Below are 72,089 nucleotides of genomic sequence, written 5' to 3'. Positions count from 1 at the left end.
GTTGAGTTCATTCCCAAGAAATAACCCCTTTAACGATATAATTTTGCTGAATCTACGGAAAGTAGACTGTCATCAATAGAAACCTTCATTTTTCGTTTTCATTTTGATAAGTTGGACGTTCAGATTATTTTTGCCCTTCTGGCAAATGAAACCTTACACCTTCTCGGAAGGAGAATGTTTGTTTTCTTTCCTTTTTGACTCTTTTTTTTGTCCTTTTGTCTTTTACCGGGGCCACACCCGCAGCATATGTAGGTTCCCAGGCTAGGGGTCTAATCGGAGCTGCAGCTGCCGGCCTACACCACAGCCACAGCAACACCAGATCTGAGCCACGTCTGCGACCTACACCACATCTCACGGCAATACCAGGTCCTTAACCCACTGAGCGAGGCCAGGGATGGAACCCATAACCTCATCGTTCCTAGCCGGATTCGTTAACCACTGAGCCATGATGGGAACTTCCCTTTTTGTTTTTTTTTTTCCATCAGGTAGAGTAGCGTCTGAATCAGTGGACAGGGCCTACTGCAGAGACGGACTCCAAAAGATGTGACAGGCTCGCTGAGACCGTAAAAGGTGCCCCGTTCCTTGTGGCAGGCTGGATTCCTGTCTCCTAATTACTGCTTTTCAATGAGAAGGAATGAAACCTTGAATTCTGGTCCTAATTGAACCGGTGCTCACGGTGGACTGGCTCATGTTCTAAGACGGGGAGGTTGGATATTTGTTTGTGCTTGGTTTTTCAAGTGGAGCGTTCTGAGTTTTCTCTGTTCAGTATTCACTACAGTTGGGTGGACTGAGGGGGAAATCTGTATTGTATTTGTGTAAAATTACAAAATATCAGCGGTCTAGATCTGCTGTTATACTCATATGTTTTTCCTAATTTTCTTTTTATTACCCTTTGCATAATTGGAAATCAAGACAGCCTTCCAATTACAGGGGCCACTGACAAACACAAACAGGCACAGAGCGCCAGTTCCTGCCATCGCGCTGGTCCTCAGAAGCGCATCCACAACTGCCTTCCAATCACAGACCCCGGGGAAGGACTGGCGGTGTCTGAAGCCGCTGGCCAACTTGTGGGCGTTTGCCCGTGTGGCGAAAATGAGAAAACAAAGTCTTCATGGTGGAGTCTATTGGCTACATTGTTAGGGTCAGAAATCTAACCACCTAGGGCCAGATTCAATAAAAATCTGTCTGGCTTTTACGCCAAGCCATGCAGGCCTGGAAAAATCAATTTTCTGGAACTTGTAAAGTCTCCCCCAGTCGAGGCACGGTCAGCATTCCACTCCCTTCTCGCTCCCAGGGCTGGTGTGGGGGAGTCTGTGGGGGCCTGGGGCGGCCATGGGGCTTGGCTGCTCTGAGCAGGTTCTAGAAGACACACTGGGAAGAGGAAAGAGGGAAAGCACGTGACGGCTGCCCATTGTCACTCTACACCTGTCCCTGCCTGGCACCATCAGGCTTCGTTCACTGTTCATTTTTCCATCTTTCATCAACATTGCGGGGGATACCCCCCGCCCCCAGGGCCGAGTGCCCTGCTGGAGGCTGGGGTATCAAGATGAAAGCTCATGGCTTCTGTCCTCCTCTGGACCACTGTCCAAACAGAGTCATGAAAATTCTTTAAAGGGATGCAGAGGGCCCACGGGAGCATCCAAAAGAGGCATCCCCTGAAGTCTGGAGGCTAAGAGTCTGGGACCACATCTGCAAGGAGGGGGCAGGTGAGGTCAGCCTTGAGGCTGGGATGTAGAACAATAGCCAGGGGATGCCTGAGTATCTTTGACTGAGAGCATCAGGTAATGGCGTGTGCGCGCGCGCGTGTGTGTGTGTGTGTGTGTGTGTGTGCGCGCGCGCGCGCGCAAGGGCATCTACAGTGTAAAGGTAAGAGGACATTTCAGCCTCTGAGGGAAATCAAAACACACAATAAGCCCAAGAGGGAGGTGCTCCAGTTCAGAAGCCTGTTTGGTAGGGCTCCAATTGTGAACCGGCCAGGCCACCCAGACCAGGAGTGACTGCAGGGAGAGTAACAGCTTCCTGCTTCTGGTGCTGCAAACCCAGGCCCCAGGCAGGGAGGGGCCAGCGTGGGTGCCCGTAGCACCAGGCCTCTCGGACCCTTGAATGGGCCCCATCACCCTCAGGGCCGCCCCTTCCCACCCCGCCCCCGCACAGTCCAGAGCATCCCCTCCCCCCTGCCGTGGGTCCTGGGCTGCCCACTCGCCTCCCTGGGTCCAGGGCCGCCTCCCTTGGGGACAGCAGGAGCACTTCCTCCTTCCTGTCTGGGAGGCTGGAGGGGTGGGGAGGAGATCCCACCAGGCGAGCACCGGTGGTGAGCCCTGGTGGTTGGTCCCCTTGCCACCAAGTCAACAGCTCAGCTCCATCAATTTCCTCCGAGTCACAAGGCCGCTAACTCGCTGTGAAGTCAGCAGAGCAGAGAAAATATTTGCCTAAAGATTAGCAGGGGAGCCCCTCTGGATTTCCAACGTGCAGGGCCTGACGAGCTTTAGGCTTTAAACACCTCAGGCCAGAGGGGGGACCACGGCCGGGGCGTGTGTGTGTGTGTGTGTGTGTGTGTGTGTGTGTTCTGTCCCTGGTCATACCAGCACCTGGAGGAACCACACAGGCGGTGCCTCTGGATGCCTGGTTTGTCAGCAGTTTTGATGGACTCCTGCTGCTGCGAGAAAACTCACTGGGGCCTTTAGGAGCCACCTCTGCCCCCGCCAGGCTGAGCTCTGGCCACTGAGGCCTTTCCTGATTCTGTTGTCCTGGGAATCTGGGTGTTTCTAAGTGAGAACGGCTACCCAGGGAAGGGCATCGATCTCCCACAGGGGTGTGGGGCAGGAGTGAGAGGACAGTTCCAAACATCCCTGACAAGTGCAAAGTCTCTTTTAAGCCTACTGTCTTTTTCTTCTTCTATATATTTTATTTTATTTTTATTTTTATTTATTTTTTTAGGGCCACACCCACAACATATGGAGGTTCCCAGGCTAGGGGTCAAATCGGAGCTGCACCTTCTGGCCTACAACACAGCCACAGCAACGCCAGATCTGAGCCATGTCTGCAACCTACACCACAGCTCTCGGCAATGCAGATCCTTAACCCACTGAGCAAGGCCAGGGATCGAACCTGTGTCCTCATGGATACTACTCAGATTCATTTCTGCTGACCAATGATGGGAACTCCTTTTTTTTTCCCTATGTATTTCATTTAAACATTTGTAGACTTTTTTTTGAACAAAAGATGCTTTAAGTTCTAGAGTGCTTAAAAATTTTCAAAAGTTTCACACACATGATTTCATGCAATCCCAAAATAACTTTTTTTTTTTCAATTCCCTAACCCCGTATTGCCCCTCCCCACTGGTAACCACTAGTTTGTTCTCTATCTGTGAGTCTGCTTCTTTTTGGTTTTACTCACTAGTTTGGTATATTTTTAGATTCCATGTATAAGCGATATCATATAGTATTTATCTTTCTCTGTCTGACATTTCACTTAGCATAATGCCCTCCAAGTCTGTCCATATTGCTACAAATGGTATTATTTATTCTTTTTTATGGCTGAGTAGTATTCCATTGTATGTAGGCACCACATCTTCTTAATCAATTCATCTCTCAGTGGACATTTTGTTTGCTTCCATACCTTGGCAATGGTAAATAATGGTGTTATGAATATTGGGGTGCATACATCTTTTTTTTTGGCTTTTTAGGGCCATACCTGCGGCATATGGAAGTTCTCAGGCTAGGGGTCGAATTGGAGCTGCCTGTCTACGCCTCAACCACAGTAACGCCAGATCTGAGCCTTGTCTTCGACCTACACCATAGCTCACAGCAATACCGGATCCTTAACCCATTGAATGAGGCCAGGGATTGAGGATACTAGTTGGGTTTGTTACCGCTGAGCCACAATAGGAACACCACAGATTTCTTTTTGAATTAGTATTGTTGGTTTTTTTTTTTTTTCCAGATGCATACTCAGCAGTGGGATTGGTAGGTTTTTAATTTTGAAAACGGTATATTTTGCATATGTTTGTTTATTTTAGTGTAAGGCAATATTTAGAATTTCTTGTTATGTGATGGGAGGGGCTTTGGGTGGTTCTGTGGCTTCCTATCCTTGGCAATTGATGCAAAGTATACAAACCATATTTTTTCCCTGAACATTTGAGAGTAAGTTAAAGGCATAACTTCAGGACCTTGCTTCTTCTGTGTTTCCCCAACATAAGAGCAAAGGATGGGATGGTGTCCTGGAGCCTGGACAGGAATTGGGCCATTTTACCTGGTTCTTCCAGTAAGTGACCTTGTAAACTTGACACAGCCCTTGTGGCCCTATTGTTTTCCTTTTCTTCATTGCCCAGAGGTTCATGGAGGGTGACATGGGACAGTATTTGAATGATAACTTCTCAAGTTTCTGTGGTTCTTACATTCAAAGATTAATTCTAAGAGTGTTTTTTTCTTTCTGCTTTTTAGGGCCACACCCACAGCATATGGAAGTTCCCGGGCTAGGGGTCAAATCGGAGCTGTAGCTGCCGGCCTACACCGCAGCCACAGTAATGCAGGATCCAAACCGTGTCTGTGACCTAAACCACAGCTCATGGCAATGCTGGATCCTTAACCCACTGAGCAAGGGCAGGGGTTGAACCTGCGTCCTTATGGATCCTCGTCGGCTTCGTTACCACTGAGCCACAATGGGAACTCCCGCAAGAATCATTTTAGATATTCTGCTCAGACTTTCTAAATAGGTCCTCATAAACTGATTCCTGGAAATGAAACTACAAAATGTATTTAAGAGTAAGGAGTCTCAGAGGAGTGATATCACCAGGCAACCCCCCACCCCACCAGGGCCTCCTGAAGACACTGACAAGCTGGGGACCCCAAAGGGAGGGAGTAAGTCGCATAAAACACCCCATGAACTCGTGGAAAGACTGCAAAACTGCTCTCTGTGGGGTTGTCTCTGGCTTTGCCTGTTGCTTAATTGGGAAGAGAGGATGAAAAATATAACTTGTTGGGTGACTGTAATATTGATATAAATTTAATCGATGCAAAGTATACAAACCATATTTTTTCCCTGAATGTTTGAGTGTACGTTAAAGGCATAACTTCAGGATGCCTTTTCCCCCATGCGCTTCAGGATACATTTCCAAAGAACAAGGGACATTCCCTTCTAGCCACAAAACCATGATCCAAATCGGGAAATCGAGCACGGATACCATACTGTGACCTGATGTATAACCCGCATTCAAATCTTCCCGCGGTCCCAATAATTGCCAGTGTCCGGCACTGCCTTTTTACTCTCCTGGTCCGGGACTCGATCAGAGGCCACGCGGGACATTTATTTCGTTCTTCTGTCTCTTTCGTTTCAGTGAATCCGGAACCCACCCGCTGTGTCCTGATGGTGATATATTTGAAGAACCCTGGCCAGGCGTTGAGTAGATGACCCTCGTTTCCGTCTGTCTGGTGTTTCCATCCCAGCCCCTCAGAGCACCTGGCACCCTCCGAATTCAGCATGGAAGCCTCCAGAGCTGTGGTTGGCCCCCGTCCCGCAGGCTTAGGTTCAGGTTATGCATTTGGGGCAAAAATGCCACACAAGGTAACATGCATCGGAGCAGAAGACCCTTGGAGTTGGTTTGTCCCATGATGGGGGTCATTGCGTCACTCAGTTAAGCTAGGTTTGGTTTTTAGGTTTGTTTTTTTGTTGTTGTTGTTGTTGTTTGTTTTTCTTTCTTTCTTTCTTTTTTTTTTTTTGCAAATCTGATCCATGGGTTAAACACACCATCTATCTGCCTAAGGTCCGCTGGTTCCTGCGCACTGACTTCAGCAGCCTCGTGCAACAGCGCCACCTACTGAAAAAGGGGAGGGTTTTCATAGAATTCTAGAGTGGCGCTACCCGTGAAGACCTGAGCTGCGGGTTGTAGGGACATGCTGAGGGGGGAGTTTTTAGAGATCAGGGCCGGCGTCTCTCAGGGCTGACCCAACATCCCAGCCCCTCAGAGCACCTGGCACCCTCCGAATTCAGCATGGAAGCCTCCAGAGCTGTGGTTGGCCCCCGTCCCCAGGTAACGTCTGACGGATGGCCCCCAGCCCTCCCCGGTCCTGCTGGAACCACCCGGCCCCAAACCTCCCCGCTGATTCTCCTTTCATCTTTATAACATAGTTCCTTATAAACTTTAACTTGTTCCAGCATTTGCCTCATTGTTTGTCTGGAAATAATAAGAACTGTTTGTTTCGCTCTATAATTTGAGAGAAAGCCTGGCTTTCCCCTCGCACCATGGAAAACGCTCCAGAGTGATCCCTGTCATCTTCCCATCGTGCTGGTGACCAACTCACTGTTTTCTTCAAAGAGGTTTTTGATCTTCTCTCGGCTAATCAGGAGTTTGAACCTGAAAATCATACCAGATTAGCAGGATGGCCCAGGTCTGACGTGTTTTGTTTCGGCACCTGTTTCTGCCTCAGTCCTTCAAGGGAGGAAGGACATGGGAGCCACCGAGCGTATTCACGTTGGCACCACGTCGTTTTTTTCTCTTGTTATTGGCCATTCTTTGCTCCTAAGAACTCAAAATTGGTCTGAAAGTAGGGAGAAGGGGGTAGAGGATTTAGGTTGTGTAGTTAAGAGCTGGGAGAGATAACAGTGCAGTTTGGATGCTAAACCAAGGATATCTGATAAGGTCATCATTAATTACACCAGATGTCTAGGTGGAGGTGATGCTTAGACCACAGTCAGGATCCCAGGAACAGCATTCTTTTTTTTTTTTTTATGGCCTCACCCACGGTATATGGAGGTTCCCAGGCTAGGGGTCGAATCAGAGCTACAGCTGCCGGCCTACACCACAGCCACAGCAACGCCAGGTCTGAGCCTCGTCTGCAACCTATACCACAGCTCACAGCAACACCGGATCCTTAACCCACTGAGTGAGGCCAGGGATCGAACCTGCATCCTCATGGATACTAGTCAGATTTTTTTTTCTGCTGAGTTATGATGGGAACTCCCAGGTACCACATGTATGAGGACAAATGCACATAGGAACCCATCACAGAAGAGCAGACATCGTGCCCATGACATTCAAGAAGGCCTGCGAGCTGGGAAGCTCTGGGCTTGGCAAAGGGTCAAGATAAAGGGGGACTGGATGGCCGTGGAAAATTATTTACAATCCTACATGAAGAGAGTTCCAGACTTAACTCTGTTTGACTCAGGTGTTGAACTAATAATAGTGACATTTCAGAGGTAAGGTGCCACCTTATTATGAAAAGTAAAACAAACCCCCAGCAGGTGAGAGTGACCAGGGATGGTTTGGGATGTTTTAGGAGAAGAGGGCAGGAAAGGGATGTGTGATCAGGTCACATGACTTTAATGTCCCATCTGCACTGAAATTCTACAACTTAAATATCCGTTAGCATCTAATCCATGGCTTGACCCAACCCATGGTTGACTTTTCAGTCTTGAAATTAAAAAAATTAGTGAATAAAAATAAATTGCTTAGATTCTTTCATCCCACACCTAAGGTCATGCAATCAACATTGGACTCATTTGTCTTAACAATTATGTAACACATGAGAAAGACGTATTTGTCAACAAGATGATCTTCTAAGGGCAGCTCTTTGTAAGGACCATTTGGCACTGAGTAGATGCTGCATTCCTATTAAATGCTTAAACTTAATTACGGTATGACCGAGTTTAATTATTCCTAGAAAACATTTCTACATCATAAATTATTTGGAGGTCATAAAATTGGGCTCTCTCCATTGGCACTTTGTAGCCCATGGAAAAATCCCAAAAAGAGAAAATAAATAACTCATTTGTTTTTGAACATTTTTGCCTGCTATTAGGTTGTATCTTATGGCATTGTTATTTGACCCTTTGAAATGAAACGGTTTAGTTTAAAACGTATAGATTCCCACGCACTTGTAAGAAATAATACGGTAAGCTCCTATGTGCCCTTTACCCAGTTTCTCCCAGTGGTAACATCTTGCAAAACTATAGTACATTTTTGATCTGCAAAATGGCTATTTTATGGGATTTGACCCAATATATTATAGATGGAAGCCCCAAGCCACGAGTTTGACTGGATTAGGCTATGTGGGCACATCCCTCATTTATGAAGCATTCAAATAACTTTGGCGACACTGCAATCTCGGCTGTTGCTGTGGTGATGCATGTGGGTTGGGGTTGTGGGAGAGGAGAGGTTTCAAGGGAGACTTGTGGCAGGAGAGCGTGGCTCATGGCTGGGTTTTAAGAAATGATGCAGAGCAAGGGGAAATATAAGCATTGGGAAATAGATGGGATGCTCTTGGGTGAAGGCAGATCGGTGGCATGAACACCGGGTACAGCTTGAAGGCCACAGAGAGCGAGGGGGAGCAGGGCAGCCTGCAGTGGTGTCAGGACAGAACGGTGTTCCGTCTGCACGCTGGGAGATCGGGAGACCCTGCAGGTGCAGCAGAGGGTGAGGTCAAGGAGCTGGGGGAAATCAATAGGAGATTCACCCTGGATAGAGGAGAAAAAGATTTTCCCTCCCTGAATGAATGGAGAGACTAGAATGGGCAAGATGACTTTGACATTCAAAAGTAAATCAAGGCGTTTTGGCACAGTGGAAAAGAATCCGACTAGGAACCATGAGGTTGCAGATTCAATCCTTGGCCTCTCAGTGGGTTAAGGATCCGGCTGAGGTCATGAGCTGAGGCGTAGGTCACAGATGAGGCTTGGATCCTGCATTTGCTGTGGCTGTGGTGTAGGCTGGCCGCTGTAGCTCCAATTGGACCACTAGCCTGGGAACCTCCATATGCCTCAGGTTCAGCTCTAGAAAAGTAAATCGAGGAGTTCCCATGTGGCTCAGCAGGTTAAGGATCTGGTGTTGTCACTGCAGCAGCTGGGGTGGCTGCTCTGGCACAGGTCCAATCCCTGGCCTGAGAATTTCCGCATGACTCCGGCAAAGTCAAAAAAAGAAAAAAAAAGAAAAAGAAAGAAAAGAAATTGGAGGGATTGCATTGTAAAAGTTACTGGTTTTCAAATATTTTTAAAAAATAATGCAGTGCTTTGTCTTTTTCTGCACTGAATAGCTCATACAGAGTGCTGAAATACAAAAAATATGAGCTCAGGGAGAGTCTTGTTGAAATGGGGGTAAGGCCCATTGTCAGCCCTTCCTGCCTCGGAGTGGCCCCAGTTTTACCTTCCAGAACCTGGAGTTTGCACGAATGCATGAGAAAACGAATAGAATCCATGATGGAATAGCCTGGGTGAAATACCTCAGCCCTTTATGTCCTGCTTTTATCAGGCTACGAAATTCAGTTTTCACCTCATTCTGTTGCTTGGCAAATAAACTGTGAGATGGCAAAGGTTTCACTGAGTTCAAAGAATGGTGGAAAGTCTAGAGAGTGAGCTGTAACAGGGCTAATAGGCCTGAACAGAATCACAAGAGCAATGGGTCCTGCATGCCCAGGATGGGGACAGTCTGGCCCCCGGAGGGCACCCCAGAGGGCTCAGCTGATTGTGATGAGCTGTCCCAACCTGAGAGTACTTGTAGCCTGGATTAATAAAGACCTGCTATTCAGGAGTTCCCGTTGTGGCTCAGCGGTTAACAAACCTGACTAACATCCATGAGGACGCAGGTCCACGAGGACGCAGGTTCAGTTCCTGGAATTGCTCAGTGGGTTAAGGATCTGGCGTTGCCGTGAGCTGTGGTGTAGGCTGCAGATGAGGCTCGGATCCCTCGTTGCTGTGGCTCTGGCATAGGCTGGCAGCTACAGCTCTGATTCGGCCCCTAGCTTGGGAACCTCCATATGCCACGGGGGTGCAGCCCTAAAAAGAAAGAAAAAAAAAACCGGCTCTTCAGGTCCAAAACTATGACTGCCCATTGCCTGCTGTGTGGGCTAGCTGACCACATCTGGAGCAGGACCCCCTTGTGAGGCCCCGGATTTAGGAAGGACAGAGAGAGAGTGAAACAAACGTGCAAGTCAGGGGGAGCCAAGCGGGAATGGCCAGTGAGCTGAGTCCCAGGAAGTATGTGTTCAAAGAGCAAAGGGGGAGAAACAGAAGGAGAAGAGGAAGGGAAGAAGCCAGCCACGCAGAGTGACGACATGTGGTTATGATTTAGAGACGTTTTCATCCAGGAATGGAGACGGACCTGCTTAGAAGGAGCAGAGGGCCTCATGAGAGGGGATAAGGGTGTGGAGGGTGAGGGAAGCAGACACGGCCCATGACAGCCCTGCCGCTGGAAGTGTCATCCATCCACGTGGTCAAAGCTTAAAGCTCTGGCCATTCCCCGCGTGCTGCCGTGAGAAGTCTAACACTCTGCGTGCAGCTCTGTAGCCCCACCCAAATTCCCGTGGGCGTCCCACATGGGTGAGGCTTCCAGCATAAATATTTACAGGACAAAGGACCTCAGAAAACGCATGTTTCCCAAATGGTGTTCCACAGAGGCAACCAACCCCCTTCACCCTCCTTCCCCTCGCCTTCCCTCCCTCCTTCTCTCCTTCCTTCCTTCCTTCCTCTTCCTCCCTCTGCCTTCTCTCCTCCATCTCTTCTTTCTCTCCCTTTTTTTTTTCTTGCTTCTAGCACATGCTCACTGAGCACCAAGTCCCAGGCCCCTCACCCACTAGGTTGAGCAAACAGATATGGCTCTGCCCCTGGGAAGCTTCTGAGAAAGTGCGCAAGACAGCCATTGATCAAGTAAGTGTCACTGTCAGGGACAGTAAGAGGTGCTTCCTTTATTATTGTGGAAGTTGAACATTTAGACTCATATCTATGGTGGGTGTGAAACCCAAAGGCCTCTTAACTCAGGTAGGAAAACCAACTTTATATATATGTGTGTGTGTGTATATGTGTGTGTGTATACATACACACTTTTTTTTAACCTGAAAACCAACCTTATATATGTGTGTGTGTGTGTCTGTGTATACACGTGTGTGTGTCATGTGTGTGTGTACATAAACTTATATACTTTAGTTTTCTGCTCCCACTTGCCCAATGGAAGAATTTAGTCTATTCATTTTCAGGCATCAGTCTGATGTCTTAGTCTAATTCAGTAATGCAAACCTGATCCATTTTGTTCAAGATCCCCTCTACCTGGGGCTCAGCCCCTCCTCTTCCCCCTCCGGCTGGTACCCAGGATTTCGGGATGTTAGATGCATCGTGACCTGAGGACTGTCTAGGGCAGGAGGCTGTGGGTTCGGGGCCCATCCTGGGGCTGAGCTGAGCTTTGCCACGATCTAGAGCATCTTGCCACTGCCTCCCTGGCGGGGGGTGGGGGGGACCCTGGTCCCCGCAGGCTCGCTGTGTGGCTGTGGTCCTAGCTGGTGCTGCCACATCTGTCCCCATGTGCCCTTCAAGCTGGTGCCAGTGGGTCTTCTAATTCCCTGAAATTCTCGAAGACCTCCCGCTTGAACTCATTTACCAACTTTATTGTCCTTTAATTTACCAAAGTCAGCATCTATCTTTATTAATTCCTTCCTTTCCCTTCCATTAGGGTGTTTATTCCCTCCAGCTTCTTAGGTTACATTTTTGTGTCATTTAACTTCCTTCATTTTCATTAATAAAAAAATAAGGCTATAAATTTTATTTTGAGGACAATATTTACCACATGGCATGACTTGGGATTTCTTGTTTTCCAACCATTATTATTTCTGAGGATACCAAATGGAATGTTTCATTTCTTTTTTGACCCTTGCATTAATTTGGATATTTAATATTTCAGCGTCCGAGGGGTTAGATTTTATTGTTGTTTTTAATATCTGTACCAACGTCTGTGCTGGTTGCAGTTAGAAGCATGTGATTGTGAACTGTCTCCTTTTAGGAATTCATGAAGATGTGTCACAGAAATCATGTATGTTTATATTTTCATAAATGTTCTGTGGACGCGGAAAATAAAAGTTTGTACTGAGTTTGCGATTATAAATATATAGCCCATAAATGCATATTTCCTAGAAATTTTACGTCCTCAACACATCCCAGCTCCACTTCCTACACATCTTTTAAGCCCAGAACACACCACCACAGCAGGGAATGTCCTGTGTGCCCAGGTTTGGGGTTCTCAGAAACCCCAAATCAAATAGGTCTGCCACTGGCAAGAGCTAAAATTGCCTTGCCCCCCCGCCCCCAGCTCAGGTGGATTCTGTTGCCCCCGGGGGGTTGGGACCCAACAAAGCTAATGCCTTCCCTTGGGTTATCCTGGGCCTCAACCCCCAACCAAGAGGTAAAATTTCGATCCCAAGGTCATGCTGACATTCCATGTTTCTGAGTTGGCATTTGTATAACATCTTGTATCTACTATTTCGTTTGCTGCTGTTCCAAGTCATTTTCTGCAAAGTGTTGCTTTTATAGGCAGCAAGTTTTTCAGCCCACCTGAGAAACGTTTGTATTCACAGAGGTATTTAACTCATTCTGGCCTCGTCTAAACTGATCATTTGGACTCTGTCATTAAATTTCTAATGCGTCGTTGTCGAATCCTGTTTTCTCTCTAACTCATAAGGAGCCTCTCCATGTGGATGGCTCAGACGCATCTAGATCAAACATAGCTGAGTTCTGGCCGTCCAAAGGCGCCCTGAAGTTTCTCCCATCTCATTCAGTGGTGTCACCATCAACCTCCCTCAGAGCCTTTCTTCCCTCTTCTCATTCCTCAAAAACTGACATCTAATTTATCCATATCCTGTTTGCTCAAAACCCGAAGTACAGCCCAAAGCTGACCACCTGTCCACCTCCACCGCCATAAATCAAGCCCACTCCATCACCATTTCTTGTTGAACTACTGCTAACGGGTCCCATCTGATTAATTTACTCAATTCATACTCACTGAGTTCTTACTGTGTTGGATATTTGATAGGTCTTCAGGACACATCGGTGGATGAAACACAAAAAGATCTGTGTCCCAATGCAGCTTACATGCTAACAAATGGAGACAGACCATTTGAAAAAAAAAAAAAAGTGGAGTTCCCATCATGGCGCAGCTGAAACAAATCTGACTAGAAATCATGAGGTTGCGGGTTTGATCCCTGGCCTTGCTCAGTGCGTTAAGGATCCGGTGTTGCCGTGAGCTGTGGTGGTGTAGGTTGCAGACTCGGCTCCCATCCCGCGTTGCTGTGGCTCTGGTGTAGGCCGGTGGCTACATCTCTGATTAGACCCCTAGCCTGGGAACCTCCATATGCCAGGGGTGCAGGCTTAAAAAGACCAAAAAAAAAAAAATTGTGTGTGTGTGTTGTATGGAGGCAATTAATGCCATAGAGAAAATATAAAGAAAAGTGATAAAGAGGAAGCATGAGAAAGTGGTACTTTTTAATTAAATAAGTGGTCAGAAAGACATCACTTGGAGAAGACAGTGGCGTAAGCTGGAAAGTAGGTGAGGCGTGTGGGAGCCGGAGGCAGAACAGACACTAAGGTGGGCACATAGGTGGGCAGAGCACCCAGGTAAGTGCCAGGAAGTCAAGGCCATCAGGGACCAAGGCCTTCAAGGTCACAGGCCGAACAGGAGCCTATGATGGACTGAGTGAGAGACAAGCCACTGCAGGTTTTCTGTTGGTGTTCTCTTTAACTGTCTTGAAATTAAAGTTTTAAATTTTAGAATGGTTTTGATTCGCAGAAGTGTTGTGAAGACCATGCAGAGAGCCTCACAGACTGTTCACTGGTTTCCCTTCCTCAGTGCCTCCCATTCCCCAGGCGTGTTTGTCACACTAGGAACCAGCCTGGGTGTGTTACCACTCACTAAATGCCATCCTTTGAATTTCACCATTTCCCCCCCAATGTCCTTTTTCTATCCCTGGAGTCCATCCGAGATGTCACATTATATTGATTTGTCACCAGCTCTGTAGTTCCTCTGACAGTCACAGTTTATCAGACTTTCCTCGTTTTGGATGACCTTGGCAGTTCCAAGGGCAGAATTGTGTAGGATATCCTTCAGTCTGGGTTTGCCTGAGGTTTTCTTGCCTGATATTTACTCCTGACTAGATCGAGGTCCTTCCTCAGCATTAGACCAAGATTTGGGGGAGCGATCACAACATGCATAAAATTAGAATACAACAAATAATAGCAAAAGCACCATGGAGGGATTCTAAGGTATACATCTAAAAAAAAAAAAAGAAATTAAAGAGGAAAACTAAGGAAATAATTCAAAATATTGCAAGTAAAAACATCTTATATAGAAACCAGTGGTGTGCACCCCAAGTTGTATTTGAGGGATAAATTTATAATAAATGAACTAGTACTTCAAACCCAAAAAGTGGAAAAAGGAACAACACCCCAAAGATCTAAATCAAATAGCTGGGTAGCTAGAAGAAAACCAAAAATAAATTAATTGAATAACAACCAAAAGACAGAGTTAGTTGATAAAATCAAATGCAATGATTACTACTTATTAAAATAATAAAAGGGACACAGAGAAAGTAAGCATATAATAATATTAGGAACAGATAATAATAATAATACAAAGATAAGCAGAAGTATTTTAAAACAGGGTCAATATGAACAACTTTAACCAAATAAATTAAAAACTCATGAAATAGACAATATTCTAGGAAACCATTATTGTCAAGATGGGTCTTATCCATGGGAGATTACCAAATAGTAATAATTATTAACAAGTGATAATAAAAATTGGGGTGGCTCATCCCCAAAGATTCAGGCCCAGGTGGTTTTTCTAGCAACTATGGGCAAAAATTCAAGATATTTTCCATTATATCTTAACTAGTTCTGAAAAAGAACTTAATGTGGCTTTTATCTGAGTACAAGATTGACTTTGTCCCCAAGATTTTAAAAAATTTGTATCATTATTTTCCAGAAATTTCTCTCTGAAATTCCGATTTTTTTCTTTCACCCAGTGTGTATATGAGATAATTTTTTAGATTTCCAAATAGATTTTTACATTTTAAAAATTTATTTCTCATTTTATTGCTTTGTGGACACCGAATGCAGATTTTTGTCTTCCATTCAGGGAGGCAGGAACACAGGAAGAGAGTGGGTTTTGGGGGAACAGTTTGGTTTCGGGTATTTGAGTTTGATCCATTTATTTCAACAACACTGCACTGACCTTCTGCTGTGTGTCAGGCATTGGTGCAGGTTCTGGGGGTTCAGCAATCTAATACTTGTCTGATAGAATCCTTTATATAATATATACATATATAGAACATATAAGACTTAGAGAATGTAAGAAGGTTGATGGGCAAGTTTGAAGTATGTTCCCTGCATCCAAGAGGCGATATTAGGTGAGCCTTTGGACAGGTACGGGGTGGAACTCAGGAAGGAGGACCGAGGTCCAGGTTGGAACTCCACTTTTGCGCACTGTTTACCTGTAGGTGATAATTGACACTGGGAATTAGGCGAGATGATTTTGTCTTAGATTCTAAGGTGAGAACATGGCATCAGAGGGAAAAATAAAGGAACCCCTGGGACCACACCTCAGGAACAGCAACTTTTTTTTTGTCTTTTTTTTGTTGTTGTTGTTGTTGCTATTTCTTGGGCCGCTCCCGCGGCATATGGAGGTTCCCAGGCTAGGGGTTGAATCGGAGCTGTAGCCACCGGCCTACGCCAGAGCCACAGCAACTCGGGATCTGAGCCTCGTCTGCAACCTACACCACAGCTCACGGCAACGCCGGAATCGTTAACCCACTGAGCAAGGGCAGGGACTGAACCCGCAACCTCATGGTTCCTAGTCGGATTCGTTAACCACTGCGCCACGACGGGAACTCCAGGAATAGCAACTTTTAAATGGACTTGTTAAGAGAAAACATTAGCAGGGGATCCAGAGAGAGAGAGAGCGGGAGCTACAGGGGAGTAGGAGGAAAATAGAGAAGAATTGCTCTCCCCCTTCCCTCCCCTCCCCCCCTCCCCTCCCCTCCCCTCCTCCCTCTCCTCCCCTCTCCCCTCCTCCTTCTCCCTCCCCTTCCTTCCCCCTCCCCTCCCCTTCTCTCCCTTTTTCCTCCCCTCCCCTCCCCCCTCCTCTCCCCCCCCTTATTCCTCCACCTCCTCCTCCTTTTTCTTTTTTTTTTGCCTTTTTTCTAGGGCACCCACAGCATATGGAGGCTTCCAGGCTAGGGGGCTAATCGTAGCTGTAGCCACTGACCTATACGACAGCCACAGCAACACCAGATCCTTAACACATTGAGTGAGGCCAGGGATCGAACCTCCATCTCATGGTTCCTAGTTGGATTTGTTAACCACGGAGCCATGACGGGAACTCCCCTTTTTTCTTTTTTTCAATGACAGACTTGAGCATGAGCCTCCCTTCATTGTGTTTTTATTTATTCTAGGAAATTAGCTCCATCTTGTCCTGGACCAGGTTGTTTGGGAAGGGCTACTGATTTTACACACACACACACACACACACACAATTGAATGGACATTTTTTCCAACAGAGAGTCTGTAAGCCAAAGGAAAAAAGGTATATTCAAGCTACCAAATGATACCTAAAATTTGATGAGAAAACACATGTATTTTAAAAATAACTTTGACACTCTAATGGTCATTTCTCTCTTTTTTTCTTTCTTTCTTTTTTTTTTCTTTTCAGGGCCACATCCATGGCATATGGAAATTCCCAGGCTAGGCATTGAATCAGAGCTACAGCTGCTGGTCCACACCACAGCCACAGCAATGCAGGATTCTAGCCTTGTCTGTGGCCTACACCAGCTTGCAGCAACACATTGGATCTTTAACCACTGAGCAAGGCCAGGGACTGAACCTGCATCCTCATGGATACTAGTCAGGTTCACTTCCGCGGCACCACAATGAGAACTTCTGGTTTATTTCTGAAGTGGATATTTTTCTGAGAAACATCATTCTTCTGTCCAAAGAGACGAAAAATGCGAGTTGCTTGTCATGGTGACTTGACAGTTGTAGACTGGAAGAGTCTCTTCTTGCAAAGATATGAAATCTTTTACATAATTAAAGTAGTAGATACATATAGCTAGATAGGTATGCATGTATTTCCATTACTTTAGTCATTGAACAGTTTTTCCTTTTTTAAAGTTTTATTAAAGTGTAGTTGATTTCAAGGTCGTAATACCTTCTGCTTTATAAGAACAAAGTGATTCACTTATTTATGTACACATGTCCCTTCTTTCAGATTCCCTTCCCGCATAGATGATCACAGAATGTTGGATAGAGTATCCTGTGCTCTTCGGCAGGTCCCCATTGGCCAGTCATTCCATATAACTCAGTGTGCATACGCCAATCCCCAAACACCTCTTTCTTCATCTAGCCCCTTGCAGAGGGCTTGAGGTACCACAGAGAGTCAGTTGCAGACGGGCCCACGTGCCGAGGGTGTGCAGGAACCTCATAGGGAACCAGGGGATGCGAGTCACGTGATGCTTCTGCTGCCCCGCGGCTGTGCAGATGCTGCCGCTCCCGGGGGAGCTGGGCCGGGCTGGCAGGCGGGCTTGACTCAGGTCTTGGAGGATGAATGCCTAACTGGGAAGAGACTGTGAACACTCTGGGTTCCTGGAACCGCCTGTGCAAAGACTCAGACGCTCAGCCACGTTAAGGGAAATGGGACTTCTGGAATCAAGATGGGGCTCCTACTGGCCAAGAGTGCTGCTCCAGAGGGAGGGGGAGGGCTGTACTCAGCCTCGATCAGTCTTAAAAACCATCTTCTCCCAGAGCATTTTGTGATGCTTTGGGGCCATTTCTACTCGCTGACGGCATCCCTTTCTGCTGTTCCCCCGAGTGCATATTTAGGTAGAATACTGGTATAAATTTATTTAATAATCACATGTTGGCTGCAGACCAAAGCCAAGCTTGTAAACACCTTTATAAAATAAGGAGAACCTTCCCATAATTCTTCAAAGAAATAAATCTGTCTTGCCCGAGACCGATTTTAAACGCACCCCAGCGAGGCTCCTGCTAAAGCAGATGTGGGGAGTCTCGAACCTAAGCGATTGAACAATAAAATTTTAAAGTGAGGAGTTATTAAGCTTGAAAGACGAGAGCAAGTTGAAGAGATTTTGAAGAACTCAGAATTTTGTTTCAGGACGGGTGGAAGCTGGCTGAGCCCCTCCCATGGCTTAGCTGGAAGAGCCAGTGCACTCGAAGGGCTTCGGCTTGGTTTCCACGGAGTCCGGAGCGGCACCCTGGCCAGGCTGCGGAGTTTTCTGGGGAGAGGCCGGGTGGATGGGACTTTGATGCTTCATGTGCCCTGACAACTGCCAAGCGACAAAGGCACTGAATGAAAGTTCATGGCTGTGCCATTCTCTGTAATTGAAAATGCTACATAAAAAATCAACTATGTCAACAGTGCCTGCTGCCTTGCTTCGCGTCCCAGAGAGAGACCCGCGGACGTTTTAAGTGATTCCTGCAACTTAAAAGAGTGATAACCGCAGAGGCCGAGAAGGAGCAGCTGGTGGGCAAAGCTGCTTTGGGTAAACCTGTCACAGCTCATGAGTAAACAGAATCTGAATACAGACGCGCCACGTAGGGGGAATCGATTGCTTTTTCTACAAAATAAAAGGAAGAGTTTTGCTCAGGGCGATGTGACGATGCCTTGCAACTGGTCTGCATTAACTGCCACTTTCTTCTTGCTCTCTCACCGCTCAACTTTCCTTCATGCTACAGCGAGCCGCTGAGCTTGTGTATCGTGCACTGCGAATATCTAAACTGGAAATAATTAAAATATATATTTCATTTATAGTGGGCCTTATGTGAGGAGAAGTAAAGATTGCCACAGCTTCCTGACTATATGAGTTAATGTTGTGTTCTGCATTTTCTTAATTTTCCACGTTTTAACGGCCTCTGTTCCTTATTTGGGGGGCAGGGAGCTTGGAGAGGCATGGAATACAGACTCACTGGGGCAGAAACTCACCACTCTCCAGAATAGGAGGGGATGGCCTGGGGAAGGTCAAGTTGATGGTGGGGCTCCTTGACATTGGTTTTCTCCAGTGTCTCCCTTCAGGGAAAACCAGCCTGTTATCAAGGGTGAGCTTCAAAGTGGAGAGTGGTTTATAGCCATATAGCCACTGGAGAATTCCATTAGGATGTGTTTTTAAATTTTAATTTAATACTTTTTATTGAAGTATAGTTGATTTACAATGTTGTGTTACTTTCTGCTGTTCAACAAAGTGACTCAGATATATATTCGTATTTTTCATATTCTTTTCCATGGTGGTTTATCATGGGATATTGAATATAGTTCTCTGTGCTCTGCAGTAGGGCCTTGTTGTTTATCCATCCTGGATATAAGACTTTGCCCCTGCTAATCCCATCATTTTTAGAATATAACGAAGTGAATGTTCAAAATGAAGTTCCAAAAGTAATTATCAATAGGAGAAAATACAGTGCATTAGATACATGTCCACGGTGAAATGAAGTCATTGATAGATTAAGGCAAATGCCCATTTTTCAGAATGAATCTGGACATCATTTTGATGAAGGCTAAGCTAGCGTAAACGAACCAGAAATGAGATGCAAAGTCTGAATTGCTTCCAAATCTTGGGGTTTATTTGTATGACGGAACCTTATAAAGGAAAGTGCCCAACATGGAGTTGCATGTGTGCTTTCGGTTATGCTTAATTATACGGAGATGTGTTTGAGGCATTCTAACGTGTTTGGAGATGGAAACTCTGCAGGGGAATCCAAGAGGTCACATGCACTCTCATTTATCCTGTGATTTTTCAAATGGCAAAGAAAAATTCGTTCTAGGAAAGGTTGACAATGTGGTATCTAAAGGCGCCGAATGGAAAAGTAAAGCAGGACAGACATGAAATGTTTTTCTCCTCGATAATCCCCATAAAAAGTCATTGACACAATGAAAAGGTATCTTCCCCAAGAGCAACCCATAGCCTCTGGCTCAGAGAGTTTGAACAGCCTCTTTCAAATTGCCTGGCATCCTGGCACAGGAATAGATGTCTCAGAAATTACACCCCAACTTCTTTGCGAACAGGTGATTATGAAGGTCCATCTCGCTGAATGGAATCTGAATTTACAAAGACTCATGAGAAAAAGAGAGAACATTTATGAGGGTTGGGAATAGAGGAATGACTATGGAGAAAGGTGGAGATCCGAGCTGCGGCTGCAACCTACGCCACAGCTCATAGCAACGCTGGATCCTTAACCCACCAAGCGAGGCCAGGGATCGAACCAGCAACCTCATAGTTCCTAGTCAGATTCGTTAACCACTAAGCCACGATGGGAACTCCCTTTTCTATTCTTAAAGGTGTATGAACTTCTTGTGCCGGCAGACAACTGAGATCTTAAGCACTCTTGCCTGGGTAGATGGTCCCATCTTTATCCCTTTTCAGCCCTTCTGGCCCCTAACTCAGTGCACTGGCCCCTTTAATCAATAAGGAATGGCCAGTCATGATGGGCAGGGACATTTGGGCCCTAGCAAGGGACACTGCCCCATCTTATATCTGCATCCCCAACCCCCTCCTCTGCCTGTCAACCCCAGTTCTTGCTCAAGATTAGAACCAATAGAGGCTCCAGGCCACTTTTTTTTTTTTTTTTGCTCACTAGATGCCACTGAAGACCACAGAAGAGCATCAAATAAATTATCTGTCATTCAAAGCAAAAGTCTTAGCAGCTGCAGAAAAAAGAACCCTTGTCCTTGCCTTCCAGTGTGTCTAAGACCCCAAAAGCTGCCAAAGCACCTTGACACATTATCCTGATGATTAAGCCTCTTTGTGTCTAGACAAGGCATGTGAGATCTGAATCTTAACCTCCATGTGCCAGCACCATGAGGTCTACCAGCTTGCTGAATGTGTGATGGAGACCCAGCCCCATCTTCCTGTCAAACACATGGTCCATGTGGTCCACATCAGGGACAGAAAAATAGAGATGGATTTGCTGTCTTAATAAGGGAGCCCGGGCTGAATTTGATTGATGCCCTTCTCAGGGGTTGACCATGACAGTGAGGATAGACATAGCTCTAAAATTGAGGAAATGTTATTGGTGTTAATTCCTGACCTTATTTGTGATTCGCCAATGTGTTTGCCATATGATGAATAGATTGCAGATATTTTGACTTTCCATGTTTAACAGTACTTGTCTGCACCCCTGTGATGGACTCAATTGTACTTGGAGATGGACCTTTGTAGAGATAATTAAGCTTAAATGAGGTCCGAAGTGTGGGCCACAAATCTGATGACATCAGTGTTCTTACTAAAAAAAGGAAAAGACACCAGGGAATCTCTCTCTCTCTTTTATTTTATTTTATTTTTTGCATGCAGATTGAAGACTTCGTGAAGAAACAGTAAGAAGGTGGCCTTCTTTAAGCCAGGAGGAGAGGCCTCATCAGACAGATAGCAACCCTCGCAATGATTTGATCTTGAACTTCTAACCTCTAAAAGGATTAAAAAAAAAAGTTCTTTTGTTTAAGCTGCCCTGTCTGCAATACTTTGTCATGGCAGCCCCAGCAGACTAATACATCTCCACGCTGATACTTTATCAGATTCTATCTGTGTTGTAGGGGAACATGCAAGGTGTATATGAATTTGGTTCTCTCTCTTCTGCTATTTTGAAACTTGTTCTGAAAAATTGTTTGCGTCTTTGCATGACACTGGGAGTCAAAATTGATATCTTTGAGAAATAAGTCAGGAGTTCCCATTGTGGCTCAGTGGTTTAAGAACCTGAATAGTGTCCATGAGGATGCGGGTTAGATCCCTGGCCTTGATCTGTGGGTTAAGGATCCAGAGTTGTGGTGAGCGGCAGTGTAGGTCATAGACACAGCTCGCATTGCTGTGGCTGTGGTATATGCAGGCAGCTGCAGCTCTGATTCAACCTCTGGTCTGGGAACTTCCATATGCCATGGATATGGCCATAATAAGAAAAAAAAATAAGAATAAGAAAAGAAAATGAAAAAGAAATCAACTAGGTAGGATCTCGCAAAACATGCACTTGGTGGAGTGGGGGTGCCTTTCAACTTGAAGACATTTGGGACCCAAATGATCCGAAGACCTTTCCTTGGCAAAGCCGTAGGGCAGCTGATTCCTCCTGGAGGAGCCGGTCTCCGATGTGGCTGGAGGCTTGTAGATACCGGATGAGTCATCCAGGAGCAGAAAGGGAGCCAAAGGCCCTGGTGTGTTCCCTCCCCACAGTGTCTGCTTTTTTCTTTTCTGGCCACGCCGCAGCATATGCAATTCCCAGGCCAGGGATCAGATTCGAGCCACAGCTACAACCTATACTGAAGCTGCAACATATGGAAGCTCCCAGACTAGGAGTCAAATTGGAGCTGCAGCTGCCGGCCTAATGCCACAGGCACAGGCACAGGCACACTGGATCTGAGCCTCATCTGTGACCTATGCCGCAGCTTGTGGCAATGCCAGATTCTTAACCCACTGAATGAGCCCAGGGATCGAAGCTACATCCTCATGGATACTAGTCAGTTTCTTAACCCACTGAGCCACAACGGGAACTCCTATTTGTGAATGTTTTTGCTGTATTTAAACCTGTTGGGGAGTTCCCATCGTGGCACAGGGGAAACGTTATCTGACTAGGAACCACGAGGTTGCGGGTTCAATCCCTGGCCTCACTCAGTGGGTCAAAGATCTGGCGTTGCCATGAGCTGTGATGTAGGTTGCAGATATGGCTCGGATCTGGCATTGTTGTGGCTCTGGAGTAGGCTGGCAGCAACCGCTCCAATTAGACCCCTAGTCTGGGAACCTCCAGATGCCACAGGTGCGGCCCTAGGAAAAAAAAACAAAAAAAAACTTAACCTGTTGGAAGTGGTAGCAGCCACCTGCCCACTACAGAAGAGGAGCCATGGATGGTTCATTCCTTACCTTTGCTCCATTGCAGCCCCTCTCAGTGGAAAAAAGTGTCCACAGGGCTCAAGAGGGTCCACTTTATTTTTTTGTCTTTTTGCCTTTTCTAGGGTCGCTCCCACGGCATATGGGGGTTCCCAGCTAGGGGTCTAATCCGAGCTATAGCTGCCAGCCTATACCAGAGCCATAGCAACTCAGGATCCGAGCCGCGTCTGCGACCTACACCACAGCTCACGGCAATGCCGGATCCTTAACCCACTGAGCAAGGCCAGGGATCAAACCTACAACCTCATGGTTCCTAGTCGGATTCGTTAACCACTGAGCCATGACGGGAACTCCCGAGAGTCCACTTTTAAACACAGTCATTAGTAACCACTTCTTTAAATAATGGCAGCAGCCTCTTCTGGGAATTCAAAGTCCATGTATCAGCTTGTTATGATGGATCGAATACTAAATCCAAGGGCAAAATTTTTGACGTGCTTGACTCCGCAGTTTTCTGCAGAGTGTTGATGATTCTGAGAGAGTTGTTCTGGCTCTTAACAGTCTTTTTAGCACCGGGAAAACCACATTGTCTTCTAAAACAGGTTCAAAACGAAGAGACAGTGAGGCATATATGATATGATATTTATAAAAGTACAGTGAGGAAACTGGAGACCTACATGGACAGAGGAGACCCTCAACCACGCGAATCCCCTTTTGTTCAGGGAGAGCCATTTTTGAACTGAGGAACGGTGGTCTATGTTACAGACATTAAAATGTAGTTTAGGAATTCCTGTCGCGGTGCAGTGGAAACAAATCCAATTAGGAACCATGAGGTTCCAGGTTCAATCCCTGGCCTCGCTCAGTGGGTTAAGAATCCGGTGTTGCTGTGAACTGTGGTGTAGGCCAGTGGCTAGAGCTCCCATTCAACCCCTAGCCTGGGAACCTTCATATGCTTTGGGTTCCGCTCTTAAAAAGACAAAAAGACAGAAAAAAGAAAATGCGGCTTAACTGCTAAAATTTGCATGTTGGTACACAAGCTAGTAACCAGCATGTTTTTCCAAGGTGGGTTGCAAATAAAAGTCCTGGAATAAAAATCCTGCCTCTTTCTAGCTGTGTGAGCATGGACAAGTTAATAAACCTCTCTGAGTCTCATTTTCTCATGTATAAAAATGGTGGCCCTGAGACCTGGCTGGGAGGATTCTGGGAGGACGTAAATGCTCAGTGGGAGATCTGAGCCAATGACTCAAACATGGGAGTGAGGATGATGGGGAATAAAATGCCAAAAATGTAGATGAAATGTTGGAAAATTACTTGAAGCCTTATTTACAGTAACCATTTTGTTTCTTTTGTTGTGTGTGTGTGTGTGTGTGTGTGTGTGTGTGTGTGTGTGTCTTTTTGCCTTTTCTAGGGCCGCTCCCGCGGCATATGGAGTTCTCAGGGATCTAACTGGAGCTGTAGCCACCAGCCTACACCAGAGCCACAGCAACGCGGGATCTGAGCCATGTCTGCAACCTACCCCACAGCTCATGGCAACGCCAGATCCTTAACCCACTGAGCAAGGTCAGGGATTGAGCCCTCAACCTCACAGTTCCTAGTCGGATTTGTTAACCACTGCGCCACGACGGGAACTCCCATTTTGTTTCTTAAAACTATTCTTTAGAAGCGAAACTATAGCTCTAGCCCAGTCAAGTAATAATTGCTACAAACTGTGCCTCAGTGGGTTCAGGGGGTTCTGAGAATCTTTAAGAGGATCCCTACATACATTTAAATATTTACTGTAGGACTGGCTACACAACTGTGATGAAAAGTATGTTTCTCAAACATTTCTGCATTAAACCCAGTTAGTTCCATGACCCCGCTCTCCGTTGTATTAATAAATCTACTCAATCAGTGGTTTTTCTTTCCTTCTTTTTTTTTAATTCCGAGAGGAAATTTTGAAGATGGTGCTGAAATCGAGCCAGATGGTCAGATCTGACTTTTCACGTTAGGTGAGTGCTCATACTTTATCCTGAAGCAACTGCAAGAGCAGAAATCACGGCGAATGGCCTCCGAGAGCATCAGACCCAAAGACTCTCAGGGGTTTTATGTTCTGTCAAACATTTCATCAAACGGCGCGAGAAACATATCTTTCATGTCCCTTTCATTTTCAGAAAGGCTGTGTCCTTTCTATTAGAGGAAAGTAGATTTGATATGTGTTTTAAATTACCGCATATAATAACATTCTCTGGCAATGTATCTTTTCCTTGTTGAAGCCAATGCAAAGTTTTTTTTCTTCCTACAAACACAGTTGATTCATTTAATTCCCTTTCAGATAAAACGTTTAAAATCTGAAATCATTCTCGTCCACCTTAAATAAAACAAAGAAACCGTTGTGATTTTAGGGACCGGACTTTTTCTTCCTTTTCCACTGGATGGAATTTTAAAAAATTGATGAATAGGCAGCATACAGGAGGTCAAGATGATAACTAATCTGATTTGATAGAAAAGAAACGTGGGCTTGCACAGCAGAAGAATTGGGAAATGTGTTATCTAAATATGTCACGGGATATATGGGCTTTAATCTGTAACATATGTGAAGTTTAATCGTTAGGCAATGAATTCCTCTTCCGAGGTCCGTATGGTGAGTATCAATGAGTATAATATTTTCTGAGCTGAATGAAATGCCCGAGACCAATCTCTCAAGATTTAATTACCCACTTAGAAGTCCCCAGAGTTCTTGAAAGAAGCCTCAAGACCCATAGATCACACTTCTCATGGTTGCTCTGTATGGGAAGGGGAGTCAAAGCCATGGGGGTCAGCTCTACCTGGCATTTTGAAGTGGGTGACACAGAGCAGAAAGCCCGCCCTGTCCCCACCCATCAATGCCCTTGTGGACCCCACACACCCAAGGCCCTGACTTCCTGATGATGGTGAGGGCGACGCCTCAATAATTGGACACAGTAAGGACCTTAATTCCCACTTAAGGAGTATTTGCTGTGTGCAGGGCACTGGGAGTATTTGCAATGAATTACCTTCAATTTCCATATCATTCATTTGTTTTGTTTTGGGGTTTCTTTCTGTTCCTCACCTCCCATGGCCAGGCCTTTGCTGAACTCTGCAGAGATGAGCAGTAACACCAGGGGACCGGTGCTGAGGCAGACTGGAACAAGGTCATGTGAAAGGGAGCAGTGGAGATGGGTGTGGGACTGCCTCAGAGTATCTTCGAGAAACACTTTCCTTTTTCTTTCTTTCTTTTCTTCTTAAGGGCCCAATTTATGACATATGGAATTTCCCCGGCTAGGGGTCAAATCAGAGCTGCATCTGCGACCTCTGCTGCAGCTTGTGGCGACATCAGATTCTTCACCCACTGAGTGAGGCCAGGGGTTTGAACCTGCATCCTTTGTCAAGTTCTTAACCCACTGACCCACAGTGGGAACTCCTTTTTTCTTTTTTTATTAAAGTAAGGTTGTCTTAAAATGCTGTGCTAATTTCTGCTGTGCTAAGGGAATGCCACCTGAGCTGAGAGGGGATGGAAAAGAGGAGTCCCCCTGAGGGAACAGCAAGTGCCAGTCCCTGAGGCAGGACAGAACTTGGCAGATGCAAACGGGAGCACTGGGGCCAGTGTGGGTGGAGGGCAGGGCCCGAGAGATGGAGTGACCAGCTGGCCTAGGAGGTCTTGCTTGGGACTTTGGATGCTCTTGGAAGAGAAATCCTGTGAGGCACTGAAGGTTTGGAAGCAGGGGAGCGACATGAGCCGATTTATATTTTAAGAGTCTCCTCCATCTGCAATCCAGGACGGTGGATGAACTTCCAATTAGGAAGCTCCGGCAACCCAGCCCATAGCCTGAGGGCTGGTAAATCGGATCCCGTGGTGGCAGAGAGCTAACACTGACTGGCCGGTAAAGTCAACAAACAGGAAGCGAGAAGCCACCTGGCTGGTAAAGAGACCAACGAGGGAGATGGGAATTTGGGTGGGTGGGGGGAACTTTAGGGATGACGTTCAGGAGATTTATTTTAGGGATAGTAATCCTGAGCTCTCCCTTGGACATCTAGGTCCCGGCAGATGAGATTCAGGTTCATGACGCCTTGTTCTTCCTCAAGAATCTCCAAGAAATAGAAACCTTTTCAGAGCTCTTGAGACAGGCCTGAGCCGATGTGAGGCAGTCAGTCCTGGTTCCTCCCCCAGGGACCGTTCATACCTTCGAAGCAGGGCCATTGATGTGTTTGATCACAGGCTGCTTCCCCAGACACACTGGGGTGCCGCATGGCACATGCTCCAGATTACTTTTCTAAACTTCCCGAGGTTGGGACATGTTTGCCTCTCTCTCCCCTACCCCCTGTTCACATGAGGATCTGTGGCTTTCTGTCAGTCTGGAAGTCAGCAGAAGGGACAGTCCTGGAGAGGCATGTTTGGGACCTGGACCCTCAAGGGACAAGGAAAAGGAGGTGGATGTGGGAAAGTCATGGTTGCTCTGCAGTTTCTATAGAATGTTCAGCAAGAAGACCCTACCTCCTTGAAGCCCCAGTGGGCCCTGAGGAGCTGGTGGGAGGTCCTAGGGGCTCCCTCCGGGCAGCGTCCAATCTCAGGAGGCACCACTTCTGCTCTGGGTTTGGTGGGAGAAAAAGTGCCTTCTGATTCTACAGTCTTTTTTTTTTTTTTCATTTACTAGCCCATGCTCCATCTTTTGTTTTTAGGGCTGCAGCCATGGCTATGGAGGTTCCCAGGCTAGGCGTCCAATCAGAGTTACAGCTGCCAGCCTACGCCAGAGCCTCAGCAATGCAGGATCCAAGCCAAGTCTGTGACCTACACCACAGCTCAAGGCAACACCGGATCCTTAACCCACTGAGCGAGGCCAGGGATTGAACCCGCAACCTCATGGTTCCTAGTGGGATTCGTTTCCACCGTGCCATGACAGGAACTCCGGCTTCCACAGTCTTGATTTTAATTGTTCAGCACAGCCCTCTGACCAGGGTTTTCAGGGATTGCCTTTTATACTTTATGGTTATTCATTATGGCTTAGAATCATTTTATGTTACTAAGTGCTTTTTATTTATTAAGACCAGCATAAATTTCCCATGATATTCAGGGTATAAAAATGCCAAGGTTCTCTATTTTTATTTTTTAAAGTATCAAATTAAATACAGCTTGTGCTCTCACTCACCAGTGTAGGATCTGTGGGTTTCAGGGGGGACTCGACCTCCATCCCTCCCCCCAATTCCAGAGAGTATGAGGGGTAACTCAAGGCAAATGGAAAAGTCCCTTTTCCATGTGTGGGGGGCTGGTGGTCATTGCCACAGCACCTAGCTCAGGCCCCTGGTCCATTCAAGCCTGGCCAGCTCCCTGAAACCATGGCCACCCGCTGAGCCCTTTACTGCCAGGGCCTGGCACTTGGTACTATGCCACCAGGGCCCACGTGGCCATGTCGAGTTGCTGGTCTGGGGAGAAGCTGCCCTTCTCTGCAGCCACAGCTTCCCCCAGGAGCGGCCCCTGCAGTCTCTGGCCATTACAGCCCCCAGCTCCCTCCACACTGGACAGCTCCCAAGACTCGCCTTCCTCGAAGGTAGGAGACAGGTGCACTTCACTCCAGGTAAGACCTTAGCAGCAACACAAACACAGGCTATGAACAAGCTTTTTTTTTTTTTAGGGCTGCAGCCAGGGCATATGGTGGTTCCCAGGCTGGGGGTCCAATCAGAGCTGAAGCCATTGGCCACAGCAATGCAGGATCTGAGCAGCATCTGCGACCTACACCACAACTCTGGATCCTTAACCCACTGAGGAAGGCCAGGGATCGAATCTGCATCTTCATGGATGCTGGTCAGATTCATTAACCTCAGAGCCACAACCGGACCTCCCTCAACAAGTTTGTCGTACCCTCTTACAGATGAAACAGACCTGGAAAACAAATAACAAATAAAAATCCTACAGATATCTGCATTATGAGCATGTAAAACTTTATAGATGTTCGGCAGAATTGCGATACCAAGGAAGGAGAGAAAAAGCCTTAAGGAAGAAAAACTATGTGGAATAAGCATGATTTTTTTTTTTTAACCCACCTTCGCAGTATTCCAGAAGCTTCCCCAGTTGTCAAAGGAATTGTATACAGTCCTCAAAACACAGTCGCAGTTACATCTCTAAACTGTCACCTGGTGAGACACATTTTGAAACAAAGATTGAAATAATATCACTAAACTAAGTCAGATAACCCATATGGGGGGGTTTATCTTGAAAATACGTCCCCCCCCAATCCCCGTAATTAAATTAATATGTGCCGATTGCCGAATAATTTGAAACTACAGAAAGTGCCCTGAAGAATAAGATTAACATTGTCCGAAATTCCCTCACAGGGATACCCTTTGTGATATTTTAGGCTTTCCTTCCAATTTTGCCTCGAATGCTGGCTCTGTGTCCAGTATTTCTGTATTTACATAGCTGAAGTATTAGAGTACGCGCAGATCGTGTCCTGTTTTTCTTTCCATAATTTTGGATTGTCATGTCTCTTTCTCAGGAAATACGCTTAAAAATGAAGTGCGGATGCCAGTCTCATAGGTGACACCCAGCATTGGACAAGCAAACTTCTCTCCTCTCTCTTCCCTCAGCCAGGCACACATGGTCCCAGAGAACCCCGTGAGCATGAAAGAAGGCTAAGAATAAATAGGGATAAAAACATCATTCATGCAGGCGTCAGCAGGAACTATGACTTTCTTTTTTATTTTTTTTATTTTTATTTTTTATTTTTTTAAATTATTTATTATTATTTTTTTCCCACTGTACAGCAAGGGGGTCAGGTTATCCTTACATGTATACATTACAATTACATTTTTCCCCCAGCCTTTCTTCTGTTGCAACATGAAGGAACTATGACTTTCTTAACCACTTCTCTCTCTCTGTTTCCCCCTTTTCACAGTTTTTTTGTTTTATTTTGTTTTGTTTTTTGCTGTTGCTGTTTTTTGTTTTTTTGTTTTTTGTTTTTTGTTTTTTTGTCTTGGTTTGGTTTGGTTTGGTTTTGGTGGCTAATTAATGTCTGGCTATATTTCTCTTTTTTTTTCCTTAGAATAAACAGTATGAAGTCAAATCCCTAGATCAAAGAACATGAGCGTTTTGGTTAGCATTTGCTCATTACAACCCCTTTCTCTTAAAATGATATACTCTTATCTTAAAATTTGAAAAAAAAAAACCAGAAAACGAATAACATATAACATAAAAATCATAAATATTCCTGTAACTTAGAGAAAAGTACTGTCAGTATTGTAACACCCATAATTCCATATAGTTTTGTGAGCATACATTTCTGATTCTTTTATTAACATGAATTCCTGTTAATTGCATTTTCCCCTAAAAATCATTAAGTATTATTTGAAAATGTAGTTCTAATGGCCTGGCCCCTTTCGTGCATCATCATACAATGAGCCATTTCCCTTGCATTGGCTCTACGGGGCTGTCTCCTGGTTTTTCACTCTCTCAAATACATGGCCATCGACACCCCTAGGTGGAGTCTGAACCTCTACTAGCTCCGTCCCACCTCGGGGATGAGGGCCTTGAAGCCAGTATGTGCACAGGGGCCTCTCCGTGCTGTTGTCCACTTGCATGTGTTCCTCAGAAAACTGCCAAGAGGTGCCTCTCCGGGTGGATACGCCTCCTCTGACAGGATCAGTTAGACAACAAGGCCCCTTTTCTAGGGCTGGTGCAGCTGTGTCAAATGCATAATGAGGTGGGCAGAGTGTGGGCCAGGTTTGTGCACCCACCTTCTCGGCCATGTGCATTTGTTGCAGTAGACAACCTGGTCAACCTTATGGAGCTGTCATGCCACATGTGACTTTTGACCCAAAGTAAATGACAGGACTGGTCAGCAGATCCAAATGTGGTCAACTCCAACTCTGCTGCTCCTTTAGCTGCTTCAAAACGCCTTCCTGAACAGGTCAAGAGGGTTTCTAGCGCTCTTTCTATGTGGGATTCATGGGAGAATACACTTCAGATTTGAGAAAGCAGTCACCATGGGATGATCTAAGCATTTCATGAAGGCAATTGCATGTATTATCCGGCTTTCTAATTTACCCACACTTTGTGATTTAAAAAGTCTTAAGTTATGGACTGTGATTAAAAAAAAAAAATTGTTGCAGTCTTTGAGATTCTTGGGAAAATGTTCCCCTCCTCCAGTTCAGCTGGGCAAATTGTTAAAAACAAACATCTTGAACATGACCTAAACATTTATCATATGTGAGGGGAACAACTGTAAGCCAGTCACCTCAGGGATCACTGTTGGCTCTGATGTCCCACCAGCATGTTCTGGAATTTTGTCCCAGCCTGGTCATCGTTCCCCTTTCAAAATTTGGAAAGCAGCTTCCACCCAAAGGCAGGCAGATTGACAGTGAAATGGGGACCAAAGGGTTCACGTGTGTATTTTATGTCCTTTTAACCAGTCCTTTCCATTGCATATTTTGGCACCTGGTCTTTCAACATATTTGAGTCGGTCTTTGCAAAGTTGAAAACTGATTCAAAGCCATGTGTTCGGAAAGAGGTTGAGCAGGCGATTGTAATTTTTCATCCTTCACTTTTTGTACAGAAACTGCTTTGTAGACTGATGGATTGATTCCCCATTGAAAACAGGATCCAAAATGTGGCTTAGATAAGACATCCTTCGGGTTACACCCAGTGGGTGGAAACAGAAGCGCTCCTTTAGGTCTGCTGTGGTATCCAATGGGTTTTCTCTGTACTCTTTTAACTTTCTATTTTGAAATAATCTCAGGCTTAAGTAAAAGTTTCAAGATAGTACAAAGACCGTCTCTATACCTTTACCCATATTCTCTCAATGTCAGCATTTTCACTTATTTCCTTTATTGTCCTGGAGTACACACGGTTCTCTTTAGTGTCTACTTTAAGTTCTCAGGAGCTCTCTGGGGGCTCAGTGGGTTAAGGATCTGGCTTTTGTCACTGCAGCGGCCCCGGGTCACTTCCGTGACACAGGTTCAATCCTTTGCCTGGGAACTTCCACAGGCCGTGGGCACAGCCAGAAAAAAAGAAAAAGTTCTCATAAGTAACCTTAGCACAATATCCAACTCAGGAAATTAGTATCAATACAATATTGTTATCTAATCTGCAGCCCTTATTCTGTTTTTGCTGCTGGGCTCAACCTCACCCACACTAGGATGAATAAACCACAGAGCTTCTGATATGACATCCTAAGAGAGACAGAGCATCACTTCCCAGATGTTCCTCTCGGAAATGCACAAACTGCCTCTAGTCCTGAGGAAACCTCAAGCCAACCCAGAGCAAGGGGCGTCGCAGCGCACAGCTGGACAGGCTTCTTCCAAAGCACCAAGGTCCTCAGGACCAAAACAGGCAGATACCTCAACAGAAACCAGAGGGGCAATTGTTCTGAACACACAGCTGGGCAGCTCGGTCAGTCTGAATTGTTTGTGTAGCTGGAGATCCAGCTAAATGACTTACCCCCTGGATGGGCTCCCAGGCAAGCAGACCCTCCCTCATTCTTAAGAAACTCAACAGGCACTTCCGCAAACACATCCACACTTGGCCCCACGCGGGATGGCGCAGACAGCTTTGACAGGCGTTGCAACCGTCAAGTGTAAATGGTTAGCCTGCAGTGGGAAGGACAGGCTGAGCCTTGCAGCCCACATGCCTGGCAGTGCATCTCTTCATGGCCTGTAGGACCCGGGGTCCCCAGGTATCTGGCTCCAGAATCAGAGCAGAGCGTCCCAGGGGCAGCGCACAGAACAGAGCAACCTCCACCCCCGTTTCTGCATCACAGCACATGTGTGCGCTGCCGAGCAACCAGGAGACTTAGGGGTATTCTTAGAGCGATTGCTGAGATTTTCATTGCCTGTTCTTTATGTTACACAATTACGATAAGAAAAATAAAATACGATCCTTTCAGAAAAAATTTAAGCAAAGAATGTGTATAAATCTTCCACATAAAATATGCTAGTTCCTCCCCCCCACCCCCGCCACCTCAATTTTTAATGAGGACTTGAACTTGCCCCAGTCATGTACTTTTTACTTGGTGAGGTTTTAAGCGTGGTGTAGCTTCTCAAAATTCCCCATCAGCCACAGACTGATGGGGTTTCTGGGGGTCTGAAGCTTATACAATTTGAGAGGGAGGGAGAACAGAAAATTGCAAATATAAAACAAAGAACGAAAGGAATATTTATTTAGAATGAGCAAAACATCATACTACACTGCTAGAGACTTGGTGACAATGGCCCTTTCGCTTTACAATATCTTCAGACCATTATTAGAACGGCTCACGTGTTCAAAACCTGGCTTCCCCTCCCAGCCTCTCTGTCTCCCAGTGCTCACATGGCTGGCGAGAGTGAGGCCTCCTGGACCTTCCTGTGGTTACCTCCTCAATAATCCACTTTCTTACAGTCACTGTGGATAAACGTGTTTGTTCACTCAACTAAAGATACTAAACGTGGCCCCTGTACATCATTCGAAACTGCACAACAATTAAATTATTATTAAAGACCCCCACAGCTTCCACTTGTCCTTAATGGAGAAATAAACTATTACAGTTTTGTCTGATAATGAGCATGGGTTTCTAATTCACTTGATTTCTATATGTCAAATGGGGGCTTTGAAGGAACGGTGATGCTGTACTCTGCAGGAGGCAGAAGCCTAGTGACAGCAGACATGTGGCACGTGCAGTCTGGATGAAAAGGGAAAGTCAGCCATAAAGACACCAGTACCTGATATACAGGAGGACTGGGCTTTAGGGCTGTAGCCTGAATTGACATCCCAGGTGACCCTATAGACATCCCCACTCCCAAGTCCCCGGGGGCCCTATGCTATGGCCTCTCCCGGAGCTGCCCCGTCTCTCTCTTTGGGACACAGCATTATTCTGCAAGCATAGATGGCAGGGAGTGAGTAATGGGCTTGGGTCCTGCAAGAATGCCCTTCGCATGGGGATCATAGCGCAAGCTGCTTCCTCTCCTCTACTGTCTCAACAGCCCTGAGCGGGTTGCCCTGGGATCAAATCCAACTGCCCACAGCGCCAGACGAGGGGGTGGGAAACCAGCTGTTTCCATCCCACACAGGGCAGGGTGCTAGGCTGGAGTGGACAGGGTGCTTTGTAAGTACAGAAGGAGTTCCTCCTGTGGCACGGTGGGTTAAGAATCCAACTGCAGGGAGTTCCCGTGGTGGCACAGTGGTTAACGAATCTGACTAGGAATCATGAGGTTGTGAGTTCGATCCCTGGCCTTGCTCAGTGGTTAAGGATCCGGTGTTGCCGTGAGCTGTGGTGTAGGTTGCAGACGTGGCTCGGATCCCGCGTTGCTGTGGCTCTGGTGTAGGCCGGTGGCTACAGCTCCGATTAGACCCCTAGCCTGGGAACCTCCATATGCCATGAGAGCAGCCCAAGAAATGGCAAAAAAAGACAAAAAAAAAAAAAAAAAGAAAAGAATCCAACTGCAGCAGCTTGGGTTGCTGCAGAGGCACAAGTTTATCCTCGGCCTGGTGCAGTGGGTTAAAGGATTCAGTGTTGCTGCGGCTGTGGCTCAGACCTGATCCCTTGTCCAGGAACGTTCATATGGTGCAGGTACGATCATAAAATTAAAAGAAAAAAGAAAGACTAGGTCAAAAGTCATAGATCAGGTGCACGAAATGGATTTTAACATGATCCCATAGCCTCAGACAATTGGGACATAGAAACTCCAGGAAGAAACGCCCGTCGATGTGGAAAGAACAGCAAAGGATCAGCAGTAGAGAGAAAGAAGTGAGTAGGCTTACAGCAGATGGCAAGGTAATCTGTGCGACAGAAAGGGCATTTTCCAGCAGTTTCCTCCTGCTGCAGGATGGTGCAAGGACGGTCTGTGACTCGGAAGCGATGTCTGGGAACTCGGGCAAATGCCTTCATCAAGGCGGCAGCATTGTTGGTAAAATCCAGCTTCCCAAGAATTCCTCCTCCCACTGGTTGTGAAGATCAGATCGAATGTGAGAAGTTCCGTGTCAACGGCTGGGGAAGGTTTATATTTATTTTTCTTTTTATGTGATGGTAGAAATGTCCGGCGTTTCAAGTTCACCTATAAGAGGCCCTCGGTAAATGGCACACATTTTTATTGTTCCAACTCAGTTAATTCCAGAAATAAACACATACGGCAGCTTTGTCCCCTGAGATGCTGAGGAACTAACGCTCTCCCCGCCTGTCCGCTGGCGCGGCCGTTCTCATCCAGGTTTACCCGAGGATCAAAAACAGATAGGAAGAGGAACACATCGCAAAAACAACACACGCTGCAGCTTCATCAGCACATATGGGTGAGAAAATAATCCTAGGGAGGATGGTTAGGTCTTTTGCAGATTCATGGCTCCTAAGTCCCACGGATTATTTTGTTTGATTTGCATATACCTTGTATTAGCACTAACTCGGGGAGTCAATTTCCTTTTCATGCACCTTCCTGGGTCTCGATCCCGCTGTGCCCTGCAGCCTCCCCCTGCCCCAGCTATCAGCCAGGATGGCTCCCCAATTTGCTGTCCCCATGGGGGTGGCTCCGAGCCTGGCTTTCCTGTCTGCCCCATGTCAGCCGGGATTTATACGGTTTTCTGGCAGGGTTTCCTGCCCCGCGCTGCTGCCCAGGGTTCGCTCACTGGCCACAATTTAATGGCCAAACTTCACATTTAAAATATTATGGATCCAAAAACAGGCAAATAAATAATTTCCAATAACGGGCAATGAAGATCCTATGGCCGAGTCCGCCTGTGACGCAGCCCGTGGACAGCTGGGTATTTGCCTCGGGGCCTGTGGAGTGTGTGGCTTTGCTTGGGTCAGGGCTTTCTGTGCCTCTCAGAGTGAAGAAGAATTTTTTGAGAGATTTTTGGTTGAAATCCTGACCCCACAAGCTCTGATTCCCTCCCGCAGGCACCCCTTTGCTAAAGGAGCAGTGAAAGTGCAGGACCCCCACCCCCCCACCCCCGCATTTTCATGAATTCTTTGCTCAGGTGTGCTCACCCATCACCTTCTAGACTGAAACAATAAACATGGTTTTCCTCCTTCCCTTCAAAGTTTCAAGAATCTACCAGGGATTCAGCCAGATTTGCAACTGTGGTGTGAGAATAAACCAAACCCAAAATTAGAACCAACAGCATGTGAAAATGGAGAGTTTAAAAAAATGGTTTCTTGCATTGAGTTAAAAAAAACATGTTTTCACTTAATCTGACAATCTCTAGTTGCATCCATGTTGCTGCAAATGGCATTATTTTGTCCAGTCTCTTGGGATAGAACACGATGGAAGATAGTATGAGAAAAAGAATGTATGTGTGTGTATATATATATATATATACATCTATCTATCTATCTATATATATATATATATAGATGTATGACTGGGTCACTCTACTGTACAGCAGAAATTGACACAACACTTTAAATCAACTCTAATTTTAAAAAAGAAAAAGAAATCACACTTTAAAAACCAATAATAATAATAATAACAATGCTTTATCAACACCCAGATGCATGAAGAGAGAGATTAGAAAGGAAAATAGGCTTATTGTGAACTAGATGTAAATTTTTATCTAGATACATTAGGTAATTTTCTTCAAATTCTAAAAATCTGCTAATATGTATTTGTTTGGTGTCTGTGATCTAAGTTTTGGCAGGAGCGTATGTGGATGTGTGTGTATTTATCGAACTGGCAAAAATTGTATACCACTTTTAAAGTAAACACAATGAAATGACTTCTCTCCATTCTGTAAGATTTTTTTGTTCGGCCCTCCTGAAACCATTTCCATCTGCAACTTTATCTTCAGGAGTTTTAATTATTTTTTTAATTTTGCCACTTGATTTTGATGAGTGCTGTTGGCAATGGATTCAGATGGCGGGACCCAGGTTTAATCAGTTGCCAGTGGCTTCTGTAACCTTGGGTTTGAAAAGTAAATGGGAGAACAGAAACTCAGTGGCACTTTCTCTTCTCTTTCAAACATATGTTCTTATTTAATAAATTCTCCCTCAAATAAAATGAGCCTGTAGTTATTGGTGGTCAGTTTCACATAATAAGAGCTACTATGGTTTCCCATTTTAAAAATACAGGGTTGCAATAAAACAAACCCTGAGCCCCTTTATTGGGTACGAAGTAATAAAGCAGTGGTTATAATGATAACTCCTATGATGTGCCTTACAGGAAAACGACCTTGATTGCTCCGTCTGGTTTGGGGTGGGACTTTGAGTTTAGTGGTACAGAAAAAGCAATATGCAATCTGATTCCACCTCGCCACTCTGTGTTCCTAGAGCAACCAGAAGGTTTCACTCTCACCAATGATCTTGGCTGTAATTAAGTGCATCACGTCTTGTTTAATATCTCAATCTTTCATAAAACTCTACCTATGGGCAGGAACTATTCCGTTTCAGCGGCTGAATTACTGTATCCATGCGTGAGTGATTAGCCTTCATTTTAGGAGCAAGGCAAACAGAATGGAAAGAAAGCAGGAATGAAGACAGGAAAAGATAAAGAAAGAAAAGCAAACGGGGGGGTGGGGGGGACGAGAGAAAGGAGAGGCAGAGACCAAGAAAGACACAAAAGAAAAAAAGAAAGGAGAAAAGAAGAAAAAGAAGATCTCAAGGAAGAAGGGTCTGAGCTATTGAGAACCTACCACTTTGAGCTTCTGTCAAGCTCCAAAATTTACCCTTCGGAATACCCTTATCAAATCGGTGTTTCTAACTTCGCTGATCTTTTTAAGGCAAGTACACCGCCGCACTAGTGCAGAGTTTCCAAAACTCCCCAAGCGGCGGTGCACCTTGCCACCAGCATGAAACACAATATCCTTCGACGGCCCCTCCATGTGCAGAGGCAATAAAGAAAGCAAAGGCATTTCACCCATAAAGTGTCGCTGAGCGCTGGGCGTCGAGGCCGCGCCCCATCGCTGTAGGTTCCCCTTGCTCTGTGGGAACACACCGGGTGATCAGAGATGAAGACGGAGCATCATTACCCCTGGCAGGAACAATATTTTGCCGCCGACCTGCGAACGGCTGTTGGCTGCGGGTGCCGTTCCCTGCAAGGGATACGGGGCGCCCGGGGAATTTCTCTTAAAGCCGCAATAATTCTCGGCTGGACACTAACCAGATCTAGGACCTCAGAGCTGCCTCGCCATCTTCTCATTTCCCTGGCTCTCACCCTGCCGAACATTTCTAATACAGCAGGGGTGTTGGGCGAAATACGACTTTCAGATTGAGTGAACGAACGCCCGCGGGCCTCTGTGATCAACATCAGCTCAGGCGCTCAGCAGCTTCTAAGCGGGGACAAGGGCCAGAACCGCCAGATGAGTTTGCGGCGCACACGCCTCTGTCTGCAACCCCTCCCCACGCCTCCCCGGGACCAGAGCCTCTCCGTGCGTTAATTTTTCATCACGTCTGACTGTGACCAATATTTTTGGTTTGCGAGCGTCAGTGTTTTTTGCCTGCTTTGCATTTTGTGCTGATTTTCCTCCGTCCCTTTGCTGTCAGATGCCAAGCTGTCTTTGACTTGAAGGCAGTTTTACAGAAGGGAAGTTTGAAAGGAACCTTTATTGTGTGGCGGCCTTGATAGAAAATGCAGCGGGCACGGCACAGTTAAAGTCTGTCCAGCTTATCGCGGTGGCTTCCCCCACCTTTTTATTACCTTTGTTGGGTTCCTATGGCTAACATATTTCATTTGCTTCCAGTGTATTTTTCCAGCACTAAAGTTCTGCTTTTTTTAGGTCTACCTAGAAAATTTTCAGTTACATCATTTGCACAAATATGTTGATGTTAACATCGAAAAACCTCTTTGCTTGCCGTTGTATATTTTATTTGGCTAAAAATGGCTCATGTCTAATACATTACATGTCCTTTGGTGATACTCTTTGAGCGAGAAATTCCAAAACTCACAAATACCGAATAGCCAAAAGTTCCAACGTGGTGCATGAACGCTAAACATGTAATATATCTCCTCCTTTTCCAAACAGAAATAGATTTCTCTCTGATTTGTTTGATACATTTGACCCAAGATTTCCATTTGGAGTTATTGGAGTTCCTACTGTTTTTCTGCGTGTTGGTGGGCCAAGGCCTAATCACCCCAAAGCCCCACGGAGGTCATAAATTACAGCGGTGAGGCGCAGCTTTGTACTCCTTGGGCTGCAGGAGAAGGCCATTTTGCTGCAGCCTATTTTGACAGGCATGAATTTAATTCATTGTTTTATGACAGATGGGAAAAGTGTACATGCTCATAGTCCTGATTTATGGTCATTTGGGTCTGGAGGATTCTATAATTTGCAACTAATGTGAAAACAGATGGATAGGCAGACACCAAAGGTTAGGCTGACCCCTGGGCTCCTTCCCCTGGTTACAAATGGCGTCCATATGCGTCCAACCTCGCTGGGTGAGGTCTACGCCGGTCGCCAGACTCTGCAGAGTGCGCTGCACTGCTTCTTTCCTTCCTGAGTCAGTCGGTGAAAGGGAAATTGGGGGAACACGTCTAACCTCGGTATTTCAGCAGTTGTTCTGGGCCTTCTGCAAGCGGAGGGTTCTTCTCTTCCTTTTCTTTCTTTTTAAATGAAAAGACACTTTTCTAAGATTTGCATAATAGCTGCATGATTAACCAGACAGGCAGTACCATATAGAGGCAGTGTTGGATGTTTTTATTTCAATTGACAAATTTGTTTTAAGAGCGTGATTGATTGAGAACCATCAGTTGGGGGGTTTCAGAGGAAATGCCTCCGGTTGGGGACGAGCATGTATTTTGGAGAGAAACGTGTTTTACAGCAATGAATTTCTACTTTACAAGTCATTTTGCATTTTTAGACAATAAATGGGTTATCAAGTAAAGTTACCTGGTTGATGCACAACATATTAAGCATATATATTTTTTTATTATTATTAACTGACCTCACCATAGTTAACAGCAATGATCACATCTCTTTTAGAAGAAAGAAAGAGTTTAGACCTATGGTAACAAAGTAAATCCCTAGTGTATTTTAGTTGAACTGGCATTTGTAACCTGTTAAAAATATAGTGTTAATAAGTTACATATATTCTGTTATTGACGATCATGTTCAATTATTACATTATTATTAACTTCATTTTATCACATTTCAGTATTAAAACTGAGCATTTCAGTTCAGAAGATAAAGTTGTATTGAAATCCACTTCATTTTGAAAAGTGGAAATGTAGCTTGCTGCTCCCTAAATAAGAGTATATAAAATCCCGATATGGTTCAGGGCTGTTTTATTCTTTACTAAATCAGCACGTTGACAATAAAAGTCAAAAGACATGTTGTTTTACAACGTTCAAAATATTGCTTTCTTTCTTTTATTCCGTTTTAACATTACATTTTAACCCATCTAATGGCTAGTGCTGAGGCTTAACTGGCACAAACCTATCCGTGTTGGTCCAATCAGCAGGATATTTACAACTTCACATGGTGCTATGAAGACAGCAGTATTTAACCTCATTTGACACTTCAACCTTTGTACCTTTACTCTGGGAAGGGAAAATTTGAAGTGACTGATAATTTTAATGGGCATCTAGAAAAAAATTAACCTAGCACATCAGATGAGCATTTTCATAAGGCTGTGGGCTGCTTACCCATAAGCTCCTTTTTAACTACGGAAAGAATCCATGTATATATTTTTTTCATGCTCACTTCCCAAAGCTGAGGGCTGGGGACGACGCCCTTTCCATTTGGGGCCAGAGCTGCCACCATCTCATTGCTCGGTCACGTGGGTGTCGCTTCCTCAGAGGACACTAAGCAGAGTCAGCTGAAAGCCGATGAAATGAGGAAAGGCAACATCTGACCTTACAGACCTTCTCTTGGCCCCAGTTTTCATTTCTGTTCAGAGCTCAGACTGTCGATATAGGAACAGGCTCATTTGCAATGTCACTGGACATCAGTTTAGGTATCAGGTGCTTCTTTTTATTATGTACTGTTTGGAAGGGCTGTGGTGAACTTTATCTGTTTAGGTCAGTTGCCTGAGAAAGGGTCATAGCTGGACCCCACCAGCCCTGGGAGAGGTAAGGAGGCAGCGATTGGCTGCCTCATGGAGGCATCGTCCAGCCCCGCTCCCAGCCTTCCTACACACCTGCACCTGCCTGCACCTCGCTTTCCTTCCTCTTCCAGAGCTCCCCTCCTCCCAGCCTCTTCACTGCCTCAACCGTGTCTGGAGCTGGGGCTGCATGGACTCCAGCTTTTGTGCAGGGCTCTGTCTCCGTGGCATAGTTGACTCTCTAGGCTTCCCCGGAGCTCCTTATTGCATCTCTGGCCCAAGCACTTACTCTGTCAAGCGGTTGGTTGTTCCAGTGTTTCTCTTTTCCTGGGAACCCAACTTGAGCATATTAACTTTTAAAATGACATTATGTACTTCAGTGCCCAGAACATAGGATTCATTCAATAAAAATGAGTTGAAAATTGAATATGGGAAAGAAAATTGCTGCTTTAATCGACTATATGATAGAAATCAAGATACTGGTAGATCATGGAGTCAACGAAAGGTAAGTCTATAACATACACATCATTATAATTTCAGAGAAGCTATAACTATAGGGATGGAGACCAATTCGATGGATTAAACTTATAAAATGTTAACTATCGCTTCCATTTTATAGTCAAATAATATCCGTATGTGTTTCTAACTGTTCACACAAAGGAAAAGCCAACTTCTCTGCTTCTTCCTCTACCCACTTTCTGGTTTGAAGTTACCAAAGTTCGAAATTAAAAAAATAATCTCTTATACTTTATACTTTTTATTTACACAGACCTGTACAGTATATGTAGGTAGGTCATTCTATCTCAGTTTGTATGTTTTTATTTTTAACTACATAAGTAGCTAACACCTGTAGTGTACCTGAGACTTTTCTAAGCACTTAGCACAATTTACCCATTTGTTGATCAGAAAAATCCTAGGCACCAGTGTTACGACGGTGAAGACCAAGGCCAAGGAGGTTGGGAGTTGCCTTCATGGCTCAGAGGTTCATGAACCAGACTAGGATCCATAAGGATGAGGGTTCGATCCCTGGCCTCGCTCAGTGGGTTAAGGATCTGGCATTGCCATGAGCTGTGGTGTAGGTCGCAGATGCGGCTTAGACCCCTAGTTGCTGTGGCTGTGGTGTAGGCCAGCAGCTGTAGCTCCAATTTGACCCCTAGCCTGGGAAATCTCCATATGCCACAGGAGTGGCCCTAAAATAAGGGAGGTTAAATGATGTCCCCAGGGCAGTGACTGACGCCTGGACCACAGGAGCACAGGCAGCCTGGATCCAGGGGCCACACTTTAATCTCCAGGCTCTACTATGCTGAAAATAATATCAAACTCAGTGGACCACTTTGTCACATTTTTTTTTTTCACTTAATGATATATCCTTGGATTTTTCCCCACGTCCTTACATTTAGACATAACTCATCTTTTTAAATTACAAACTAGTATTCCATAGCATGGATGTATGCTAATTTATTTTGCCATTTCTGCATCCATGGATATTTAGGTTGATTCCAGTTTTTTATTACTATAAATTTGCAACAAATATTCTTGCATGTCTTTGTGTATATGTGGCAGTATCTCTGATGGATATACCTTAAAGTGAAATGCTGAGCCTAGGGGAATGTATATTACATTTTAGTAGAAGCTGCTAATTTATTCTTATCTTCCTTTTTGTCTTTTTAGGACTGCACCCACAGCATATGGAAGTTCTAGGCTAGAGGTTGAATCTGAGCTGTAGCTGCTGGCCTACACCACAGCCACAGCAATGCCAGATCTGAGCCGAGTCTATGACCTACACTGCAGCTCACTGCAACATCAGATCCTTAACCCACTGAGTAAGGCCTGGGATGGAGGCCGTGTCCTCACGGACACAAGTCGGGTTCATTAGCCCAGAGCCACAATGAGAACTCCATTGCTGCTAAATTTTGATTCAGAAAGACCCTGCCCTCATTTCCAGCAACCAAAGAATATATTATCTTTTTTATGAAATAGGTGTGAAGGGTCTAAAAGAAATAGTTGATAGTTTTAGTTTGTATGGCCCTAATTATATCAGGATTTATTTTATTTTATTTTATTTTATTTTATTTTATTTTATTTATTTATTTATTTTGTCTTTTGTCTTTTTGTTGTTGTTGTTGTTGTTGCTATTTCTTGGGCCGCTCCCTCGGCATATGGAGGTTCCCAGGCTAGGGGTTAAATTGGAGCTGTAGCCACCAGCCTACGCCAGAGCCACAGCAACTCGGGATCCGAGCGGCATTTGCAACCTACATCACAGCTCACGGCAACGCCGGATCGTTAACCCACTAAGTAAGGGCAGGGACCGAACCCGCAACCTCATGGTTCCCAGTCGGATTCGTTAACCACTGCGCCACCACGGGAACTCCAGGATTTATTTTATTTTTTAACTGATTTTCTGTTGATTTATAGAGGTGCTACATATATTCTGAACACGAACTCTATACATGTAGTACGTGTTAGTATATTTTTTTCTCTTGTTATCTCTCTATAACCCTCATTGACTCTTATTTTTCCATTATTTTAAAGTTTATAGAAACAAGTCTTCCCTGTGTTTCTCTACACTACATAAGAAATTCTTTTCTACTAGTTTTAATTTGACATTTTATTATAAGACAATTACTTTGAGATTTTTGCTTGCTTCAACACGAAGAACCTTTTGAAATTCAAAGTGTCATTGGTATTTTGGTTATTTTCTTTGGAAAAAAGCATTACACCAGAGGCTATTTGACATTTCTTTTTCTTTTCTTTCTTTCTTTCTTTTTTTTTATTTTTTATTTTTTTTTATTTTTGCCTTTTCTAGGGCCGCTCCCGTGGCATATGGAGGTTCCCAGGCTAGGGGTCTAATCGGAGCTATAGCCACTGGCCTACACCAGAGCCACAGCAACACAGGATCCAAGCCACGTCTGCAACCTACACCACAGCTCACGGCAACGCCGGATCCTTAACTCACTGAGCAGGGCCAGGGATCGAACCCACAACCTCATGGTTCCTAGTCGGATTTGTTAACCGCTGAGCCACGATGGGAACTTCTGACATTTCTATTGATTAAAGCATATTCTTGCTACTTTAAAATAGGAGACTTCATGACATAAATTTCCTCAAATGATCTACAATCATACTCGGGAAACAATAGCATCTTGAGATCGGGCGAAAACAAAGAAGGGTGTTGTGTGGTCAGCTGAGTTTGTGCCGCACCTGAGCATCGGGGCTCAGGGTAGAATGTGCTGATGCTGAGTAAACACATCTTATATCTCTCTCCTCTCTGAGGGAGATGTGGCTCCACCCCATTGTGGTCGGGCTTGGGGATGTGATGGGCATGGACCAATAGGATGGGAGTCAACGTGAGACACGCCCTTTCCAGGCAGAGAATTTAAATCCGAGTCAGAAGTGCAGTTGGGCTTGGCTTCTTGCATCTCTGACCACATCATAACAAAACCTTTCTCCAGGTAACCTCTGCTCTTTCAGTGGGGGTCCCCAAAGTATGAATATATGCACCAGATCTGTATGTGACCTGCAGTTTCTGGTCAACACAACCGAACTGCAAACTTGTAAGAAAGATGCAATGGTTGTAAGGCACTGTGATTTGGAAGGGGTTGTGATGCAATATTTTCCTGCATTAAACACCCTTTTACTGCAAGGCTTCTCAGGGCATTTTGTATCTTAGTGATCTCTGTGAACCCCAAAATTAATTGGCCCTGGGCTTAGAACTTCAAAGGAAACACTGTATCAAAATCCTATTTTTGCTTGTGTGGCTTTTTTTTTTTTATCCTCCCCAAATACCACCTTGTCCTTTCTAAAGCAGGAAAGACTAAGCTTACAAACATCCCAACTTGGCAGCACTCAATAAGAGCTAGGGCTCTGCTGCACAGTAACATTCATTAATATAGACTATGATGTAATTTAGTGGTCAAGTGCAGTGGCTTTGAAATATCAGGAGCCTCGCATTTAAGTCCCAGCTCTGACATTGAGGAGCTCAGGGACTTTGGGAAAATTGTGTACATTCTCTGGGACTTAAGGTTCTTATTGGTGAACTTGGCATTATACTAGTAGCCGCCTTATAGACTGTTGTAAGAGTTTAGGGTTAAAGAATACCAAACGGGTTGATTTTCTTCAAAGGACAGATTATTTAGGGGACAATACCCTCTGTATGACTTTGTCTTTTTTTAGTGTGTTCGTCTGCCTGGTTTCCCAATCCCTTTTTCTTATTACTAACTTCAAAGTGTCTTAATTCCACTCTTTCCACCAACAGCAGCCCCAATACCCTCACTCCAAATAGAAGCTGAAAGACAGCGGCAACGGACAATCTGTCTGCACTTTATCAACTTGAACAGAAGGAGCCAGCCTGTCTTTGCTGCCCCAGCTGTTTCCCAGGACTTCATGTTACACCCACCACCTGTTCAGCCCAAATGAGCAATTTCTGTTCCTATTAAAATCCACAGGATGGCTAGGATCTAGAACCACATGGGAAGGTTCACCATTTCGAAGTATGAAATAGAGCTTCTCTGACGCCTGTAATGACTACTTTGCTGTAAGTGCTGGAAAGGAAATGAGCGTTTAAAAGGGGGGTAAAGCAAAAAGGGCTAAGTCTGTTCTGGCCTTTCCTGGGGATTTTCGAGGCACTTTCCTGAAGAGCTCTGGTTAGCTCCCTAACTTTCCAAGATTTGCTTATTGTGCCAGGGAATGAAATGTACTTACAATTGCTCATTGGGGTCATATTTAAGTCAAGGCTAGATTTCAAGCTCAATTTAAGCACAACATTCTGAATCTTTTAAGGAGAAAAATTTGCTTGCAAAAATGCTGCTTTTCCTATAGAAAGATCCATAAACATGCTTTGAGAACTTTCAAAATGAGTTAAGAGGAAGCTGATATTTCTAAATGTAGCTAAGCAAAGCTATCCATTTTTAGATCTATTAAACTTTTCTAACTAACCATACATTAAAATTCTCCATAATTTCCCGTTACTCTTTCTCATATAGGCAGACCCCGTTTTACTGTGCTTTGACTTAATACACTTTGTGAATACTGCATTTTTAAAAAATTGAAACTCTGTGGCAACGCTGCATTGTGCAAAGATACTGGTGCCATTTTTCCAACAGCACCTGGTCACTTCCTGTCTCTGTGACACATTTTTCTAATTCTTGCAATATTTCAAACTTTTTCATTATTATTATATTTGTGATGGTGATCTGAGATCAGTAAGCTTTAATGTTACCCTTGCAAAAAGATTACAGTTCACGGAAGTCTTAGATGATGAGCATTTTTTAGCAATAAAATATTTTTATTTTTATATATTTAAAATTTTTATTTATTTATTTATTGCTTTTTAGGGCTGCACCCACGGCATATGGAAGTTCCCGGGCTAGGGGTCGAATTGGAGCTATAGCTACCAGCCCACGCCACAACCACAGCAGCGCAGGTTCTGAGCTGCATCTGTGACCTACATCATGGCTCACAGCAAAGCTGGATCCCTGACCCACAGAGCGAGGCCAGGAAGTGAACCCACAACCTCATGGATACCAGCCGTATTCGCTTTTGTGGAGCCACGACGAGAACTCCAGCAAAAGTATTTTTAAAGTATGCATATTATTTTTCTAGACAATGCACACTTGATAGTCTACTGTATAGTGTAAATACCATTTTTATATGCGCTGGGAAACCAAAAGAATCCATATGACTTGATTTTGTGCACTATTTGCCTTATCGTGCTGGTCTGGATGGAACTGGCGATATTTCTGGGATGTGCCTGAATTTTGGCATCATTTTAATCCCACTCTCCAAAAAACACCTGCTGGAACGGTCACAAAAGCCTTTGTGTCCCGCATTTCTTGTCTGTAGGAAATGGGACTCTTTCAGCCACCCTGGCCTTCCCTGAGTTCCAAAGGCAGTTCAAACAGTTGCTCGTCAGGGAAGGGAGGGGATGCAGAGACAGGGGAGGAGCCGTCCAGAAACAATAGTGTAGTCTTGGAGCAGTGTCCCGGTTCTTTGTCAAGGAATACACATAACAATAACCTTGAGTTCTTCAGCAGAACTAAAACCCTCCACACAAGAAGGCCAGTGTGGAGGACCGAAAGAACCAGTCCTGGGGCCATTAAACACCAACTCTGAGGAAGAGTGAAAGCCTACGTCTACCCCGATCCTTATCTGTGGCCCTAATTTTCACTCCTAAACTATAAACCCCCTCCTCATCTCTCCCACGGGGGGCACAGCCTTTAAGTCATTATTATAGCCTGCTGTGGCCTCCTTTGCCTGGCAAAACAATTAAGCTATTTTTTTTTTTTTGTCCTTCCCCTAAACCCTGTCTCCGCTTTTCTATTCGGCATTAGTGGGCAGAGTATTGGCAAGACCTCTAAAGGCAAAATGTGAGCAAACGGCACTGGAAATTTGATACATTTTATACATAGTCGTCAGAAGTTGCAAAAGCAGACAATTCTGAAGGCAGATCTATTAACCAGCTAGTCATTTAAGAGAATGAGCAGTAAGATCGGGCATAAGAACGGGCATAACTTCAACTCTTGGGAGGACCTGATCTGTTACATTTCTCAAGATCTTCAGTTGCTGTCTGAGGACCTGATGGGTTATGTTTCTCAAGATCCTCCATCGACCTCTCCTCGATACTTTCTCACTGGAGGGAAATTCAGAATCTCCAGGTCCTCAAGAGGAAAGAGGAACATTTGCAAGAAGGTTGGGTGGTGGCAGCTGGGACGTGTCAGAGTATGGAAAATTCGGAGTTCCCATCGTGGCGCAGGGGAAATGAATCCGCCTAGGAACCATGAGGTTGTGGGTTTGATCCCGGGTCTTGCTCAGTGGGTTAAGGATCTTTGATCCCGGGTCTCGCTCAGTGGGTTAAGGATCTGGCGTTGCCATGAGCTGCGATGTAGGTCACAGACACAGCTCAGATCCTCCGTTGCTGTGGCTATGGCACAGGCTGGCAGCTGTAGCTCCGATTGGACCCTTAGCCTGGGACACTCCATGTGCCACTGGTGTGGCCCAAACAAACAAACAAACAAAAAGCAGAGTATAGAAAATTCTTTGTGCGTGGTGAAAAAACACACAACCTAAAATTAACCACTTTAACTATTTTAAGTATGTAATGCAGGGATATAAGTACACCCCACATGGCTGCTGTGCTATCACCACCACCATCTCCAGAACTTTTTCACCAAAGCAAACTGAAAGTGGATATCCATTGAACAACCCCCCTTCCCAGCTCCTTCAGCCCCTGAAACTCACCAGCACACTTCTGTGTCTGTGAACTTAATTTTTCGAGGTACCTCAAATAAGTGGTACAAATATCTTATACGATTCATGTGTCTTTTTGTGTCTGGTTTATTTCACGTCACATACATTTTCAAAGTTCGTTCATGTTGTAGCATGTATACAAATTTCCTTCCTTTTTAAGGCAGAATAATATCCCATTGTATATATTGGAATATTACAATGAAAATATGCACCACATTTTCTTCATCCATTCATAGGCTATTGGATGCTTGGGTTGCTTCCACATTTTGGCTATGGGGAATAATGTTTCTATGAATATTGGTGTACAAAAATATCTATGAGTCCTGCTTTCAATTCTTTGTGTCTATACCAAGAATTGGAATTGCTGGATCTTATGGTAATTCTGTTTAATTTTGTTTAAGAACCAGCATGCTCTTTTCCATAGTAAAGGCACCATTTTACATTCCTACCAGCAGTGCAGGAGGGGTCCAATTTCACCATATCCCACCAATATGTGATGTCGCCTTATTTTTTTTAAATAATAATCATCCTAATAGCTATGAAGTGGTATCTCATTGTGAAGTTAATTTGCGTTTCCCTAATTACTAATGAAACTAAGCATCTCTTTATGTGCTTATTGGTCAGGGGGTCTATCTTATTTATTTATTTATTTATTTATTTTGGTCTTTTTAGGGCCTCCCCTCGGCATATGGAAGTTCCCCAGCTAGGGGTTGAATTGGAGCTACAGCTGCCAGCCTACATCACAGCCACAGCAACTCGGGATACAAGCCATGTCTGGGACCTACACCACAGCTCATGGCAATCCCGGATCCTTAACCCACTGAGAGAGGCCAGGGATTAAACCTGTGTCCTCAAGGATACTCGTCGGGTTCATTAACCACTGAGCCACAACGGGAACTCTGGGTTTTTTTTTGCAGATCTAGCTCTTCAAGTGTCCTTTATCCATGTGTTTATTGAGTCGCTTGTCTGTTTTTGTTGTTGAATTAGGAACATTGAGATGTAGAGCTTAGTTATGATGAATTTTAATTTGTCACCTCAAAAATTGTAAAAATAAAACACAGAAATACTGTAATGAGTCATATTTTACTGCATTGTTGAAATGGCTGTTGAATATAATACATTTTCAGTCAGTGAAGGGAGATTTAGTTTTCACATAACCTAGTCTATATGAATCGTGTACTTCAGTATGTAGTGGACTTCCTGCCTTCCACGGGTGCTTCTTATGGGCTCCCACAATCAGAGAATGAAGTCAAGAAGTCTTTTCCGGTGCCTTTCTCTCTTTCCTGCCTTCCATTTGCGCATATCTTCTTGCACAGCAGTGTTACCAGCGACAGGATCTTCTGTGTGTGTTCCGGAAGCACACCTGCCAGCCTGGCCTGGGTGTGACAGACATAAACCACACAGGCTCCTTCCCCCACCTGGCTGGATTCTGCCGCTGGGCTCTGGGCTGATCACTTGCTCCCGTGGACCCTGGACAAGCATCCTCTCTTTCCTCACATGCAGAGCATATCTGACGTCACCTCTCAGGGTTGCATGGGGGCGTCCCCAGGGCTCACTCTGCAGCCACTGCAAATGCCTGGAACCCTGGGTCCAACCCAGTCCCACCCTCCCCACAGTGGAAAACACAGCCCCTGCCCCGGCTCTGCCCAGCCTGGGTGCTCCCTGCAGCATCAGCAACCCCCTGGCACTTTGACGCCCATATGAATGCAGCACCTCCTATGCAAGGGTGCTGTCTCAGCATTTTTTTTTTTTTTGGTCTTTCTGCCTTTTCTAGGGCTGTTTCCCGCGGCATATGGAGGTTCCCAGGCCAGGGGTCTAGTTGGAGCTATAGCTACACCCCAGCTCACGGCAACGTGGGATCCTTAACCCACTGAGCAAGGCCAGGGATCAAACCCTGAACCTCATGGTTCCCAGTCGGATTCGTTAACCACTGCACCACAAAGGGAACTCCCTGTTCTCAGCATTTTATACACAGTAACTCATCTTGTAACAATCATTGGCATTCTATTAGCACTCCCATTTTAAAGATGTGGAAACCAAGCCACAGAGAAAGTAAGCAAACTGCCTGGGGGCACATAGCTGGTAGATGGCAGGGGTGGCGGGGACGGGGGTGGGGGGGGGGAGCCAGGAACACCTGGTTCCATAAATTTTTCACGGGGGCTGCAAGCTACTTTTGGGATTGCTTGGCTCCGAGGCCTCTGGGTCCAGATCCTTTTGCTTCCCAGTCTCAGCACCTGCCACTCAAAGCCAGGTTGAAAGCAGGTCATTGGGGGAAATTACTGTAACTTTTGAGCCTTTTTATCTAAGAAGGTAGTTTTAGGCTCAAATAGAAAACCTGGTAATAAGAATATTATTATATCTATCTCTCAACTTCATCCAACTTCCTGTCATCCCTCTTTCTCATATTCTTGATTGATGGCTGGACACACCATCAAGGAATTGCTGAATTGAAGGGAAATGAGATCAGGGTCGGATTAATCTTGCCGTGGATTGTTACATACCTCTGGTTTCCCGTGAGTTGAGAATTACAAAGATAAACCATGAAGATGGCCAGATGTGGCCACAGACCAAAGCCAAGATGCTCAAAGAAATTCCGACTTGTCTTGTTTCCAGAGAGAAATAAGCAAAAAGAGGCAAAAAGGAAACATTTGTGACTAATGCAGGAATCCCAGCCTTTGGTCAGGATCTGGAATATTCATATGTGGGAGTATTATGACCGAAAATCTTCTGCTAATTCATCAGAGCTTATATTTAAGGTTCCCTAAAATCACTGGGTCCAAAGCCAGATCATGTTTTCCCAGAATTTCCTGGACTGAAGATCTTTACAAGATGCCACCATTCTGAATCTCTCAGACCACAGAGGGATTTCAATCTTCCCCTCAACCCTCGACCTCCAACAGAGTCTCAGGCAGGTTCCCTGCTCAACTGTGTGACAGACAACACCTGTCCTTGGTTGAGAGAGGGCAAAAGTGAGCAGTTTCTGAGAAATGGTAGAACTGGCTCCAGGAATAAAAGCCACCTGAGGAACCAGCTGTAAAAAAAAGACAGAGAGAAGTCTGGGTGGAAGGAAGATGTCCAGTGGGTGCAGGTGAGAAGGAAGGAGAGCAGGTGTAGACAGAGGCAGCAGTGAATTAGATGATGATTAATCAGCCACGTCACAAAGTGTTACCTCCCAGGTAATTACTATTTGCCTTGAACTGATGAAGAAATGGGGGCACAGAGGGAAGGTTACACAGCAGGTGGCAGAGACAGAAGGTGAAGAGGGCTATGGGACACTGCACACCCAGATGACGCCCCACACGACGTATCTGGTGTGTCTGGGTGTTGTAGCTGACTCCCCCTGGATGATAACACAGAGGAGGGACATAGATGGGGAGAAGGAACTGCTCATTATTTGAAGATGACATCACCCAATTTTTAGAAAGCCTGAGAAACCAGCTAAAATTTTAGAACAAATACCCAAATCAGGCAATGTTGTTAAATATATAACAAATACACCAACATTACAGCTTTCCAAGCACAAGCAATACATTATTGGAAAGCATGAGAAAAGATATATCAGATGAGCAAAAAGATTAAAAATAATAAATCTGCAAAAGCATCCCATGAGCATCACCAGATTTACCCGAAGATCATACATAACAGTCTTCGAAATGGAAACATGTGGTACTGACCTGGCACGATGTCAGTTTTCCCAGATGACTGCATCAGCTTCATACTCTTCATCGAAATCTTGGTGGCACTTCTTTTGAAAGGTCAAACAGATTTGTCTGGAAAGATAACCAGGAAAAATAGCCAGGATGTTTACAAAAGCAGAGGAAGAGGACCACCCCACGGCTCCCACGGCTTCTGCTAGACCTGAGCGGAGATTGTAACAGTAGCTACAGCTTGTGACTAACCCCTGTAAATAACTCTTGTAACTCTAAGGTATGTAACTAACCTCTGTAAATAACCCATGTAAATAACTCCTGATACTAATTCATGTAACCAGCCCCTGTAAATAGCCCTGTAAATAACCTTTGTAACTAGTGTAACTAGCCCCTGTAACTAACCCCTGGGGACACCATGCCCTGTCCTTACTGAACGGTCACCGTTCCCTTCCTCCCACAGCCTTGTGCAGAAGGGATCACAGTTCTTCCCTTTCAGCGGAGGCCGACCCGGTGTTAGTGCCTCTTCACAAAGTCACACAATCAATGGCAGGTTTTTACATGCAATTTGCATGCACGTTTTTTAATACCCACCTGCTTAGCTGCGATGCTATGAGCTACAAAAGGTCAAACCAGGCAGCAATAGGGCAAATCAATGACAGGCCAATGGACTAGAGATGGGTGACCTGGACTGAGTGTGTGCCTGGGAAACACTGCTTATCACTGAATACAATATTCAAAGGCTGGTGCTGAACTCTTAGCTATTTGGGGAAAAGAAAACAAAATCATCTCACATTATGTGACCTACTAAAGTCAATTCCACCTGGATTGAGAAACTAAATGGAAAATTTTAATTATTATTTTTTTACAATTTAGAAAAATATGGGAAAATCTAGATGTTCCTACATTGGAGGAGGGCTTTCTGTATATGACAGCGGTCAAAGGGGAAAAGGAACAGGAAGATTTAACTACCTGAAATGTCAAAAATATCCTAACTTAATGAGAGCATCTTAAATCAGCTAACATGACAATAAAATGCCTGTGCTCAATGTAGAAAGTATTTTGTGAAGGGAGCTTAGAATATATCTCAAGCTGATCAGAGGTCTCTGTCCTGTAGCTTCCTAAATCTTATTCAAAGACTTTATTCTAAGGAACGCCATCAGCAATGAGGCCAAAGTTTAAAGATTCTCCCTGGAAGCAAACTTTGCCACAGCAAAAGGTGTGGAAAAATCTAACGGATGAACAAATTCATCAGGAGAAAGAAGTAACGAATTCTTATGCGTCTTATCTCTATGAACAACGCGATGACATGGGGAGCTCTCGGGACAAAAGTTTAAAACTCTACATGTGGAAAAGAGAGAAATAATTGTCAGAGCAGCTGCAGCTCTGATTTGACCCTTAACCTGGGAACTTCCATATGCTGTGGGTGTGGCCCTAAAAAGAAAAAAGACAAAAAAAAAATTACATATTGAGTGTGAGGCCATGATTATAATTTTTGCTAACCTATCCATACATAGAAATAAACATATTCATTAAACTCATTAAACATTCATTCAAAGCTTGTGATGGGCGGCAGTGGGCTGGAGATTCTTTTATTTACTTTTTACTTTATTTTAAATAATGTCTGCGATTTTTTTTTCTATAATGGAGACAAACCACATTTATGATTAGAAAAGGAGAACACATTAACAAATTGAAAAGCTAGGTTTAAAATTACATGTCGAGGAGTTCCCATCGTGGTGCAGCGGAAACAAACCTGACTAGGAACCATGAGGTTGTAGGTTCGATCCCTGGCCTCACTCAGTGGGTTAAGGATCCGGTGTTGCCATGAGCTGTGGTGTAGGCTGCAGAGGTGTCTCAGATCTGATGTTGCTGTGGCTGTGGTGTAGGCCAGCAGCTGCAGCTCTGATTTGACCCTTAACCTGGGAACTTCCATATGCTGTGGGTGTGGCCCTAGAAAGAAAAAAGACAAAAAAAAAATTACATATTGAGTGTGAGGCCATGATTATAATTTTTGCTAACCTATCCATACATAGAAATAAACATATTCAAAAAGTGATAGCAATTATACAAAGAAAAGTGTTGAGGCAATTCTCTATGTTCTGTTTACCAATTTTTATGCTTTTCAAAATCTGAAATATTTTATCTCATTTTTCTAATAAGAAAACAATTTTTAAAAGTGCTTTTATGTAAATACAAAGGAGTTCTGCCTCCTGGCCCCCTCAAGCAGATAAATACTGTGTTATTTCACTGCACGTGGGGATAAGCCATTTCATGTACTTGTGTCTCTGGTTTAAATTCTGCAGAAACCGTCCTGCTTCTGTTTTAAGCGTCTCATTTACGTTTCCAGGTGGATGTGGGAGCAGCGTAAAGAGGAGGAAAGGAACTTTGCTCCCCCCCTCACATCCTGAAGCTGTGGTGGAAGGGTCTAGAAACAGACTATGGCTGGCAGAGCTGCCAGGGCCAATCCCGGCTCAGACAGATATCCCCAGAAGGATGTCTGGAGCCGGACGGATATTGGAATCCATGACCCCAGGAGAAGCTTCTGGAAGGAGAGCTGTAACATGTTTCTGGGTCCTGCACTAGGGTTGCAGGGAGCATGGCTGGCAGCCTTCAGATGTGAAGGTGAGATGGATTGGAGCATCCCGGGGGTGGGAAGTGCTTTACTGAAAATTTTCACACAGATATTCACGCTTGGAAACATAAGGTGTCGTCGCCTTTGCTGTCAGTTCCCTTCCTCTCAGCTGTCAGTGGCCCCCGGGAGGTAGGAGAGGCCTGTGGGATTCTGCAAGAAGCAGGGCCTAGAAGAAGCTGGGGATGTGGGCCTGCCCCCTGCCCACCGCTCAGCAGATCAGACTCCCTTCCCTGCAGGACGTTTCCCACCTCCTCACACCCAGGACTTTGCCTGACTTTTCTTTTCACACCAGGCACGCATGAGCCTTTTCCTATCCAGCCGTGTGGCTGTCACACCTCAGAGTCAGTAGGGGGTCATGGAGTGGTGCCCCAAACACTGCAAGGAGAGTAAGTGTTCCGTCGACACCCCTCATGACGGGCTCTTTCAGCGCCAGATACAGAAGCTTCCAGATGGAAGGATGCAGAGCGTCCGACCTCAGCTGTTGGTTAAACCCACAGGTGTGTCGTTCACCCAAGCAGGCCAGGCAGCCAACGTCCCTTGGGCTCCAGGAGCTGGCACCTCCCACACCCTCGACCAGCTGAGCCTGGTCCCGAGGCCTGCCATCCAAACAGGGCAGGGTCTTTCCAAAGGCGACTTTCCATTGAGCAGATCAGCTCTATTCTGTCTACACCGAGGTATCACCTGCCGTCTCTCCAGACCTCAGCTGCTACACACCCGCAGCCCTGCAGGCTCCCAGCTCAGAATCTGGCTGAAGTTCTGTGGCCTCTTGAACTCCATGGGACAGAGCCTTCGTTGGGGCCTTGCCCCCGAGTGGACACAATGAGTGTTCTGTTTTGTCTTCTAGACTGAGTTGGTAGCAATTCCAAGCTACGGGTTTGTATTATCCACTTACATGACACTTGCATCTTCTTTTATAAAGGATTTGAAGAGGGCTCAAAAGAGTCCTTTAAAACCCCAGCCTCCAGCAAACAGAGGCCTGGAGGTCAATGTGCGGAGATAAAAAAGATCAAACATGTCTTGGCTATTGTGAATAGTGCTGCAATGAGCATGCAGGTGCATGTGTCTTTTTTAAGGAAAGTTTTGTCTGGATATAAGCCCAAGAGCGGGATTGCTGGGTCATATGGTAGTTCTATGTATAGATTTCTAAGGTATCTCCACACTGTTCTCCATAGTGGCTGTATCAGCTTACTTTTCCCACCAACAGTGCAGGAGGGTTCCCTTTTCTCCACAACCCCTCCAGCTCTTATTTGCGGACTTATTAATGATGGCCATTCTGACTGGTGTGAGGTGGTATCTCATGGTAGTTTTGATTTGCATTTCTCTAATAACCCAAATGTCCATCGACAGACAATTAGATTAGGAAGATGTGGTAAATATACACAATGGAATACTACTCAGCCATAAAAAAGAACGAAATAACGTCATTTGCAGCAATATGGATGGAACTAGAGACTCTCATACTGAGTGAACTAAGTCAGAAAGAGAAAGATAAATACCATATGATATCACTTATAACTGGAATCTAATATACAGCACTAATGAACATTTCCACAGAAAAGAAAATCATGGACTTGGAGAATAGACTTGTGGCTCCAGGGGCGGAGAGGGAGAGAGTGGGAGGTATCAGGAGCTTGGGGTTTTCGGCTGCAAACGATTAGTCTTGGGGTGGATTTACAATGAGATCCTGCTGTGTAGCCTTGAGAACTATGTCTAGATACTTATATCGCATCAGAACAATGGGAGGAAAAAGAATGTGTACATGTATAAGGAACTTGGTCCCCATGCTGTACAGCGGAAAAAAATTTAAAAAATTTAAAAAAGAGAAAAATAAAAATAAAAATAAAAATGAACGAAAAAAGATCAAACAGTAAATGATTTCAGCAGCATTTCACCCCCATACACAAAGTATTTTAAGCCCTTTCATCCTTGATCCATCCCTTCTGCATGCCTGCAAGAGGGTCAGAAAGGATAAGCTATCTTGTTTTCCATGGAAAACGTAGCAAAGTTAAAAGGGGAGGAAAATAAACACTACTGACTTTAGCACCGCTGACAATAAATAGCTCTCTCTGCTGAGGGTGGATTTTGCTGGCTTTCCTGTGCATCGGGGGGCAGGTCGCTTTTAAATATCGCCAGGCCCAGGCCACACCCAAGGCCAGTGACCTCACAATCTGTTAACATTTCAGGGGAGCTCATCTCTCTCCAAGGTGAGGGGTTGGGAGAAGTCAGGGAAAAAAGCTGGTCTGACCTGAGGCTGGGGGGTGGTGGGGAGCTGGGGGGAGGGGCTCTGCTTTGTACAGCCCTCCTGTGCTCAGTGACTCCAGAATATCTGCGCACCACCTTCAGGGCCCCCCATGACTCTGCTCACATCACCTCCGGGGAAGGCTCTAGACTGTTCTGGACACCCCTGAGCACACCCTATGTTGGAGCCCTTTTCTTTCATTCATGCACCCCCACCCCAGAGAGATCTGCTTGGAGAGAAAGGCTTGTCTTTTATGTCTGGCATTCCTCTCTATCTCCTGGATTAGATAAGTATTAGGCTCCACTAAATATTCTTAAGGGAGTGGATGAATGAATTGATAAACCAATATAAATATTCACCCGGCTTTTTAGCAATTTATTTCAACTCTGCAAATATTTATTAAAGTTGGGAGTTCTCATTGTGGCTCAGCAGGTTAAAAACTGGACATAGTGTCTGTGAGGATGAGAGTTCGATCTCTGGCCTCGCTCAGTGGGTTAAGGATCTGACTTTGCCGTGAGCTTTGGTGTAGGTCATAGACATGACTCGGATCCAGCATTGCTGTGGCTGTGATATAGGCCAGCAGCTGCAGCCTGGATTTGAGCCCTAGCGTGGGAACTTCCATCTACTGCAGGTGCCGCTGTAAAAAAGAAAAAAAAATTTTTTTTTCGGTCTTTTTGCCTTTTCTAGGGCCGCTCCCACAGCATATGGAGGTTCCCAGCCTAGGGGTCCAATCGGAACTGTTGCTGCCAGCCTATGCCAGAGCCACAGCAACTCCAGATCTGAGCCGCTTCTGCGACCTACACCACACCTCACGGCAACACCAGATCCCTAATCCACTGAGCGAGGCCAGGGATCGAACCCGCAACCCCAAGATTCCTAGTTGGATTTGTTTCCGCTGTGCCATGATGGGGACTCCAAAAATTTTTAAAAATATTTATTAAGTGCCTCCTATGGACCAGGCTCTGAGGCTGTCTTTCTAACCAAGGGAGAGGCCCTACAAATCAATGGCCCCACGGTTTTCCCGAGGACCCCTCCGTGGCCTCCTCACCTGTCCTATGAGGGGCTTGTTACTTTCCTGTTCGCTGTTTAGTGTGTATCATGCACACCGGTGTTGCCTCTGACTCACTCCTCCAATGAGGACTTTGGATACAGGGAAGAAAAGTCTGCAAAGGACAAGCCTGTGCGAGTGGCCACTAAAAGGAGCTTGTTTCAGCACATGAGTTCTACTCCGTTTCTCCCTTCAGGAGTCTCTCCAGCTGGACTGTCGTTTGAGAGAGGAGAGTTGACTCAGAGAGGAATAGAATTTAATAGAAACATTCCTGGTCCCCTCCCCTCAAAATGAGCTGACACCAAAGGCAAAAACCTGGTCTCAGATTGCCTTTAAAACTGGCTGCTCCAATATCTGAACTCATAGAATCATCATCCCATTAATTGGGAGATTGGATGGAACGCATGTTCAAAGTTTGCCCTAAACCAGTCAGCCAACAACTACTTCTGTGCCCTTCACCAAGGCCCAGTACTGTATACTTAGGTTTTATTTCTCTAGAGCCAGAAAGAAAGAAAGAAAGAAAGAAAGAAAGAAAGAAAGAAAGAAAGAAAGAAAGAGAAAAGAAGAGAGAAAGAGAGAAAGAGAGAGAGAGAAAGAGAGAGGGAGAGGGGAAAGGGAGGAAGGAGGAGAGAAGGGAGAAGGAGAAGGGAGGAAGGGAGGAAGGGAGAAGAAAGCCAGAGCCCGGGAGGGAACGGTCCTGTGCGTCCGTAGTACGGGAAGGAAGGAAGGTCAGCTCCTGTCCGTCCCTCCTTCCGCTCCGCACCTCCCTCCCCCTACAGAATCCATCGCACCCCTCCTCATCTCCTTTCGCTCTCTTCATTCCTCCCTCCGCTTCCTCCCTTCACTCCGACCCTGCGGACCTCCCCTCCTACATGATCCCGCCTCTGCCCTCCACTCCCTCCAGCCTCCACTTCCCTCCTCCCTCCACTCCCGCCCTCCCCCCCGCCCATAAAGAAAGAAAGAAAGAAAGAAAGAAAAATGTGAAATCTACATAGCGGATGCCTGGGTTCGATCACCATGTGCAGAAACTCTGGTTCCTTCCCAGGGTAGCACGGCAGTCTTCTCCCCCTACAGGATACAGGCTTTGTCTTTTCTTCTTCTTCTTTTTCTTCTTCTTCTTTTTTTTTTTTTTTTTGTCTTTCTCTCTTTTTAGGGCCACACCTGCAGCATATGGAGGTTCCCAGGCTAGGGGTCCAATCAGAGCCAGAGCCACAGCGACGCCAGATCCGAGCCACGTCTGCGACCTACGCCACAGCTCAAGGCAACACCAGATCCTTAACCCACTGAGTGAGGCCAGGGATCGAACCTGCGTCCTCATGGATGCCAGTCAGGTTTGTTAACCGCTGAGCCACGACGGGAACTTCAGGCTTTGTCCCTTCTTAACAGAACCTTGCCACATCTCTGCAGGTGCTTTCATTGGCAATAGTGAGATTCTGATTTGAGGGAGAATTTCTGAAAGGTCTTGATCCAGATTTGCTCCATGGAACCAGATGAAAGTCCAAGATTTGCCCAACCGCAACGTTGAAGGAATGCCTGGGGCGGAAATCCTTGAATCTTGTTTATGACCTGACCTCCCTGCCAACGGTGATTTCCAACACACTAAATGGCACCAACCTGAGATGCAGGAAGTTGAATCGGGTCAGCAAAGGCTTGAGTTGAATTCCTTCTTGTCCCCCACAGTGAGAGGAAAGTCACCTCATAGGATCACAGAGCTTAGAGCTTATCTGAAAGCAGTCTATCTACAAAATTCCAAGTTTGGTGTCAAAGCAGTGGGGAATGTCCCAAGATGTGATAAGGTGGGAGGTAATAGACAATTAACATCTAAGAAAAGTTACCAATTGAAACGATAGTTAGATCATTTCAAAAACAATGATATAACTTGACGATTAGATGAGCAGTGTTGACATTTTGACGTGTCGACCCAAGCTGTGTATGATTTATAATATGAGTCATTACAGTTCATAATAGTTGTGATTTCTGCAAATTTTACATGGAAAAACTCCAGAATGCTTGCTGCTTGTCTGACCAACTGTGCAGGACCCTCTGAATAAGGGCGTGGACCGTGTAACAAGTACCCACAAGTACAGGCGATTCAAAGAACAGCGAAAGTGCCTTTATAATTTTGGCTTATAATAATTATCTAATAATAATTTCCCTTAAGCTCCCAATAGTATATCTCTAAGTTTAGGCATAGTGATTTTTAAATGTGTGGTTTGTAACAATGCTCATGAGCCATACTTTTAAATAATATATGGTATTGTATTTTACTTTTGTTTCAGCACTCTCTTTTATTTCCTGGAATGGAAGCTGTACCCACAGGGGAAAGAAAAGTGAGTCAGTTTTCTTGGCGAGACACCGGGGTAACAGAACCACTGCGGTGAAAGAGGAGTCACAGGAAAATATTTGGATAATTAACCTGATACTAATCTAACTGATGCTCTCTTTCTGCAAACTCCTTTATTCCAGCATCAAGAAACAGACAGTTTCTGCATAGGAAGCAGACAGTCCTCTGGCAAACACCTAAACTGTTAAAGCAGACCCCCCCAAAAAAGAGAGCACATATTTCATATTTATTTATGAGATTTTAATTACTTAGTCAAATATAGCTTAAAAACACCATACGACCCCCAACTTTCAAAGAAAACGTTTTCATTTGTCTGAGAAAACAAAGCAATCTTGTCCTTAAACGCGTACACGTTTCTCTAGTAATTTATATTTTTGAGAAACCATTTCCTTCTAGATTTTTAAACTAAGATAAACATGTTTATGCTACCAAAATATGCTAAGCCTGAATATATACTCGTATTTATATTTCCTCTCTATGGTTCTGAGCTCAACGCATGGGCAACATAATTTTGGGAAACACACACGTATTATGTGGGAAATACTTTAAACATTTATCTTATTGTTATGTAGTTAAGAAATGAACTTTTCAGCGTAAACAGAACACAAAGATATAAAATATCTCGGGTGAATGTAATTTTTGTAACCAAGCAAATCTGCAGGTTTGGTTCCCCTTGCCATGTTTTAGATTCTGCTTTTCCCCAAATCCCAAAGTCCTACCTTTGACGTCTGGCTTCAAACACGCCCCAGGGAAATAAGACACTGACCATCTGAGAGCGAAAGTGGAAGAGCCAAAGGAAAGTTCTTTAGAATATCCAGGAGTCAGGAAAATAATCAAACACAAGAAGCATGCGCGTGTGTGGTTCTCCCTCGGGAGGATGGTAGAAAGTGAAAGTGCAGCCGTGATTCTGAACTAACAGGTTCCACTGATTCAAGTTGCCATCTCTTCGTGTTTGAGAATGCTTTCCTCCTGAGTCGATACAAGATGTCCAACTTGAAGACTATTTGCCTCCTGGCCATGCCTGTCCCTGTGGTTGTGGAGTGTGAGGCCGGAGAGGGTAACAAGCTGCAGAAAAGAGGCAGATAGAAAAGGCAACTCTTTCCTCTCAAAAGAGAGCACCAGTGACGCCTACACTTTTAGCAACCACAGTGTTTCAAAACACTGATTTTATTTTTTAATTTTTTAATCTTATTTTATTACAATTATTTTGGGGCCACACCTGCGGCGTATGGAAGTTCCAGGCCAGGGCTTGACTATGAGCCGCCAGTTTGACCTAAACCACAGCTGCTGCAATGCCGGATCCTTACCCCACTGTGCCACAGCGGGAACTCCTAACAATGGAACCTCCATATGTCCTGGGTGCGGTTCTAAAAAGACAAAAAAAAAAAAAAAACCCAAAAACCAAAAAATCCCCAATATTTTAAAAACGAAAGTGACCTCTTGAGTTTGGGACCTTATGTAAATCTGGGACTGTGCTGCCCCGAGCCTCTGCTTGTCATGTGTAAATAGACCTGCAGGTTCACTTCAGGGCCTGGAACCTCTTTGGCCACCTCAGGTCTGCATCCCAGAACTGCCCATGGATGCAGGATTCAGGACAACGGAAAGGTGCTTGGGCAATGCCTGGAGGCTGGGGGCACAGGTGTCCTTTTATTCTTTATTACATTTTCGGCAAGGCCAAGTGAAGATCCCACTCAAGCTCTCATTCCTTTCCAGAGGGAGGTGTCAGAACTGCAACAAACAGAAAGAGCTCCCCCCTACCTCCCCCCACCGCCCTGGCACGAAGAAGTAACTCCTGGAGAATTTCCCACGTTTCATTTCATTTTATTTTGTCTGAAGACTGAACTCCCACCCCGTGAACGTACGAAGTGAGCTAATTGCCACATCATTTTTCTTGCAGTGATTTTAGTGTTTTATTAGTTTTTCTACTTCACATCACCAGTGGTTTCACTTCACTTGGGCATCTGAAATGTTACAGTTCGATAAAATAAGTAAATTAATAAAATCTAAAGCGCTTCCAGTCTGGGCAGACGCCTTTGGGTACGCTATGCTTTTACTGCTCTTCCCAGCTGATATTTATAACTCGGCCATATGCGGTTATAAAGATTTATTATGAGCCTGTGGAATAAGCCCTGTTAATGTGTACAGTAAACGTCCAAGTTTTGACTCGGTGAGGCTTGGCGATTTCTAATAAGATGAAGCCATCCTGACCACGGGCCAAGCCATGCGCCCCTGGAACGAAGCCTCCTATTGACGCGCGCTTAGCCGTGCGCCCCAGACTGTACGCGCCCTGTGTGTGTGTGTGTGTTGGGGGCGGGGGGGGGGTTGCGGAACATGTTGGCAAGGGTCAGGTATTTTTCTTCCTCATCACCGTGCTCATCTGAGAAGAGGTGAAGTTGAAGAATCTGTTGACCAAAAGTTGAAATGGAAATTTTTTAGATGACACATCAAGGCCAGATGCAAAGGCAGGGCAGAGCCAGCTGGGAGTACAGTGAATGGGGTATCTGTACCCCGCCCGCCTGGCCGGGGCCAGCTGCGGGGTGGTTTGCTCCCTCCGATGGAGGGAGAAAGTTGTAGACACCAGCTGGCGACACCACCTCCCTTCCCCACCGCCCAGCCCGCTCCGTTCACACATTTCCTTCATTTCGTGAAACTTCTCGTGCTCTTCATATATTTGCATTTTTTTTTTAAGTAGAATACCTGCCATCTGGGGAAGAGAAAGGTCTCAAAATAAAACAATATTTGAGACAGTGTCAAAAAGTTTGCGTTACTTTTCTTAACCTTGACTGCCTTAGAATCACCTGGAAATATTTTAAAATATTAAAAAGTTCCCCCAGGGCGGCTTGGATTTTTTTTTTTTTTTTTAAGATCCTCAAGTGATTGAAATGTGCAGCTCAGGTCACAAACCACTGGCCTAAGGTCGAGTCCTGGTTCTGATCCAAGAATTAGAGAATGGTCGAAAATGGCCTTTCACGGAAGTTTTGAAAATAAGTAACATTTGTCAACTCCCCAGAACTTGACAACATCTACAGAGAGCTTGAGATGCCTAATTATTTCTCATATAATCATTATCTCATGTTATCATATAGAGAACTTTTCTCTATATGATTATTTATATGTATCCTTTCTACCATCAAAATAAGATAATTTTTATTTATTTATTATTTATTTTTTTGTCTTTTTGCCTTTTCTAGGGCCACTCCCATGGCTAGGGTTCCCAGGCTAGGGGTCTAATCAGAGCTGTAGCTGCCAGCCTACGCCAGAGCCACAGCAACACCAGATCCGAGCCGTGTCTGCGACCTACACCATAGCTCATGGCAACGCCAGATCCTCAGCCCACTGAGCAAGGCCAGGGATCAAACCCGCAACCTCATCGTTCCTGGTCAGATTCGTTAACCACTGAGCCACGACGAGAGCTCTGATAAGAGAACTTTTAAATCTATCCTTAACCAGTAATTAACAGAGAACTGTAGGTATTCAATAAGTCTGGACTGACCCTGGAAAAATTCTAAGGACCTCCCTGTGTGTAACTCTTTTGAGGACAATGTTCTCAGATGGCCAGCTATCTTTTAAATGGGCAGAGGGGAGTTCCCATCATGGCTCAGCAGACACGAATCTGACTGGCATCCATGAGGACGCAGGTTCGATCTCTGGCCTCGCTCAGTGGGTTAAGGATCTGGCATTGCCATGAGCTGTGGTGTAGGTAGCAGACACGGCTTGGATCTGACATTGCTATGGCTGTGGTGGAGGCCAGTGGCTACAGCTCCGATTCAACCCCTGGCCTGGGAACCTCCATATGTTACCTGTGTGGCCCTAAAAAGAAAAAAAAGAAACAGGCAGAGAGATCGCTTTGCTGTACAGCAGAAATTAACACAATATTGGAAATTGTCTACATCAATAAAAAAATTTAAAATAAATGCAGAGAGCTTTGGATTTTAAACAGACCTATTCACGATTGGCCATGATCCCCTCTGTCAGTTTCTTTCCCCAAACATGTCTGAAATCCACGCCTCCCCCCATTTCCATTTCTACCATCACCTACCCAGGCCACCGTGTCTCCAGAGCAAATTACACAAGTGTCCACATCATCTCTGTCCAAACCCAGTCTCTTCACGAGCCGAGGGCCTGCCTTACACTGGCCTCCACTTCAGACCCTTCAGTGACTTTCCGTGGTACCGGAACCCAAGTCCAAGCTCCTCACCAGCCACATGCGCGACTGGATCTTCTCAACCCCTTGTGACCCACCCTCTGACTTCTCTCCCGGCTTGTGGTCTTCTCTTGGTCTTTCCCCTGGAGACTGCCCATCTTGCTGCTTCCCCCAGACGTGCTCTCTCCCAGAGTTTCAGCCATCTGCTCTCGGATTGTCATTTCTTCAGGAGACTCTGGGGCCTGGCCCTTCAACACCCTCTGTCCCAGGCTGTCCTTCATAACACTTAACACCTGCAACCCTCTGTTGCCTTTTGTCTATTTAGCTGCTCCGGGCCTCTCTCCTCCATCAGATTGGAAGTCCCTTGAGGGCAGGGACTAAGATGTTTGCTGTTTTATTCACAGTGTCTTAAACATACTGGCTGGTATTGAGTGCTCAAGAAATATGGGTTAAATGATGAGAAATCAAAGAAAGTAAGCTTTCTTCTTTCCTGTCCTTTAACTTAGTTTTGCTCTTTCGAGCCACTGAGATGGAATCCAGGTGACAGCCTCCACTGACTTTCTTCTGGAGGCAATTCAGAGCCTTTCGTAACTCAACCCGAGGACCTTGGAGCCAGGAGAGAAACTCCACGGGCTACGAGCACCAGCAAACACACCCTGAGCGTCATGTGCCACACATCCTGCTAGTCACTGAGCTCTGTAGTCCTTAAATCCATACAGATGATAGGAGTTATACTTATTCCCATTCTATAGATTGATAACCTGGGGCCCAGAAGGGAAAAGTACTCACCCAAGCTCACCTAACTAATATGCATCGGAAACAAGTGTTTGGGCAGCAGATCTTGCAGGCTCACCTACTTCTGTATGCCCTTTAGGAGAGAGTACACTTTGATGAACAAGCTCCAGAAAAGTATCTAGGATGGCAAGATTAAATTTTACTTGGTGGTTGTGACACCTTTCAGGCTTATATTAAGAACATTGGCTATTCCACAAGACATGAAAATAAACTAAATATCCATCGACAGAAGAGTGGATAAAGAAGATGTGGCATGTATATACAATGGAATATTACTCAACCACCAAAAATAACAAAATAATGACATTTGTAGCAACATGGATGGACCTAGAGATTATCATACCAAGTGAAGTAAGTTAGAGAAAGACAAACATTACCATCATGTGGAATCTCAAATGTGGCACAAAGAAAGCTATCTGCAAAACAGAAACAGACATGGAGAACTGGCTTGTGGTTGCCAAGGGGGAGGAGGTTGGAGGAGGGATGGAGTAGGAAGTTGGGGTTGGCAGATGTGAGCTATTGTACATGGAGGGGATAAGCAACAAGGTCCTACTTTGTAGCCCAGAGAACTATATTCAGTATAAGCCATAATGGGAAATAATATAAAAAAGAGCATACAAATACATATCACTGAGTCACTGTGCAGTACAGCAGAAATTAACACAATGTCATAAATCAATTATACTTCAATAAAAAAGAAAAGATGTTGGCTACTCCAAATCTTCCCCATCCTACACTTATACAATTGTGTTTTTTTAAACCAAAATAAAGCGTTTTACATTTGTTTCCTTTGAACAGTATCATTTATTTCAGTGGCGCTTTCCTCAAGTCTTTTAAATATCAGAGAAAGTTTAGAAGTGAAAAAACACTGATGCCAGATCGAGACATGCCTGGAAAGTGCAACAGCTTAGGGAGGTGCAACAGTGGTCAAGCTACTCCTCCTGAGTGAGGAGAGGGCACCCATGGGTGTGAGAGAGAGGATGGCACCTGTAAGACACATTGCTATCACTTCACCTGCAGATCAGGCGATGTTGCACCATCTCTTGCCCCGGGCATCTGCCGGCTCTCCCGGCTGCGTTGTCTGAGCTCTGCACACAGTAGACTCCTGTTCTGTTGCTCTTGAGTCATCCAAAGAGTAAAAACTGCTCCCAGAGGCAACAGGCTTTAAGGGGAGCTGCCTCTTCCCTGCATCCTTCCATTCATCCCAGGGACCAACTCACACTCGTGATCAACATCACCTTGATTTGTAGGGAAGATGAGCAACACAGTCCTGCTGCAGCTAGGGCTTTTTCTTTCAATGATGTTAGTGGCCTTATCCTCCATCTAAAGCCTCTTGGACGTCTGAATAAACCTTGGCATGAAGCACAGTAAACAAATGTGCCCATTGTTTGAAGAGAAAATATGGGGCTGGAAGAAGTGAAAAACCCATGAGCTTGCCTTCCAGGCCCAGAAGTGACCTCATGCACAGGACAGTCAGGTGCTATCGACCTTGACTTTGAGGAGCACAAAAATGTGCCTTATATGAGAGGACTCCCTGTCCTCCTGCCCAGATACTGCTTTGACGGTACCTACTTACACACAACACAGCTACCTCAGGAGGTAGCAATTCCGCTCCTGAGGGCTTTTCTAGAGGGAGTTTGTACAGACAGCCACCAAAAGACCTGAACAAAATGTGCACTGCTACACTATTTGTAACAATTCTATAGCAGTTTGCTAGGGTTGCCATAACAAAGCACCAGAGACAGAGTTACTTGAACAATAGAAATGTATTTTGTCACAATTCTGGAGACTAGACATCCAAGGGCAAGGTGTTGGCAGGATTGGTATCTTCGGAGAGCTCTCTTCTTGGCTAGTAGATGACCAGCTTCCTTGTGTCTTTCACATGGTTGTCCCTCTGTGTGTCTCTCTCTTTTTTTTTTTTTTCCTTTTTTGGCTGCCCTGCAGCATATGGAGTTCCTGCGCCAGGGATCAGATTGGAGCTGCAGCAGCCATTGCATTCTACACTGCAGCTGTGGCAACGCCAGATCTTTTAACCCACTTTGCCAGGCTGGGGAATCAAACCTGCATCCTATTGATGCAGAGATCACTGCGGATCCTGTTGCCCCACAGTGGGAACTCCTCCTCTTATAAAGAAGTCAGTCAAGAAGTTCCCGTTGTGGCTCAGCAATAACAAATCTGATCAGTATCCATGAAGACTCAGGTTCAATCCCTGGCTCGCTCAGTGGCTTAAGGATTCAGCATTGCTGTGAGCTATGGTGTAAGTCGCAGACACAGCATTGCTGTGGTTGGGGTGTAGGCTGGCAGCTGCAGCTCTGATTCGACCCCTAGCTTGGGAACTTTCCTGTGCTGCAGGTGCGGCCCTTAAAAAAAAACAAAGGCAAAAAAAAAAAGAAGTCCGTCATATTGGGTTAGGGTCCATGCTAATGATCTTGTTTTACCTTAATCACCTCCTTAAAGATCAAATCTCAAAATATAGTCATATCTTGAGGTCCTGGGGGTTCAGGCTTTAAAATATGAAATTGTGGGGGACACGACTCAGCCCATAACAGATTTCAAGCTGAAGCCCCCCAAATACGCAACAACAGCCAGGGTGGAAATATTTCCATCACTAGAAGGAGCAAAAGCTATAGATTAGGAGGGAGTGGTGTTGAAAACTACAAACAGTGTTGGTCAAGAGACAGGTAGCCTCTGGGGAGTACGTCTGGGGTAGGGAGGGGCTAGTAGGGGTTCTATATAGAGTTTCTTATCTTTATTATTGCATATGTTTATTTGTAATGTGTATTTAAAACAAATATTTTTTAAAAATTACCCAAGACTATTAAAAGTCTTTTATAAGTATTTTCATAGCCCACTACATATGTATCATCAAGTAGACAAGTCATGTGATGGTGGGTGAGCTTTGAGAAGATTCTCCCAGGGAGCCTGCATAATGGGTGGATGTAGGCAAATACTGAGCCATCAGTGCCATCGTGGGGTGGGGGATAGGAGCACTAGGGAGGCACCTTCCCTGGACCCTGGGGGATGATAAGGTTAGTGACAAATGGGTGGCCAGGGAGTGGGAGGCAGAGAGGGATGCCATCCCAGCCCGAGAGAGAATGCGAAAAGGTACAGAGACAGAAACAATTGGCTGAAAGGGCAGAGAGATGAGGGTGGTTAGGCTTAAAGCATGAAGGATGAGGCTGAAGGACAGTATTTTAGAGGAAAGAAGGGGCTCTGGACATTTGAGGGCACTGTATGATGCTAGGTTGCTATTTAGAAAAGCTCTGCCCATTAACTTATGCTCTTAACTGCTGTGTGTCTTACCCCCTTTTCTTTCTTTCTTTCTTTTTTTTTTAATCATTTACTATACTGATATTGGAGTGTATTTTACAACTCTGGTTGGCCAGGCAAAGTAATGATATAATTATCATTTCCTGTACACATGTCTCAAAATTTGTAGAACGAAGTTCATCAGCTTGGAGGAAAATATTGACTACACTAGCAGAACACCTATTTTTTTTTTTTGTCCTTTCTTAGGGCCACACCTGTGGCATAAAGAAGTTCCCAGGATAGGGGCTGAATTGGAGCTGCAGTTGCTGGCCCACACCACAGCCACAGCAATGCCAGATCTGAGCTGAGTCTTCAACCTACACGGCAGCTTGTGGCAGCGCCAGATCCTTTAATCCACTGAGAGAGCCCAGGGATCAAACCTGCATTCTCATGGATGCTAGTTGGATTCTTAACCCACTAAGCCACAATGGGAACTCCCAGAATACCTTTTTTTAAGAAGTACCGTATTGGGAGTTGCTGCTGTGGCACAGTAGGTTAAAGATCTGGCACTGCTGCCGCTGTGGTGTAGGTCAGAGCTGCAGCTTGGATTCTATCCCTGGCCTGGGAACTTCCATGTGCTGAGGGTATAACGAACGAAGGAAAGAAAGAAAGAAAGGAAGGAAGGAAGGAAGGAAGGAAGGAAGGAAGGAAGGAAGGAAGGAAGGAAGGAAGGAAGGAAGGAAGGAAGGGAAAAGAAAAGAAGAGAAGAGAAGAGAAAAGAAAAGAAAAGAAAGAAAACGCTACATCATCAAAATTCTCAGTGGCATATGGGATAACACTGTGTGGGAAAACCAACCAACCCCACAAGAACACCAATGTCTCTGAGTAAAAAAAGTAATTCAGAGAAGGCAAAATCAGAACATGAACAGAAGACGAGAAAAACGTTAACTCATTTATTTAACTTACCTTGTCTCTCTTCCATACCTAAAAGGGTCATATATGATAAAATCTATGTGTGTAGGTCTTTAAAATCTTGTTAATTATAAAATAAAATCCTGAGAGATAAGAAATAATTGTGTCAAATTTGATTGTTTCTAAGATGTTTCCTTTGGTGGCACATAAGATTATGAAGCTTTTAATAAGTGATGACATTTTATAGTGAATAAACTAAGGCACATACACATTCTTGTTCGTAAAACAGGAGTTATATTTCTGACAACAGGCTTTTTTAAAATACTAAACAAGTACCTTTTGAATGGAATCAGATTAACAACAGGTGTTAAAACAACAGCAGAGGGTTTCTGGCTAGATCCACTAGCCAGAAGGCCTCCAGGACACTTCATGTCCTGATTCTTCACTTCTGTACAGATGCCTGGAAACCTGTCAGCAAGTCAGGGGAAAACTGACAACTGGTGCCAGGTACAATCCTGTTATCTGTTAGTCCCTAAGAGGGTGACCTGAGGAATGAATATTCTGCCCCAGCTGAGTGCTCTCCGTCTGTGAAGTGACCCTAGAGCATTGCTTCCCCAGCCTGCTTCCCAGACAGAAGCCCCCATGACCAGCCACCCCCACTGGCTTTGTCTCAGTCAGAGCCGCTCCCTTGGGAAAGGGCTGTGGACGTGAGGTTTGCACTGGGGGGCTTATAAACTTGCTGCAAGCATTCCCGCAGGTGGGAGCTAAGCCCTGGGAGTCCCTTCTTTACCCCAAGTACATTAGCTGCCTGAGGTACCTTAGGAAAATAAATGATCCTGGGGCTGGTTGCCTTGGAATGTAATTTCCTTTCTGATATTTGTTTTCCAAAGGCAAGAGGTGGCAGGAAAGCAGAGTGGGTGTGAACATGCCTGGGCTTCGATTCTGTCTGCCCTTCCCATTTTTATGCCCTCGATGATTTCGGTAGAGCTCGAGTCAATTTGTAAGAGTCTCAGTCTCCCCACTTGGAACCCCGGGAAATAGCCTGTTTTCTACAAGGCTGAGCCTGAAGATAATATGAGATCCTGTGGGTTAGGCACCTTCTCTACATGGAGAGCTCACCAAGAATAGTTCCCGCTGCTGGTTTTCGGCAGGAAGGAAAGGGTAGGCTGGGGACAGTACTGCATTATGCAGGTTTTTTTCACTCACACCTCAGCATGTGGAGGTTCCCGGATCAGGGACTGAATCTGAGTCACAGCTGCCACCTACATCACAACTGCAGCAATGCTGGATCCTTTAGCCCACTGCCCAAGCCAGGAATCCAACCCTTGCCTCCCCCAGCAACCAGAGCTGCTGCAGTCAGATCCTTAGCCCCCTGTGCCACAGCGGGAATGCCCGCATTATGCACTTCTAGGGATTGAAAGACCTGACCTGATAATCCAACCCCAACCCCTTGTTCTGCAAACAAGAAGAGTTACATTCTGACACAGGCAGGCAGTTTCTCTCCTAGGAGTGGAGGCAGGGTTTGGTGGCAAAGCTGGGTGGAGCACAGCCTACTGGCTCTGGATCCAAAGCTTCCTCAACATACTTTGGAGAGATTTTCTCCAAGTCATGGAGCAACCACCACTGGCCTTTGACTAGCTGAGTTTTTAAACATATCACAGCCCGAAGGAGAGTGGCTCTGTGCCCATTTTGGCCAAAGGCAATGAGAAGATTCTTTTAAATCAGAATCTTAAAGATAAAGCCTAAGTAAAGCTGAGGATTCAAATTTAAAAGACCCAAAGAAAGAGTACAAAGGAACTAGAAGGAAAACATTTTGTGGCTCACAGGGAAAGAAATCTTCATTCTATTTCATAGCCAACCATAACTGGCAAGATGAATGATGCTTTCCGTTGGTGTCATGCTTTTCAAGTTACCTAAAAACCTCTGGTGAAGCAGTTATTGTCAGTGTCTGGGCCTGATTCGGCAGCACATTGTGTCCTGAACTTTCCAGGCTTCCCCTGGAACCGAGGCTGATGCGCTGAGCGCCCAGCTTGATAAGCAGTCTGGCTCAGAGGTCAACTTCCCAGCAACGGGGATGGCCACACCCCTTCTCCCCACATCCTACAGCCCCTACCACCCCCAGCCCAGGGGTTCTATTGTCAGACAAGGTGGAGAGAAGATTTCCAAGGGCTCTGTCCCGTCTCTCCAACCCCTTAATGCTCGCCACATCTGATTAATGCTTCTCCTTCATGTCGTTTTTTTAACCCACTTATTTTTATGCGTGACATATTGACTACACATGTGAACACCCGTGGTATGGTCCTCCAAGGAAAAGGTCTATTTTCCTATATGTTAATTTAAAAAGCAAAGATATTATTTATTTATTCTGTCTTTTTAGGGCCACACCCATGGCATATGGAGGTTCCCAGGCTAGGGGTTGAATCGGAGCTATAGCCGCTGGCCTACACCAGAGCCACAGCAACGTGGGATCCGAGCCGCTTCTGCACAGCTCATGGCCACGCCGGATCCTTAACCCACTGAGGGAGGCCAGGGATTGAACCCATGTCCTCATAGATGCCAGTCAGACTCATTTCCACTGAGCCACGAAGGGAACGCCAATAGAAAAGATACTAAATCTTCCTCTTGTACTAGAAAAATATAAGAAAAATAAACATTGTTTTTTCCCAAAAAGTGTTGCAGGGAGTTAAGGAAAGCTACCTGGCCTTTTTTATATAAGACGTTGAAGGATTACTAACCTGGAAAGTGCAGATTAAAAGGCAGCAAGTAGGGATGGAAGCGGCAGGGTCTTGTGACAGCTGGGCCAGCCCAGGTTCCGAGTATGGCTGCCAGGGGGTCATAGGCAGCCAGCCCCATGCAGAAGCCATCAGTGCCCTGGGGCAGGTATCCTTCCTGTCTCCTCCCTACACCCCCTGATGTTTCTTCACAAGGACCTTGGTTTGGAGGTCATGGTTTCAGAAACTAATCACACAAATGTGTATTAGTGCAAGGCCTTTCCTCCATGTAATGTTCAACTATGTTTTCTTTTGGCTATAAAAACAGAGTCCCATATCTGGTGGGATCATAAATACAGAGGGCTGGATTAAAAAGGCCATGATGGAGTTCCCAGTGTGGCTCAGTGGTGAGGAACCTGACTAGCAGCCATGAGGATGCAGGTTCGATCCTTGGCCTTGCTCAGTGGGCTAAGGATCTGATGTTGCCCTGAGCTATGGTCTAGGTCACAGACGTGACTTGGACCTGGCCTTGCTGTGGCTGTGGTGTAAGCTAGCAGCTGCAGCTCTGATTCGACCCTTAGCC

General features: G+C 45.2%; 1 long non-coding RNA gene across 1 annotated transcript; it reads right to left on the bottom strand.

Annotated features, from left to right (window-relative positions):
- Positions 1-28,384: 28,384 nt before the first annotated feature.
- On the bottom strand, positions 28,385-60,557 carry LOC125122102 (uncharacterized). Its single transcript, XR_007133697.1, has 4 exons — positions 60,415-60,557; positions 51,457-51,552; positions 28,650-28,739; positions 28,385-28,488 (listed from the first exon to the last, which is right to left on the bottom strand). It is a non-coding gene; the product is annotated as an uncharacterized LOC125122102 (long non-coding RNA).
- Between the last annotated feature and the right edge of the window lie 11,532 nt (positions 60,558-72,089).

Source organism: Phacochoerus africanus, chromosome 3 (genome assembly GCF_016906955.1).
Source record: "Phacochoerus africanus isolate WHEZ1 chromosome 3, ROS_Pafr_v1, whole genome shotgun sequence".
NCBI classification, from domain to species: Eukaryota; Metazoa; Chordata; class Mammalia; order Artiodactyla; family Suidae; genus Phacochoerus; species Phacochoerus africanus.
Note: the sequence above shows the minus strand (reverse complement) of the source record. Positions and strands in the feature narration are given on the sequence as shown.